The sequence below is a fragment of the Sinohyriopsis cumingii genome, unplaced genomic scaffold (assembly GCF_028554795.1).
Source record: "Sinohyriopsis cumingii isolate HCF-2022 unplaced genomic scaffold, ASM2855479v2 utg003298l, whole genome shotgun sequence".
In the NCBI taxonomy this organism is placed as follows: domain Eukaryota; kingdom Metazoa; phylum Mollusca; class Bivalvia; order Unionida; family Unionidae; genus Sinohyriopsis; species Sinohyriopsis cumingii.
The window spans coordinates 43,935-116,023 of NW_028316449.1; the positions used below are offsets into that span (position 1 = coordinate 43,935).

The 72,089-nt window shown below is 36.7% G+C and overlaps 1 protein-coding gene across 1 annotated transcript; it reads left to right on the forward strand.

The window, feature by feature from the left end:
* Positions 1-30,555: 30,555 nt before the first annotated feature.
* On the forward strand, positions 30,556-39,586 carry LOC149769747 (uncharacterized). Its single transcript, XM_089949775.1, has 4 exons — positions 30,556-30,728; positions 37,157-37,362; positions 38,099-38,245; positions 38,763-39,586. Exons 2-4 carry the CDS (start codon positions 37,164-37,166, stop codon positions 38,930-38,932), a joined length of 516 nt encoding a protein of 171 aa, XP_089805901.1. The 5' UTR covers positions 30,556-30,728; positions 37,157-37,163; the 3' UTR covers positions 38,933-39,586.
* Positions 39,587-72,089: the final 32,503 nt, after the last annotated feature.

A 72,089-nucleotide genomic window follows, 5' to 3' on the forward strand; every position in this document is an offset into this window, starting at 1 on the left:
TAAAAATTTTAAATGTAAAGTTTCTCAAATTGCAATCTCATAAAATGTTTAAATTTTTAATCATATGCTAGAGATGTTAAAATGCGTAGGTCTTTTGGCTTCAGGTGTGTGCTCAAATTGAGTGATTTCAGACAAACGAACTCCGTCTTGTAAAATCTAATAACAAAGCTCATATCACAATTATCTTCCTTCAACTGTGCATATATCCATTTATTATTGTACATTTGCTGATATTATAATCGATATAGTTCTTCTGCAATTTAGGCATACCTTTAGCTCACTCTAGTGCATTTAATCCATACATTTTTATTGCAAGCTAGTTGGCCCGTTTTGTGTATGCTACTATAAAAAGAAATAAAATTCGCAAAGTGCCTGATCGACACGGAATTCGGCATAGATTGCATATCAATGTGTGTGCAGAGCAGGCAATATCACCAATCTGTTAAAGGTCTATTCTTTTATTATCAACCTATCTTGTATTACTTTTAAATACTATGTTATAAAACATAATTAAACCTTTGCATTTTGTTTTATTAATACCTCAAGGGACATCATTTTGGTCTTATATCATAGGGGTCTTGACAGTAAAGCTCACAAAATACCCATTTAAAGATGGTTTACTTCAAGGAGACACATTTTGATCTCCTTCCTTTGAAAGGTGCTGACGTCACCGTGATTATGATATTAAAATGCACACCGCTAATAAAACACCACCATTGTTCACTATCCACACCTTTCAAGTGTTCTGAAGAAAATAAATACTTTACTAACTTAAAATAGCAACTATAAGCCTTGACATAAGGATAGCTCAGTTATTTTGGGCCAAAATATATTTCAGTTGAAGTTAGAAGTATTATGTATAGTAGGCACCACACGCTGAAATTCTATTACCAACTGTCCAATATTGCATGGTGCTCTCCGAAATTCCAATATCAACTGTCGTTTTTGCATGGAACTGTCTGAAATTCCAGTATCACCTGTCCGGTATTGCATGGTGCTTTCTGAAATTCCAGTATAAGTTGTCCGGTATGCATGGTGCTGTCTGAAATTTTAGTATCAACTGTCGTTTTCGCATGGAACTGTCTGAAATTCAGTATCACTTGTCCGGTATTGCATGGTACTTTCTGAAATTCCAGTATCGACTGTCTGGCATTGCATGGTGCTGTCTGAAATTCCAGTATCGACTGTCCGTTATTGAATGATGCTGTCTGAAATTCCAGGATCAATTATCCGGTTATTGCATGGTGCTGTCTGAAATTTATTTCTCAACTGTCGGGTATTGCATGGTGTTGTGAGTCAATCCGGTAGAGATTTATACCTGTATTAATCCTGTTTTTTATCAATGACATCTCTTCGTGGAAAAGATGTGTGAAGATGTTGTAGATTCATTTTAGCGTATGTCTTCTAAGAATCATATTACTATCTGACAATATCCATTTGCACTCCAAATATCCTATGTTGTGGAGGCTGAAAGACATCTTTAATTTGGTGAGGCAATTTGTAGTCTTTAGAAAACGTGAAAGGCATGCCAACATGAATGTAGTGAAGCATACTTTGAATTCATTTTCAAAAGTCGTATATAAATTTCTGTTTATTTTAATCCTGTGGCATGTCATATTTTCTTTTCTTTGTAATCTTAATTTGATTTCCTTAAGACAACACTAAGATTTCCTTAGGACAACACTAAGATTTCCTTAAGACAACAGTAAGATTTCCGTAAGACAACACTTAGAATTTCTTAAGACAACACTAAGATTTCCTTAACTCATTCGGCCCCAGAGGTTTTTGTCGTTTTTGCCTGAAATGTGCGTAGGAAAGACATTTGGGGGGCTATTTCTGAATACATCGTAATACATCGGCTTTCAACAGATTTTCCATGAGACTAATGCCTAGTTAGTAGTGAAGTGGGATACCCTACGGACAATGGAAATTCCAGTCAAAACACCCCTGGGACAATCTACGGACAATGGAAATTTAACATGGCGAAAAATCGTGGGACAATCTACGGACAAGGGGAATTTAACATGGGAATAAATCGTGGGACAATCTACGGACAAGGGGAATTTAACATGGGAATAAATCGTGGGACAATCTACGGACAAGGGGAATTTAACATGGGATTTTTTTTTTAAAAAAAATTTTAAAAAAAGGGGTAGGCAATTCAAAGACTATCTCTTTTCGAGAAATATGGCTGGCCCTGAAAAGGGCCTTTGGTTTATGTTAATATTCCCTTAACATAAAGGGCATTTGCGACATCTTCTTTTCCTCAAACTTCGTCTTACAGCAGGGCCATACATCAGAGTCCTCTTGAGGCAACCTTGTCTCTCTATATAGACTCTTCTTATCCACAGGCTGCTGTTGGTCCTGTAGACAACGGTCCACTTGGATCGGACATACATGAGCATGTCCGTCCTGAACATCATCGTTGACACAAGGGTTGAAGATTCAACGTCGGTCCACATGTTGAGGCTCCGAGAATAGGTGAATCAATGCAGTGAACGGCGCTTATTTATAGGGACAGAAAGGATTGAAACGGATTGAGTTCATTCACCAATCCGAACACACGTTACAGAATTTAGTCAGCCCGCATCCAATCCGAAGAGAGCAGTCTGTGACGTCACGTAGTCAATATAGATTCGCTAGCGCTTGTGTGCAGTCAATCTATGCGACAGTGATTCAACATGACGGAAACTCAGAAAACGATCCAGTGGGGTGCACCATCAGGGGAGACTGCCCAAGGGAACTCGGACTTACTTTCAGAAGAGGTGAATTGGGATTTTGTGGATTTTCTCTCCTCGCAAGAATTTGTTCCGGAACCTTCGTTACCTTCTTCATTACCGCAAGTGGAAAATTTTAGACAGAGACAAAAAGAAGAATTGGAGAAATTTATACAACGACAAAAGGAAGTGGAACAGGCTTTTCTCCTACAGCAACAGCAACAAGAAGAAGAGGTAAGAAAAAAACAACAGCAAGAAGAAGTAGCAGCAAAGAAACAAGAGGGTGAAAATCAAACGGTCACGGTACTGTTGGACATTTTAGCGGAGTTAAGAAGTCTGAAACAAATGTATCAGACTTCTTTATCACGACCGAAGAGAATACGACCTTCCCGAGCCAAACATGTCAACCCTGTGACTAAGCCTACCGTACCACCCTTAGTGATTTCAACCCAATCATTATCATCATTACGCAGTCCAGAAGTAGGCCTTGGCCGTGGCAAAGGCTTAAGGCAGTTAAAATTGATTGCTTAAACTCACCCCTGCACCATAAAGAAAAAAAGGCCCTTTTCAGGGCCACCCACATTTCTCGAAAAGAAATACAATTTCAATTTGCCAATAACTCAAAGAAAACCCACCCATGTTACCCTTATAGTACGTGTCTGTGTATGAGTGCGTGAGTGTAGCTTCTTATTTTAAAATCACAACTCAAAGACACTTACCTTATATCATTCATTTATTCTTTTCTCCATTTTTTACAATCCAATTCACAATTCACAACACAACACTTTAATAAAAAGTTCATTTATTTCTCCTTTTTTAGTCTCTCTGTTTTTTGAATTTCTTCACCGTCACACTCTTTTCCTCTTCTTCTTTCTCCTCGCTTTCTTCCCTTCTTCTTTTCTTCTCGTGTTTCTTTGCCTCATTTAAATAGAATTGTCTTTTTTCTTCCTCTTCTTCCTCTGAAGAATCCCTCTCTTCTTCTGAAGAATTCCTCTTTTCTTCTGACTCCTCTTGTTTCTTTTTGGGGCAATCTGGAGACCAATGTCCTTTTTCTTTACAATAATAACAGGTATCTTGACTTTTGTCTTTTTTATCCCCTGTTTTTTTTCTTTTTTGACGGTCTGGACACTCTGAAGACCAATGCCCTTTCTTCTGACAGATATAGCAAGTATCTTGACTTTTATCTCTAAAGGAAGGAGAGTAGTCCGTAGGCTGGTCTGAAGAGAATTTTCTAATGACCCCTCGCAAAGCTCTGACGAAACGTTCCATCTGGTTAGTCTCTTCCATCGTTGTGCTCGGCTTGAGAGTGAAATGAATAGTGAAAGGACAAGACACGCACCCTTTTATATACGCTGGTCTGCTATGACTATAAAGTAGTTTATGGTGTTTGAACTTGAGTCATTTGACTTTTTGCTTTCAAGATGAAACGATCCCATTCATTCGAGAAGAAAGAAGAAGAAAGTAAGAGGCAGAAACGTGATCTATCGCCTCGTACCAGGGCTGAAATCTTGGCACAAATTCATGCCAGTGATTTTGAAGAGGACATGAGTGAACCAGAATCCGAACCCTCTAAACCAAGTTCATCACCCTTAGTCAACCCTGAAAAGTATTATTCCATTCGAGAGACGGAAAAGCGCTCCTCTAGAAAATTTAGAACCACGGCTTACAAATACACTGTGAAGTTTAAAGATTTCAAGGCTGAAGTGCCGTTAGAGAAAGCAGAAGTGTTCATCACCGAGGTGTGGGATTCTTTGCTCACTGCACTCAAGCGACAATGTCAACCCAAAGAAGACGATCGCTTGAGACTTTCCATACAACACGACGGTTTGAAATCCCCTGTTTGGATCGAGTTTAGCACCCCTGCAGAATTGACTGCTTCCAAAGTCATGGACAAGATTCAAAACGTACAACAATCTAATGATCAGTTTGACATCACCGATGGTAAAGCCACACTGGACATGACCCACGTCTCTCCTCCTCAAGGGACAGGACGCAAAAAGATGTTATTGGTGGACGACCTTCGCAACACCAAAACGAGTCTCGTCCGAATTAACAACCCTCAAGACCAGATGTGTTTAGCCCGTGCCATCGTGGTGGGACGAACCTATGCCAACAAGAACGACACGGTAGAATGGAAAAGAACCTGGGACACTATTCAACGTTCCGACCGAGCCAAACAACGAAACGAAGCAGAACTTCTGTTACAACAAGCCGGACTGCCCAAAGACACACCCTGTGGCATTCCTGAGATGCAAAAATTGCAAGATGCCCTAGCTCCACGCTACACCTTGAAAGTGCACCCTCAAGAAATGCGCGGGCCTCTATTGTTTCGAGGCCAAGATTTTAAGGACGGAAAATACATTCATGTTTATCATCACGATGACCATTTCGATACCATTACCAGTATCACCGGATTCCTGGGATACGGTTATTACTGTGAGAAATGTGACTATGGTTATAATAATCGAGAGCAACACAAACATTGTGGATGGAAATGCTCAGGATGTTTGGCCTCTCCACCCTGTCTGAGCGAAGAACCAGTGACTTGTTCCACTTGTCTGCGCACGTTTGTCAGCCCTACCTGTTACCAACAACATTTGAAAACACAAGGTTCACAGAAGAAATGTGCTTGTCAACTCCTGAGATTGTGCTCTACGTGTGGACAAGGCATACTTACCAACAATGCCAAGGCACACGTATGTCGAGGAAAGAAAAAATGTCACATTTGTCACCACATCGTGGACTTGGAACACCAATGTTACGTGCAAAAATACCAACCCCCACCAGAGAAAGAGGACGGTCACAAGAAGAAAGGCAATTTCATCTTTTTCGATTTCGAATGCATGCAAGAGACTGGCATTCACATCCCTAATTTCTGCGTGGCTCATCGAGCGTGCGAGAAGTGCATTCAAGAACCTATCTTCAGTCATTGCCCTCACTGTAGCAAGATTCCTGGAGGACGTGAAAAAATCTTTCGGGGACCGAACACGTTAGCCGATTTTGCCCAATGGGTCTTAGACCCCGTCGACAAGACGTGGAGCCAAGAGGACATCGAACGTTACGGAGATTGTCATCGTCATGCCACGGTGATGGCTCACAATTTTTCCGGATACGATGGACAGTTTCTTCTCAGATACTATACGGAACAAGGCACCGAGCGTCCTAAAGTGACTTTGAACGGAGCCAAAATCATTTTCATGCAAGTGGGACAAGTACAGTTTAAAGATTCGATGAGTTACTTGGCCATGCCTTTGAGTCGAATGCCTAAAACGTTTGGAATGACAGAAATGGCTAAAGGGTACTTTCCACACTTTTTCAATACGGAAGCCAATCAACACGCCGTTCTACCCCATTTGCCTGAGGCTCACTATTACGACCCCGACAACATGCGTACCGAACAACGAGAAGCTTTCTACGCTTGGTACCAGGCTCACGCCTCGGACCCTTTCGACTTTCAGGAAGAAATGCCAAAGTATTGTCGTTCCGACGTGGACATTTTACGGCGTTGCTGTGGAAAATTTCGAGAACTGTTCATGGAACACGGAGGGGTCGATCCTTTGAAAGAAGCTTGCACCATTGCCAAAGCGTGTTCCCTAGTGTATCGACAACGATTCATGCCTGAAAACACCGTGGCTGTCATCAGCCCTCAAACGACCCACTTTGTCAAGCGTCAATACTCGGTCAAAGCCCTACGTTGGTTACATTACTTGTGCGACAAGGAAGACAAGTGGATTCAGCATGCCCGCAACGGAGGGGGCGAAAAAACCATCGGAACGTATTCGGTCGATGGCTGGGACTTAGAAAACCCCAAGATCGTGTACGAGTTTAACGGTTGCTTATTTCACGGATGTCCCGTCTGTTACCCTGACCGTGGCACTAAGAATCAGTTTTTGCAACGAACCATGGAAGACTTGTACCAGGACACTTGTCAGCGACGCCTAAAGTTAGAACAGCAAGGATACCAAGTGGTGGAAATGTGGGAACACGAGTACGATCACCGTTTGAAAACCGATCCCGAGTTTAAACGCCTCGTGGAAAGTTACCTGTTCATGGACCCGCTGAACCCGAGGGATAGTTTGTACGGAGGAAGGACCAATGCCACCTGTTTGCTGTACCAAGCCGAGGAAGAGATAGGAGAAGAAATCAAATACTTGGACGTGTGTTCGCTGTATCCCTACGTGTGCAAATATTGTCGCTTTCCTGTAGGGCACCCGCAATTGTTCACGGAACACATCGACCTGAAAAACATTCGACAATACGAAGGCTTGATCAAGTGTAAAGTTTTGCCTCCCACGAACCTATACCATCCCGTCTTACCTCACCATTGTCAAGGCAAATTGATGTTTCCATTGTGCCGTACTTGTGCCGAAACGTGCAACCAAGATCAACCTTGTCAGCACAGCCAGGAAGAACGGGCCTTGACGGGAACCTGGGTCAGCGTAGAATTGTTCAAAGCTTTGGACATGGGATAACAACTGTTAGAAGTGTACGAAATTTGCCACTTTCCCAAGACACAACAGTACCGCAAGGGTGATCCCAGTCAGAAAGGCATTTTCGCCGACTACGTGGATGCCTTTTTGAAACTGAAGCAAGAAGCCAGCGGCTATCCTTCCTGGTGTCACACTCCCGAAGACCAAATAAAATTCAAAGAGAAATACCGGGAACAAGAAGGCATCACTTTAGACCACATCGAGAAAAACGAAGGCAGGCGATCGTTTGCCAAAGTGATGTTAAATTGCTTGTGGGGTAAAATGGCACAACGACCGTGTTTACCCAAGACGGAATATTTGACAGAACCTTCCCGCTACTTCCAGATGATTCACGACAAAACCAAATACATGAAACACGTGGACGTCGTTCGAGAGAATTTGATCTTGGTCAATTACGAAGAAGATCTGGACTTTGTGCAAGACGACCCTTTTGGAAATGTCATCATTGCGGCTTACGTGACAGCTCATGCTCGCTTAAAATTGTACGAAGCTTTAGAACTGTTAGGGGAACGCGTCCTGTACTTTGACACGGACAGCTGCATTTACATCCATCACCCGATTCAACATCACCCTAACATCGAAGGAGACCGTTTAGGAGCCTGGACAGACGAGCATCCCGACGACAAGATTCTAAGTTTCGTCAGTGGCGGTCCCAAAAATTACGGCTACGAATACCGTGACAAACAAGGAGAAGTGCACACGACGTGCAAAGTGAAAGGACTGACTCTGAATTATCGTACCAGTCGTGTGGTCAACTTTCGGGTATTGAAAGAAGCCTTGCAATCGGGAGAGGATGGAAACTTTAAAGTGACCACCTATCAACCGAACAAGATTGTACGTTTACCCACTCACCACATCGTCAGTCGACCCTTGGAAAAAGTCTATCAAATTGTATACCAGAAGCGAGTTCGACTTCCCAATCATTTCACCTTACCTTACGGTCACGTCGGTATTGGTCTGTATATAAAAAAGGAACCCTAGGCAAGATCGATAGTTCATTGTGACTACCAAGACCGAGCGAACAAGATGAATACTTTGAAAGAGGCATCGTTCCAGTTTGGGGATTGTAAAAAAGTTGTATCTTCCTCTAGTGTGACTAATATTGGATGGATAAGACCCATGCATTGCGACGGAAAATGTCCGGAAGGAAACTGCGATTGTCCATGTGGTTACCATTGTAATTGCGTAACGGAGTTTGCAGACGAGTGCGATTGTGAGCCTTGCGATGGATACGATGCTGTACCTTGTGACCTGAGCGATGCCGTAAAGCATCATGGGAACTTTAGTGCCCCTACCCCTATCATGGAAAGTGATGCTGTGCGTGTCAAACCTGTGGGATGCGAAAGCGATGCTGCTCGTCCTCTTGGACATTTTACTGGGTTTCGTTTTAAAGGGGAATGTTCACCTTCACGTCTACCCCCCTACGGATGTCATCCAGCCCTGAGCAAACTCCTACCCATGTCACTCAACCCTCATCGAAACGAACCTGTGAAAAACGAATATTCTTTTCCTGTGCGTTTGTCGGAATACTGCGACTTTGAAAATCGTCTTCAATCGTTCAAAGGAAAATGGCCTAAGTATCTGGGAGGACCGACCCCCGAAGAATTAGCCAGAGCCGGATTTTTCTACTTGGGCGAAGGAGATAAAGTCAGGTGCTTCAGTTGCGATGTGACACTTCACCACTGGGAACCGCAAGATTCAGCCTACGTAGAACATGCTCGATGGTCACCGAATTGTCATTACTTACCTTTAGTGGGACCGAGACATTGAAGTAACTTCTTACCATAATCATCTGTTCATGGATACTTTACAAGAGAACATTCGTGCTTTGCCTGTGGAGTTGAGAGAACGCATTTACCGAGAACTGGTCAAAATACAAGTGAAACGTAAAGAACAATTGCATCCGTTACGTCACCGGTGTTTGAACCACTGGTACCTGAAGGCTATACAAGGATTGATTCAATTGAAAGTGTTCCATCGGACAGACATTGATCAACGATCCTCTAGTTTTAAAAAGGATTGGTTTGGTATGGACGATTCTACCTACATCATTGTAAACGTACTGCATCGAATTCCAGAGGAAGAGTTAACGAATTACCAACATCTTGAACACAATGTCAACTTAGTGAAAGAGGAAACTTCTGAACGAATTGTAATGTGTAGATTAGTGACTCAACGATTTAAATTTGACACTGAAGTGAAACCATGTTTGTGCAAAGAGTACATTTCTTGTGTCAGACCAAAGAGGATTTAGTATGACCTATTCATGGATACTTTGCTAGAGAACATTCGTGCTTTGCCTGTGGAGTTGAGAGAACGCATTTACCGAGAGCTGGTGAAAATACAAGTCAAACGTAAAGAACAATTGCATCCGTTACGTCACCAGATCTTTAACCACTGGTACCTGAATGGTATAAGAGAACTGATTCGTCAGAAATTGTTTCAGTGGTCAGACCTTGTTCAACACTTTGAGTTAGTGAATGATCGAAATGTTCATTATTTTGGTTACTTCGAGATTCACCTACAGCAATACATTGAGGAAGACAAGTTAAAGGATTATCAACATATTTTACGTGGAATCTACTTAGAGGAAGAGGAAACTTCTAAACGAACTCTGAAGTTTCGGTTACAGTATGCAAGATTTAGATTCCCTACTGGAGAACGAAGATCTCTGGCTAGAAAGTACGTGTATTGTTTCCGAAACAAAGAGACTATAAAAACAGGCTGCCATGCCACGACTTATGTCACATGTCATCCAACAGATTCCGTGGAAGGAACTCAATGACCATATTCAAACCGTGGATCATTACCATCGATTATTACAAGAACTGTATCCATTCAATTTGGGACGACAAGTGGTGTGTGTCTTAGTGACTTGTTTTTTGGGATTTCGTTTACCAGCCGATTCTTTGTGGACTCTTTACGATCAGTACTTACCACCTCCATGGCCTTAAATGGTCACGAAAAACTCCTTTTGTTCAAAGCCTTGCGTTTTCATCTGGATACTTCTCGACCTCAACAGGAAAAAAAGATTCGTCAACTTTTAGCGACCCAAGACGTGTATGACGATGTGTGTGTAGCTTGTGACTTACACCCTCATTGGACAGATGTTCGTGACTGGAAAAAGGGGGGTTTTGAGGTTTGGACCCAAGAAGTGGCCCAGTATGCACAAGAGTTGTTCAAGGAAAAAAGTTACTTTTCAACCTGTGTTAGTGACGGTGCCAGAAGAACCCGTCACCGAGAACAACCACTCGCTTCAGGACAGGACTGTCATGGACATTCCTGAAAGGTCATTCCGGGAGGACACTTGTGTGACAATACCTCATGTAGAGACTGTAAGAACATTACACACTGTCCCTAGGACATCTTGGTTAACCAAAACATGTTGTACAGACACTTGTTTATATTTCACTTTGATTGTTATGATGTGTTTTTTATTCCTGTACATCACTATTTGGGTTGTATGTATTTTTGTCTTTCGTGTTCATATTTGAAAAAAAACATTCAATAAACGTGTTCTGAAAAAAGTATATAAACTCTTGTCTTGTTTGTTTTTCGTGTCACAAGTGACATTTCTCACACCATGGCTACCTCTGCTGTCTCTGCTCCCTCTTCCTCTACTGTCAAAGTCATCGACGAACACTTAGATCGTGCCAGTTGGGAGGCTTTGTATCTTCGCCATCCCTTTAACATGCTCATTGCTGGACCTAGCGGTTCAGGCAAAACCGAATTCGTCAAACGTTTGATCGAACATAAACATCATTTGATCGATCGGCCCCCTCAACGGATCGTGTGGTGTTACAAAGAGTGGCAATCGGCGTACAGCCTCTTGCGAGAAAGTCAAGGCGATTCCATCGTGTTTGTGGAAGGCATTCCTAAAGAAGACGACGGCATCGTCTCTGACTCCCGTCAAACCCATTTGGTCATTTTCGACGACATGTTAGGAGAAGACGAAGAAGAAATTAAATTGTGGTTCACGCGCAAAGGGCATCACCGTAATGCCAGTGTCATTTACATCACCCAAAATTTGTTTCAACAAAGTAAAGCCCATCGCACCATCAGTCTCAATGCGCATTACGTGGTCTTGTTTAAAAGCCCTCGAGATAAATCGCAAGTGCAAGTCTTAGCCAAACAGTTAGGAACGCCTTGGCTGACTCAGGCGTACGACGATGCCACTCAAACACCACACGCCTATTTACTCGTCGATTTGAAACCTACCACTCCTGAGGATTTGCGATTTCGTACCCACTTGTTTCACCACTGGTGCCAAGACGGAGGGCCTGTCCTGTACACGTCTCCGTCCTCGACTTCATTTCACTCCCCATCAAAAAATCTATAAAAACCTCAGACCCTTTTTCGTCTGTCTCACACTCAGTGCGAACATGACGTCCCTTCAGTCGCATCTTCCCGTCAAATTGATTCGTGCCTTGTATGGCATCAGTCGAGAAAAAGATCCACAAACACGAGCTCGTGTCTTAGAAGCTAGCCTCAAAGAAGTCTTACGATGGTTCACGGTGACGGCACGTCAATTACTCCAAGGAATCATTCAGATTCCTCATCAAACCCAACGCTTTTTCGATCGAAACAAAGTCGCTTTGGTCCAACTGGCCGATCCCCGCATCGACACTCAAACCAAAAAACAAATCATTTTGAAACCTGGAGGGAGCGGTACTCTAGGAGGGGTCATCATTCGCTCACTCTTAAGATGGGATCCTAATGCCCCCAAAGTTATCCCCAAGACAAAAGTCCAACGAAGCCCCAAGAAGAAAAAGAAAAAGACCAGGTCCCCAAGAAGAATAACTTCTCCAGTGGCAGGACCCTCCTCTTACCAGACACCACCCCGGAAAAAGAAAAGAAGCCCCCAGAAAAAGAAACAGAGAAAAAGTCCCCAGAAAAAGAAAAGTCCACAGAAGAAAACTATTCGCAAGAGAGGCACTTCGGCCAGGACGCAACCTTACACTCGCAAACCACGACCTGCCATGGCCGTGACTGCGTCTCCGGCATCCTCACGTTCATCCACTTCTCCGTTGATGACACCCAGAACTGAAGAGTACTTGGAGACGTTGATCACACCAAGAACATCTCCGTTGATGACCCCCAAAAGAACTTCCCCAGTGGCAGGACCCTCCAATTTAGTGGCAGTGGCTGCTGCTCACAAAGTACCTTCTCCCAAAATCAAAGTCCAAGAAAGATCGGGCATGTTACAAAGTTTACTGGATTTGTCCAAGCAAGAACTGGCTCGATTTAGTCCGTTGCGTACCCCTGCACGACGTGTCATGCCTGTCCTCAAACTGATAAAACGTAAAGACAATCAGTGGCGACGCGTTCCAGTATAAAAAGAGCCTGTGACCAAGTCGGGGTATCAGTGAACTTGTAAAAGATGTCACCTCCAAGAAGTCACAAAAGAAAGAGACAAAGGCAGACGCGTCATCCGACAAAGCGCTTAGCCAAGCATCGACATTACCCTAAGAAAAGACACAGTCGTTCCAAGAAAAAGAGGCGTCAACAAAGGGGAGGATTCCTTGGCGATTTTGGGAAAAACATTGTCACCTTTATGACAAAGCGATAGTCCCAAAAAAAAGATAAAAGGGTGTGCGTTAAGTCATCGACGTTAGTGTCTGTTCGGTGAATGTCCCGGAACCCACAAGCAAAAATGTCACCCTCCAGAAAACCCCAAGGAAAGAAAAGGAAAGGACTGCCACCACGTTTAGCTAAACATGGGGACATGTTATCTGTCCTGTCCAAAGCTTCTTCGCCCCTACGAAAAAAACTCATTCAAACGGCCTCCAAAGAGGTCATCGATACCGTCTGCGAATGTTGTTTGAACGTTTTGAAAGGCACGATCCCTTTGTCCAAACACCAGAAACAATGCTTAGGCAAACATCGTCACGTTCTTCGCCAAATGGTTCAAAAGAAAATTCCCATTCGTCAAAAAAAGAAGATGTTGGTTCAACGTGGAGGCATTTTGCCTCTCTTGTTAGGCCCCATACTGAAAGGAGTCTTGGGAACCATGTTGGGAGGACTGATGGGAGCAAGATAAAAAGGCCTTCGAAAGTCCCAAGATCTCAGAATCGACCCCTGACAACCCCATGGAAGGACGAAAACTAGCTTTAGTGCCTTACAAACGATGGATGGAATACCATCGGTGGCAAGAACAACGCACCCCGCATTTACCTCCCAATCCCAATTTGAGCGAGATGTCCCAGTTACAACACGAATTGCAGTCCTTGATGGATCGCCAAGATTTGTCCGAAACAGAAAAATCGCAAAAGTACGGTCAACTCTTGCAACGACTGCAACTCTTTCACCAGAAAGCTTTAGACGAAACAGCTCTACCCACTTTGAAAGATTTTAAGACCTTGATGAAAAGTCCAGCACCATCACCAGTACCAGTACCAGTACCGGTACCAGTGGTCAAGAAAGAAAAAGGAAAAGAAGAAGAAGAAGAAGAAGGGTTTCAAACTCCACCAGAAAAAGTACGCAAGTTAACAACACCACCTACCTCCAGAATTGGATGGATTAAAAAGATGATGGCCACCCCTTCTTCATCACAAGAGAAAAAGAAAGTGAAGACAGAAGTGAAACAAGAACCGATATCCCCTGCTCAGACATCCTCCTCTTCGACACCTATTGCCGGTCGCACACGCAAAGCCTTGCAATCCAAGAAAATACCCCAAGAGAAAAAGAGTAGCCTCTTCCAAGAGTGGGTGCCTTATTAACACACCAACACAAAAAATGGAAAAAGTCTTAGCTAGCATTTACTACGATCCATCGCATCCTGCAGGTTACGCAGGAGTTCAAAAATTGTATCGTGCTGCCAAAACGCGACTGAAAAGTCTCCGTTTACCTCAAGTGCAACGATGGTTACAAGAACAAGCTACCTACACTTTGCACAAACCCATTCGCCGCAAGTTTGCCAGAAGTCGCACCCGAGTGGAAGGCATCGATCATCAATGGCAAGCCGATTTAGCCGATGTCTCTCATTTGGCCAGCTACAATCGTGGCTACAAATATTTGTTTTGTGTCATCGACGTCTTTTCCAAATTTGCCTGGGTCGTGCCTTTGACTTCCAAATCCAGCAGCGAGTTAGTGCGAGCCCTGCAACGGGTGTTGAAACAAAGCGGTCGTCGCCCTCTTCGATGGCAAACGGACAAAGGCACCGAATTTCTGAACCAAGCTTTCCAAAAAGAATTAAAGAAACGTGACATTCATTTTTTTACCACCGAGAATCCCGAAACCAAAGCCAGCATCGTGGAACGTTTTCAACGCACTTTGAAAGAACGCATGTGGAAATATTTTACGCATCACCACACTCTGAAGTACATCGACATCTTACCGCACCTGGTGCAAGCGTACAACCAATCTTACCATCGAAGCATCGGACGTGCCCCGCAAGACGTGACTCCCGACAACGAAGTGCTGGTGTTCGAGCGCCTGTTTGGTACGTCCCCGACGAGGGCTGTCCCCAAGAAAAATGGAGAGTTGACCGTAGGAGATTGGGTGCGCATTGGCAAAACCAAACGCACTTTCGACAAAGGTTACTTACCTAACTGGACGACCGAATTGTTTCGCGTCACTGGACGAGTGCATGGCCGTCATCCTGCCGTCTATAAATTGGAAGACATGAACGGAGAAGTACTCAAAGGAACGTTTTATTTGCCCGAGTTACAACGTGTCACCAAAAAAGAAGACGACGTGTACGACATCGAAAGCATTCTCGAACGCAGAACCCGTAAAGTGGGCAAACGACGTGTCAAAGAAGTCAAAGTACGTTGGAAAGGATATCCACCCAGTTTCGATTCTTGGATCGACGCTTCGCAAGTCATCGACTATAAAAAGAAGAAGTGACCATCATGCCCTTTCACACAGCAGACGCAGCTACGTCGACCACTCCTTCTTCCCCTAGTTCTTCTGTGCAAGATTTACAAAAACAACCCTTGTGGGTGTGGTGTGGAGAACGTGTGCCTAAAACGCAAATCGTCTTTTTCTGCCAAATCTTCGTGGTGTATTGTGTCATCGGGGCAGCCATCGCCAATTTGAGTTTGCAACAAGGAGACAAACAATTGTGGACCATTTTATTGAGCAGTTGCATCGGTTACCTGCTTCCTAATCCCTCCCTGAAATTCTCCTCGAACGGGAACGTTGTGTCCAGTGTCAGTGCCAGTCACCACTCCAGCAACCACAACCAGAACCCCATTTTGGGCGGAGACACGCCTCTGACGTCCACTAACCCCTCGGACAGCCACAGAACTCTGGAGTTATGAGTCACCAAAACCAATTTTACTTAACTTTACCCAGTGACAGTTCCATGGAGGTGTTTCCCAACAACACGTTGTGCTGTTACACGGCCAAATTACCTCAAGCCATCCCCTTAGATCACGAAGCCCATTGGGAAGTGGCTTTAGTGGAAATGATTCACCCAACACAAATCAAAAACATCACTGAAACTCAAAACTATTTTGAGGTGGAAATCCTGAACGAACAATTACAAAACTACATGAATGACATCGGGTTTTCAGGGGACACAAAACCAGCCAGCAAACCACCCTTCATTATCTACACCGTGAAAATTCCGGCAGAGTTTTATTTTAGTGGCCAACATTTGGTGGACACTATTGCGGACAGGTTCGAGTTCACCTTTGGCAAAGCCCTGAACAGAGTCAAAAAAAGTGTCACCCTGGAGTACCATAAAGTGGCTCGTCGCTTACTGATGAAATTTCAGGATACTCAACTGTTGTCCTTCAGGTTCAATGGTAGTTTGTTTGAAATTTTGGGTGGATATCCAACAATGGTTGCAAACAATTGGAGCCCCAAGATCAACAATAATATGGATTTTTACAGAGCTTTTGGAAAACCGGTAGAACTGAACCAAGGACTGAATTTGATGTTTGTGTACTCCGATGTGGTGGAATACAACGTAGTGGGACACACCTCTGTGCCATTACTGCGTGTCATTCCTTTCAAAGTGGATAGTACCACGACCAGTGACCAGGAAGGTGGAAACACTTACCACGTCCACCGCGAATTTGTCCATCCTCATTATTTACCCGTCAGCAAGTCGTATTTGGACACGGTCAACATTGCTATAAAAGGAGATTTGGGACAAAATATTCCATTCACCAAAGGAAAAGTCACGGTGAAACTCCATTTTCGAAAACGGTTCTCTCACGACTCTTAAGTCATGTATCCAGTGTACCGAGGGGTTGCTCGACAGCGAGGACACGGCTTAGGAGATATGTTAAAATCGGCCTTTCGTTCGGTGGCCCCGGTGTTGAAACCGATGGTGACACGCGGATTGCACGCCTTGAAAGATGCGGCACTGACGCAAGGCAAAGAATTTCTCCAAAATGTCATCATCGACAAACAAAACCCTAAAGAAGCCTTCATGAGGGCAGGCAAAAATGTCTTGCTGCAAACGGGCAAAGACATTTTAGGCCAACGAGAAACACCTATAAATGCCCTGCACGCTACCGAGTCAGGCATTCAGCAAGGACAAGGCAGAAAGAGACGACGAAGAAAACACCCTTTCACCAGACTTCAAGCGAGAAAGGCCAAGAAAAGAAGAACCGTTCGAGACTTAGACGTTTTCGATTATTGAGAAAAGAGACAAAAAAAATGATGCACCGAGAATCTTGCGCTTGTTCCAAGACGGAACTGGATCTGTTTGCCATGCCCCCCACGATGATGACGATGCAAGAATCCCAGTGGGTGGAATTTCACCCCGTCTCCTCACTGACCGATTCCGCTCCCATCGAGTTTGAAATCAAAGGACAGCCCGAAGATTACATCGATCTGAATAGCAGTTACTTGTACCTGAAAGTCAAAATTCTAGATAAGACAGGAGGTGCTATAGACGATGAAGCAGTAGCTCCCGTCAACAATTTCATGCATTCCTTGTTCAGTGGAGTGGACTTGTACTTGAATAACAAACTGGTCAGTAGCAGCATGGATACTTACCCTTATCGTGCCTACCTGGAAAATCTCTTGACGTACGGAATAGACGCCAAGAACACTCATCTCAATGCCTGTGTGGTATGGGAAGCTGACGATGCAGGCCAGTTTGAAGAATTCGAAATTGATACAAAGGATAAAACTAAATCAACAAATGATGGATTTCTAGAACGAAGAAACAGAATCAAAGATGGACAGAGTTTAGAACTGATGGATCGTTTGCATTTGGACATGTGGTTGCAAGAAAAGTATTTGCTGAACGGAGTGGATGTCCGCCTGAGACTGAATCGGAGCAGTACCGCTTTCCACTTATTGGCTAATGCTGACGAGTACAAAACCAAAATCCAAGAAGCCAGACTCTACGTACGTCGTGTGGAAGTGTTACCTAAAGTGGGAAATGACATCAGTCAGACGTTGAGCAGAACAACTGCCAAGTATCCCATACGACGCGTGGAAGTGAAAACTTTCACCATTCCTAAGGGACAGCGATCCATGATCGAAGATCATTTGTTCCAAGGACAGCTACCCAAACGTTTAATCATTGGTATCGTCGAGAATGAAGCCTTCAACGGAGCTATCGCTAAAAATCCGTTCAACTTTAAACACTTTGACGTGACCAAGATCGAAGTCAGTCGCGATGGCAAGACCTTGTGTACCCGACCTTTCGAACCCAAATTTAAAGAGAAGAATTACTTGAGGTCGTACTTGTCCCTGTACGAAGCCACGGGACAGTTAGGAACCAACACCAGTCACGGCATTACGTACGACGATTACGCAGGAGGCTACGCTTTGTGGGCTTTCGATTTCACTCCAGACTAAGGCAGCGACGAGGGACATTTCCACCCTATAAAATCTGGTCAAATTCGTGTGGAAATTCAGTTTGCAATCCAACCAGACCCAAATACTGCTAATCCAACGTTGAACGTCATCCTGTATGCAGAATTCGATAATACCATAGAAATCAACAGTTTGAGAGAAGTCATTCTAGATTATTAGAAAGCCATGGAAGACTGTTATCCCTCTTTACCTAGTGAAGAAACTTTGGACATGGAATGTGAGGAGACCGTGGAAGGAGAATCCCAAGACAAAGACGAAGAAATTGTCATAATGAAGTCGAGATGGCCAGAACAAGAAGCCCATTTAGTCTCCTGTTTTGCCAAACACTTGGTCGACAAAATGACGGAATTGATCAAGAAAAATTGCTATGGATGTCAAAACGATCATCCCAGTCAAATTCAACACGATAAATGCCTGATGTTGAGTCAAGAAGAAAAATTGGACGAGTATCTGGACGAAGCTTGGAGTCTCATCTCAAACAAAGACGTGTTGCACCAGTGGTATAAAGACTTGCGTGAACATTCTTGTCCACCATTAACCACTCAAGAGATCCATCGTATCGAAGCTCTCCTAAATCAGAGTGAGGAAACAGAACGAATAACCGTTTATTCGTCAGACATTTTCAAGCAAAAAGTCAGGATCGAATTGACAACTTATTATTACCTGTGAAGAAGAAAAAAGCACACACAAATCAATGGATACCTGGGAACTTTATTACCTTTTGAACCACAGTTCGTATACGGCTTCTTGGAATCCCGTCGTCTGTGCTAAAGATGAACTCCCTCATCGCAAACCTAAAGACCATCAAGCTTACGTGATCAACACGGACGACAGTCATCTCCCAGGAACCCACTGGGTAGCCGTCTACTTTCCTCAAGAAGGCTGTGTGGAATATTTCGATTCGTACGGATTGCCCCCTTTGGAAGACGATATCATCGACTTTATGAGAAGAAATGCTCAAACCACCCGATTCAATAACGTGAAATTACAAGGCACAGATTCCTTGGTGTGTGGACAGTACTGTGTGTATTTTCTGCATCATCGCAGCCTGGGCTATTCCTTAGAACATTTAGTGACTCATTTTGATCCTCGTTCTTCTGCTAGAAACGATGTGAAAGTAGATCGATGGTTTTGTGACCATTATGCTTATCTTTTGTCTCAAGCTAGGAAACGTAGTGTCCATCAATGGCCTAATGATTTCCAACAGTGGAAATCACAATTTCATTCACAACGTTGTCAGCCCTGTTCAAAGTAGATTGTTGATTGAGAAAAAAATGTTTGTGTTTTGAAAAAAATTGTTTGATGTTATCGTGTTGGATTATTGTTAAAAAATGTTGATGTTTAGTGTTAAGTGATTTTTTGAATAAAAAATGTTGTGTTTTGAAAAAATGCCTTTGTCTTTTGTTTAGCTATAAGAATGTTGAATTGATGCTCTTTCATTTCTTACTATCCCTCTCATGACAATCACTGAACGTTGCGAATCGAAAATCGTGTGGGGGATGTTTTCCTTCACGTCCGCGCTTTCACTATAATAACCGGGGTTGTTTCCAGTCTAGCCATCCATTGTCGACTCATCCTCCTAAGAAGATGTGCTCCAAACTAGCTAAGCTCAACGAAGCCTACGTGAATCTGCATAGGGTCAGACACAGTCTGATACCGAAGCCAGAAGAAATAGAGAATGTGAGAATGTTAAAAATCACTGAAGACCTGATAGAAGAGCTCTTCAGAGAAGAAGTGAACAGGGAGAAAGAAGAATGGACGGAGAAGTACAGACTTCAGAGACAGCAGCAACAGCAGCAACAAGAACAGCAGCAGCAACAGCAGCAACCTGAAGCTGACAGAGGCTTTGTCGATTGTCGTATCGACACCAAAGAGTTCTTCTTCTCTTTCCGAAGAAGCAGACCTATCGCCAGAAAGTCTATCCTCAGAGGACATCGCATTCTTAGAAACTAAAAAAGAATGCCATAGCAAAAAAAAAACAACAAAAAAACAGCCCTTTTCAGGGCTACCCCAATACTCTAGAAAAGAAGTAATGATCCATTTGCCAATGTGTGTAGGTAGAGTAGTGTGAAAATAAACACTAACTCTTTCTTAAAAATTTTGAGGGTATGTGTTGGTGTGTTTGTGTTTGTAAGTGATAAAGTAGGTTGGTGTGGATAGTAGATTAAAATGATGTTTGTTTGTTTTTTTGGGCTGCTTGAGGTGTATATTTGGGGTTAGATTGGATTGCTTTGAGTATGTGGATAGTCTATTGAAGTGATGGGTAGCATAAAAAAGTGAGCGAGTGTTTCTTTTAGGTCCGCGCGTTGTTGTTGTTTTTTTTGGTCATGATCTAGGTAAGATGAATTTTATGTTATTAGGGGGATGTTTTCCTTCACGTCCGCGCTTTCAGTATAAATTGAAACTCGTTCGGCAGTCCAGCTACCCTTGTTGATTGATCAACACCAAAAAATGAACACGAGACTTGAGAAACTGTTGGAGCTTCATGTGCATCTGGAATATGCCAGGCGCATATTAAATGAACTGGCCGCGGAAGCCATTGTCGAGGAGGGAAGAATAAGAGAGGAGGAAAGAAGAAACAAAGAAGAGGAGAGAAGATATAAAGAAGAAGAAGAAAGAAGATATAAAGAGGAAAGAAGAAACAAAGAAGAGGAGGAGGAAAAGGAGAGAAGAAATTTCAAAATCCCAGAGAGCGAAAATTGGGATTCTGAAGCGACATATCCTGCCTCTGCTCTCTCCCCCCAAAAGGTAAAAAGTAACTGGGGGATAAGATGCGTATGTGGCGCCAGGCCTGGAAGGTGCCACCATTAACCAGGTGTCCATGAAGTTCCAAACAAAACAGCCCTTTTCAGGGCTACCCAATACTCTAGAAAAGAAATAACGATCGATTTGCCAATGTGTGTAGGTAGAGTAGTGTGAATATAAACACTAACTCTTTATTAATAGTGGAAGTGTATGTGATTGTGTGTTTGTGTTTGTGTTAGTAACTAATAAAGTAAGTTTGTGTGAATAGTAGATTATGGGTTTCTTTATTGTTTCTTAGCGTATGTGGAGAGTATAGTTTGGGTTATATTATATGAAATGAGAAAAGTGGGGATGTTTTCCTTCACGTCCGCGCGATGTTAGTCATGATCTAGGTAAGATCCATTTTATGTTTTAGGGGGATGTTTTCCTTCACGTTCGCGCTTTTCGTATAAGAACCCACAGTATTAGTTGTTCAAACCATTCTGCAAAGAATACAAAGAAGATGGCGTCAAACCAAATGGACAAATTACAAACCTTGCAAGACGTTTTAGACAACTTAGGAATAATGGAACAGATGCTATTAAGACTGGTTGAAGACCATTATTCCTATAGTCCCCATCGTGTGAAGATGGAAATTAATAACTTAAGGAAAGCAAAGGACAAAATTAGTGGTGTCATGAAAGAGATTAAGGAGGAGAAGGAGGATGAAGAGGAAAGAATAAGAATACGCAATTGGAACGAAAAAATTGAAAAAGAAGAAGAAAATGAAAAGAAGAAGAAAGAAGAGGAGGAAGAGAAGAAAGAAGAGGAGAAGAAAAAAAAGAAAGAGAAGAAGAGTGTAGGAGATAAAATAAGAACTTGGTGGAGGAAAAGAAGAAATTAGAAGCAGAAGAAAACCCAAAGGCCCTTTTCAGGGCCAGCCATATTTCTCGAAAAGAGATAGTCTTTGAATTGCCTACCCCTTTTTTTTAAATTTTTTTTTTAAAAAAAAATCCCATGTTAAATTCCCCTTGTCCGTAGATTGTCCCACGATTTATTCCCATGTTAAATTCCCCTTGTCCGTAGATTGTCCCACGATTTATTCCCATGTTAAATTCCCCTTGTCCGTAGATTGTCCCACGATTTTTCGCCATGTTAAATTTCCATTGTCCGTAGATTGTCCCAGGGGTGTTTTGACTGGAATTTCCATTGTCCGTAGGGTATCCCACTTCACTACTCTAGTTGTATTAGAAACATCATTTTCCGTTGGCTATTTTGCTTGCGCATGAGCAGAAGGGTAAAAGTTGGGGCTCTTGTTTTTTTTTTGGTGCTTAATGGACTTATCATTTTCGTATGGAGACCGCAATTTATTCCAGATGCCCACCGTATCTAGTTTTTGCAAAGAATTGCCTGTCTGTGTGCAGTTAAGACTGGTATGCCTTAGATGTGAGGCCAAAAGGTCTAAAATCCGGACCCAAAATCGCATTCCGACCTCGAGCGAAATTTTGGTGAAGAAAAAAAAACGTGTCCAAAAAATGAGGTTTTTCCCTCTGTATTTTTAGTGCAACTAGAACTTCCAGATTATTTGGCATCTTTTTAGAGCTACATCTGTCTGCATTTTTTAATACCACCCACGTTGGTGTATCTTAAATGACCTTGCTGCTGCAGAGCTCAGAAGTAGGGTACAGCCTCATCATACCTACAGACGGGATCGGGGCCAAATCGGTTAAAACAACACTAAGATTTCCTAGAACATGGGGCACCTCAGTTTCCTTTCACTGATTTTGAGGCAAAGTCTTGTTTTCCATTGCATAGTTATGCAAACCTTAAGCTGACCAGGTGTATGCTAAATCATAAAGAAAGCAGGAGTCACCGGAGGTGGCGGAGAGTCTAGATATGCCATGAAGCATGACAGACAGGGATTTAAAAATGAACTTGCATGACTCCCGTGACAAACTACAATTCGGCTCGGGCAAGCTCAATTTTTAAGGCACATGTCCACCGGCAAATCCTAAAACTGAGTTAGGGCGTGTTAGTGTTTCATATGTAATGCCACAAAACATCTTATAGTCAATGTTAAGGACATTGGCATTTTTGTCGCAAAGGCGCGATAATGCGAATATTTACTAACTGAAGCCAGTTTTGACATATAAGGAATAAATATTGGTATTATAATTTATCAGTTACATTTTAATCGTAATATTTGTATGCACCCGGGATTAGCCATTCATGTCCGTAACCTAGCCTAGGCATTTTGTTACTTGTCCGAGTCTAAAGATTGTTTTGATGCATGTCGCCATCTCTAGGTAAGTAGTTCATTGTGTGTTTGAACATAAAAAGCACTCGTCACTAACGATAAACCACTATGATTTCAGTAAAAGCAGGATTGATGAACTGAAAATATAACTCCCACAAGCGTTGTTTGTGATTTGTTTTTTTATGTGGTATTTTACAGGAGACCAATACCAACATAGCAAACAGTTAATAAAATAAAAATATGTGTTCTCAATCTCAAAATGTGACCTGTCATATATTTTGATGCATGTCGGTAATTTCTTGATGACTAGGTAATAATTGTGAAGTATATTGATCTTTCAGTTTAAATTAATCACTTCAAAGAGTCTTGCTTTCGTTTTTACTGATGTAGTTAATGAAATTAGTCTGCAGTTCTATTTTTAGGCATGAACGCATTATACAGAAAAATCATTAAAACTAAATTAATGCAGCTCTGTTATTGTGTTGTGTAAATTCTCTCTCTCTCTCTCTCTCTCTCTCTCTCTAAAAACAATCTAGCTATTTCAAAACAATGATCTTCCTGACCATGTTTGGGACAAGCTCAATTTTCCCATGGGCAAGTTAAATTTTCCAGCCCGGGGCAAGCTCACTGTTATACATTTATAAAAATCCCGATATATATTTACAATTGCACATGCCAAAATAACGAGATGATCAAGAAAGTATTTGCGCGAGTTCAGTAAATGAATTTTATCTAATAAAGCCAAAATTGACAAACAGTTACAAGAAAAAGAAACATAGGAGAAATACTATATTGATTAGCTCACTTTCTCTTCCTAGACATTGCACCTGCACACATCGTTCTGAGAAAATATAAAGAGAATGCTTCTCTATGTGTCCGGAGTTGTATAATAATAGGCGTTATAGAATTCGGTTACTGATTTGGGGTAAAGCGCTCGACACTTCAATGACCTTATCAAATCTTTACCTTCGCATCACTGTGCTGTATGAATAATATTTGGGCAGCAAAATAATTGCATCACTAGCGCAAACTATTTTGGGAATCAAAATCTACAAGGTAAATGGAAGAGAATTCAGCAGCGGGCGCCCACGAGTGAAGTATTCACGAGTTATCCCAGCCAGATGAATACACTGCTGTGAAGTGGAAAGCAGACTGATATACACTGGCAAACATATACTCGATTTCCAGTGAATGTAAACTAGATATCTGTTCTAGACTGCTTGCGCTCCGGTTCCGAATTTATGCTCTGAGACGTCGGTGGTTTTCCATTTCGACCAGCCCTATTTCAGAGTCATATACGTTTTATCCTGAATATCAGTCGAGTTATTGCATTGAGACTGCTTTGCCATTTCTCTTTGACCTGTTTGTACTACTCCAGGCTTTTGTGGAATTATTCAGAAGCACACTCGAGGAACACTTCTTATGGCATCTGCACACTCATGTATTGTTTATGAATCATAACGAGAGATCTCGCGAGTCTTCGATCGGTCATAGCAATGCTGAGCATAGAAACCACTCGTATGTTAGCGTTGAAACCCGCTGACACGATTTGAATTTTTTCTGAATGCACCGGTCGAGTTAGAAGGCTGACAGCGTCATTCGACTGAGCCATCTCATCATCATTACGATCTCCGACTGGATTGACATTCCAGAGCACAGTCAGCAAGTTGCCATTTGGCGCCCGCTGAAAATAAGTCTTGACATCTTCGCATATCGACAGAAGCATATCGACAGAAATTTTGAAGTTGTCAAAACGCAAATAGCCAAACTCTTGTCGCGTTTACTAGGGATAAATAACAGCTATTTGGCATGTGGTTGATAAAGATTATGACCAACTTAAACAGCTCATATTAGTCGAAGAATTGAAGAACTAAGTCAAAATTTACCATGATGAGCACTAGATACTTTAGAAACCGTTGCTCGTTCAGCTGACAAGTATTCCTTTTCTCACAAAGTTTCATTTGTCAATAAGTCTTCCTCTAAGCAAATGGTTAATAGGAAACCAAACTAGTCTCAATTGAGTACTTATATATTTCAGTCTGGTACAGCTAATACGAATCCAGCCTCTGCTACCTTATCTCTTCTTACGAGCACTTATTGCAAGAAAATGTGGCACGTTATTTCTGATTGCTTTAAGTTAAAAAAATAAGCAACAGTGTAAGACAGAGTAGTTTAAAATTATCTTGCTTCTCATAGGTCAAGGTCATGGTGATGTATTGAAAAAATACATTTATAGGGTCAAACAAGCCCCAATCTAATTCGATTGAGGAGAATTATAATCCATTCATGTCGAAGGGTTCTATATAATATTTTGGTGATTCGAAAAATCCAATCCCTGTTAAAATATTATGGGACACAGAATATGAGTTTCTCTGAGTCTTTTATCGTCAGGTTCATTGCATTTGTTTAATTTTTAAGAGAAACTCATCTCCATTATGCTAATTTAACATCAGACTTAATTTCAGGGCCAATAACTGTTGGCACTTTGACTTCTTTATCTAATAAGTGTGTTCGTTTATTGCTCAGCACTGACTTAGCTGGAATGAAGGCTGTGATTAACCCACTTGTAACTGACAACCCTTGCTTGGATTAAAAGGTTGTTCCTATTGAAAATTAAATCACTTATTAATACCCGGCTTGTGAAGTTAGATATTTGGCTCCTGAGAATGAAGCTGATTACATTTTTAATCCTTTGGCTCAAACATCTGATGGTCAGGCTTTTGATGAAGTCAAGTTTGCTCCTGTCACTGATCAATCTAAAGTTGATCCTCTTTTAACCACTCATTCTCTCATGTTTAATCAGGATGGAAAGATCCTCAGTTCTCCCTTTTGTTTTAGAGGGTTATTAGCGATGTTGACTCTTTGGTTGTACCTAAAGTCATAGAAGCAGGAAATTCTACGTATAGCCCATATAACTCATTTGGCTGGTAATTCGGAAGTCGTCAAGACTTACCACAAGGTGTAACATCATTGTTATTTGCCGAATAGTAAAACTGGTATTTCCAAATATGGTAGATATTGTTTTATTTGTAAATTGGCCAGTTTCTGGTTCTGTTGAACCTTCTGGATATGTTGTCCATAGGCCATTAAAGTTGTTAAAAGAAAGAGTTTATTTTAACTGAGGATTCTAACATTAATCACTTTGAGTATATTTTTGATTGTGAATGGCTACAAACAATCTTCTGCCTACTTCACTCCAAACTGACATCGAGGCAGGACAAAACTACAAAGGTAAGAACTTTCTAACCTGGTGATAAAATTATGTTTCACTTGCCAATACTTCAAAATCCTCTTTAACATTGTGGTCCTTATAAAGTTAAAAAGAAGATGATTTAAATTGTATCAAATTATCTGACAAACGAAAAAACCAGCACCAGTTATTTCAGTATTTTGCAGGAGTATGTTGATCGAGGTAGTTCAGTAAATCTTTAAATAATATAATTGTTCATGTCCTACATAAAGATGACTTAAAATATGACATATAACAGGAATATAATTAGTTCGATTGAACCAGTCTTCAAAATTCTGAAATATTGAAGAAAAAACAACTGGACAAAAAATGTTCATATATACAGCTTTGGGAGAAGACTGAGTTAAAGCAGCTAATATGTGAATGCAAGCACTTGTTCCCAGATGTTCCAACTCAAACAAACAAAATCTAGCACGATGTTGAAATTATAGATTCATTCTGAACCTGTACAACAAGACCTTTACAGGACGAATCTTCTAAAGCAGGATTGTTTGAACAACGAAGTTCTATATTTGCTGGAGAATGAATGCATTGGTCGAAGAAAAATTAGATGGTGTTCACCATGTATGCTTGTACCAAAACCAGACAATTCTTTCCGAATATGCAGAGACTACAGAAAAGTGAACAGTGTCACCAAAACAAACTCATTTCCAATATAAAAAAATTGATGACTGCATTGACAGGATTGGAAATGCAAAATATGTCATAAAGTTTGACGCGTTAAAATGATTCAGATAGATTCCACTTACGGGTAAAGAAAAATAAATTTCGCCTTTTGTAACTCCAGATGGACTTTAAGAATACAATGTGATTCTATTTTGGTATGAAGAATTCTTCCTCTGCATTCCAGCGCTTAATGAACATGGTAGAATCAAATACAAATGGCTGTGATGCATACATTAACAACGTCATCATTTACAGCTATTCCTGGAAGGATCACCTCGAAACGGTCCGGAAACTGTCCGGAAATTCGTCGTTTGCTTGAGTGTGCCAAATTTGATAGTTAGTCTAGGGATCAGTAAATTTTGCCGAGCTTGTGTCAAATTTGTTGGGAATATTGTTGGATACGGACAAGTTGATCCTGTAGAAGGTAAACTTAAAGTTATCCCTGAATTTCCAGTACCTACCAATAAGAGGCAATTTTGGGATATGGATGGATATTATCGTAAATTTGCTTAAATGTTTCCGTAAGTGCTGAAGTCCTGATCAATTTATTAAGTAGGAAGACCAAGTTTGATTGGTCTGGCAAATGTCAGTAAGCCGCTCGATAAATTAAAGGCCATACTTGAGTGCACAAGTTCTTTCAGCTGCAGATTTCAATCAAACGTTTAAAATATTTGTTAATGAGAGTGATTTAAAGGTTGGTGGATTCGTTTCGCAGTGACTGATGAGATAAGGATGTATCGAGAATGATATTGTGATTTCCCACTGACTGCGTGAATTCACTTGAATATGCATAGTCCATCAAAAAACACGAGTGTATGTTGTCACGTGGAGGTCTATTGTGAAGTAAAGTCACAATATACGGTCTATACAAGGAGAAAATTAAGCATTCAGTTTCATTCCGTTTTGGCAATCATTCACATATTTTGTGTTCCTTAAGTAAGACTGCAGGTCTCTTTTATGTTGTACTTAGATATATTTCGATGTTTGTTTGGATTGGTCAGTGGTGTTAATTATTTGGACTATAATATTATCTCAACAACGTCACGGTTCTTGAAGGACCATTACATTTCCGGTATTGAAATTTGTAAGGGTCTTTTCATTTATTTAGGACTTTCATAGATCTTTATTAGGACTAGTTCGGGTTCACTTTATAATACTGTAAGTTCCTCTGATACCTTTCATGTCTAACTTTGCTAAATAAATTGTTTGTTAAGTTTTACAAAATGTTTGCTGCTTCTTTTCTGTTACTTTAGTTTGTGACCATATAGTCGTAACACATATAATCGCCCAAACAGAACTGACCATTTGGGAACAAAAGCTAAGCTTCGAGTCACATGAACAAATATTTTGATTAGTATAATTAAAAGCAATACTAAATCAAGGTGAAATTGGTGGGACCAGTTAGTATGTGCTTGTGTGCAAAAAAAACTTTTCTCCATTTTGCAGGAAATAATTTCTCCATACATCAAGTCTAGCATCATCTTTTGAAATTCAGCAAAAGTGCCTACTATTATGGAAATTTAGTTGTGAAATTGGTATCTGCGGTAGATAGCACTGTACAGTTAAATATAACCCTGAATGTTGTACGTCGCTTTGGTTTATCTTAGTGGAATTTATTTTTCTCCTTTTTCTCCTTTATATTTCTCCCACACCCCACACTCTACACCGCTCCACCCCGTTGTTTAACTTGTACGGCGTTAGGCATAAAATGAACACACCATATCTATCAATAATACACAGTAGATCGCCATTAATGGCAAAGTCACGTGTGTGCCAAAGCTATAAAAAAATCTATCTCTAATTTCACTAATTGCTATTTAAATGTGACTTCTTATTTTTTTACGGCTTTAAGTAGATATCACTTGGTAAAACTTCGTTAACTACATGTACTCGAGCTGGAGATAGAAGATGATTAGAACATGATTAGGCTTCAAAGTCTGTAAATCTCAAATTTCGTGTTAAGTTGAACAAGTTCATATGTATTTTAAAATAGTCTCAAATATTGTTATTGCATTTGCTTTCATTAGTGTAATAATAACCATTTATTAGTGTAATAATAACCATTTATTAGTGTAATAATAACCATCTATTAGCGTAATAATAATCATTTATTAGTGTAATAATAACCATTTATAAGTGCAATAATAACCATTCATTAGTGTAATAATAACCATTTATTAGTGTAATAATTATAGGTTACTGCATTTGTATGTGAAAATATGAACGAGTTTTGGGATGGAATACTGCACGACCTTGGGAGTAGAGTATATCCATCCAACAAAACGAGTTCATATTTTCCCATATAAATGCAGTAACCTTTTTATTATATGCTCATTTTTTGTTCTACCTAAGGTTTAATTATATAAACTAAATACACTACAAGAAACAACGTAAATGAATGAATGCCGTATTCCAAATTAAATACACAAGCGCAGATTTGTCATTACACGATGACATCATTATTAATGCGCACATAACTCCGTCCAGATAAATTTGAACTTAGTCGCGCGCTCGACACAACTTCGAAAGAAAATGGCGTGTCTAGTTAAAATTGAAATTTGCAGTGATATTGTGAATGAATGCGCATTGCAACAACTTTTCCATTTGATCTGGAATGAATACATTTTGGTATTTTTTTCGATTCGACCAAAGTTTGTGATTTTGGACTGGATTCATCTATGCAAATTATACATGAAATACATCGAATTGAAGTGGTGCGGGAGAAGCGTGTCTACATCTGCAAATGTGTTTCTGTTTCTGTCATTGAATGTTTCAAAGATATTTAATAATGTCTACAATTGTATTATTTTCAGTGATATTTAATAATATCTACAGTGGTATTATTGAATAGCAGACAAGCACATATACATACACCCACATGTACATACAAATATACATGCGTAATTAGTACAGACATGTTAGTACTTAACATAACTTCATTTTAGTCTCAACATTATCAAATATTGTTTACAGCAATACAAGAGAATACATACATACATACATAAATACATACAGGCACATACATACATACACACATACACACCCGTCTTAGTATATTCTTCATAAATTGACACGAATTTGCCATAATTATCTTCCTTTTGTCAAATTTTCTGGATATATTGTTATGTGGGATATTTAACTGTATGTGTTCCTTATGATAGTTTCTGCTCTGAACTGCTGAAATGTTTCAATATTTATTTTCCTTGAAAATTATGATTTTCCTCCCCGAAATGTTTCGAATTCAGTCACAGTGTTGCAATACATTTTGTCAAAAGTGGCGTCTTTAAACTGATGACCTGCCCATTATTAGCTTTTTTATAAAGATAATAATAGGTAGAATTGTATTAAACTCCAGGCGGGTGAAAGAATTACATAATTTTCAAAGTGGAAATGTTTTAATACTTCCTGTTGTTTTTTTATCCTTAGTTGTAATTTTTCTATTGGACAGACATACCCCAGGACAACCTATATAAATACGCTTGAGACTTGCTCGTATCGGAAGAAGTTTGAATTTATTTCACGGTAAGAAATATTGGAATATTTTGACACATAATAACAGGGCATTTTAGTTCTTGTATGCCTTTGGAGGCATGAGACAGATACAAAAATGCAAATATTTACCAACTGTTGAAACGATTTAGCGTTCCAAAATAAGCGATAATAATTCGACACTTTTATTTGCTTGCAGAAGGGTTTTGAAATTATCTCTCTTCGAATTGCAGTGACTATGTTTATTTATTTCAGAAATGTGGGTTTGTATTTGAAACTCTGAAGAAAACTATCAGCAGGAGGTGATACATTGGAATTGTATTGAATCCGGTTCATTGCTACACCAGGTAATGTAGTTTAGACGAATTTAGAAAGCAGCATTGGTCTAAGAGTTTTAAATGTAAACTGTGCTAAACAAGATTATATTCTTATATTTTCTCTTGGGACATTATCTGTGCACATGCATAAGGATATATATATATATATATATATATATATATATATATATATATATATATATATATATATATTTATGCGCCTTTTTAATAAAAAAAGACAAAGCAAAATAATAAATAAATAAATAAATAATTCTCAATGTACCAATAAGACACAATGTCCATAAGCGACTTAGAAATCACGTACATCAGTATGAAAATTAAAATTAAAATTTTTTTGTATGGACGTGATGTAACATTGATTCCGAAACGTAGCTTTTTTATCTTGTAATATTACTAATTGTTGTGTTTGAACATCAAATTTTAATTTCTATTTGTATTTTTACCACACAGATGTATAACATAAATATCTATTCGAAGTATCCTTTTATTTATAAAGCAAAGAAACCGCTCCAGTGGCCTAGTGGTTAGAGCGTCCGCCTCGAATGCGGGAGGTCGTGGGTTCGATTCCCGGCCGGGTCATACCAAAGACTTACAAAAATGGCACCTACAGCTGCCTCGCTTGGCGCTCAGCATTAAGAGGTTAGTGTTAGGACTGGTCGGCCCGGTGTCAGGATAATGTGACTGGGTGTGACATCATGCCATATGTCTGCAGCATGATGCCCCAGTGCTAGACATCACTATAAACTGCCACACTGCAGACATGGTAGCGATATGACTGAAAAAGTGTTAAAAGCTACGTTAAAAATCCAAATCACACACACACATATAGCAAAGAAATAACAAAATGCATTTGACATATATACAAATCATAGAAATCGTTGGGTCTATGTTAGAGAATACAATGTTCATTTATTAATTTGCCAGGAGATATACTTTCCTTGGTAACAAAATAATTCTTTGTTCTCAGATCTTAATTTTCGATGATTAGGCCACGCACAAATTAATTTAAAACGACTCATTCTGCTTGTACCATAGCCGTGTGATATGTACTGCAGTAACATGCCAGGTCTAGCATATAATAGGGCGTATGTGTGTGCGTCCGTGTGTGTCTGTGTGTGTGTGTAAGCGAGAGAGACAGGGATGTAAAATGACACTTTTAATAAATTGCATGTTTCAATATATATCTTGCTGAGTTAGAATTTCAGAAGAAATTATATTTTCTGTCAGATTAAATCAGAGCATCCGTCTTTTGTTTAATGTTACCTTTGGAACCAGGCTTCTACACTAGCTTTAAAATAGTAACGAAAGCAGTATATCATCTAGGTAATAGGTTATTGTCAGCCAGATAGGTTATTGTCAGCCAGATAGGTTATTGTCAGCCAGATGGGTTATTGTCAGCCATCTAGGTTATTGTCAGCCAGATAGGTTATTGTCAGCCAGATAGGTTATTGTCAGCCAGATAGTTGGTGTAGTTATAAACGCCCGAATGCACAAGCACATCAACCTAACTTTTCATTCTTACACGAAAGAGATCATGTTTGTAAAAACAATCCTGACCTGAAACACTATGATACCAAGACAAAACTCGAAATTTCTCCTTCCAAACGTTTTACAAATATTGCAGGAAAGTGAAAGCATATTATACTCGGGGTAATTTCTTGTAGACGTTTATTCTGATTCTAACCGCGGGCATGTGGGTGAAGAATAGGACCAGTGCGTCCTCCCAAGTGTCATAAAAGGTGTCTAATGGAAGCGAAAGATATGGATCCGACTTGTCAATCAAATTGGCAAGTTTTGACCAATCTGATAAGAGCGTCTCCCATTGTTTACTCGGAAGCAAACGTGTGGTGAAAATACTGATGAATAACAAATTTCGTACATTTTGCGACATATTGACAAAACGATGCTACGGTGCTCAAGAGGAACTTGAAAAGCGGATGAAAGATATCCATAAAGGTTAGAAGGATGTCGTGTCATACGTTGTGCGATTTCGAAACGTGAGTTCGAAAAGGTGAAACTATGAATTAAATGGTGAGTCGATTTAAAGAACAGCTAAATACCTCCAGAATAAACCAACATGCTCAAAGGTAAATCAGTTTAAATTTCACTATGTTAAAAAAGCGTTTAAATAGTAATATAGAAAATAATAGTATACATGTAAAGGTTTATTGGTATTTCCTCTATACCCAAAACTAAGTGACCGAACGTGTGCAGAAAATGCTTAATTTTTCTATTGGTTTGAGTGCTTGACTTTAAAAAAAAAGAAAGAAGGAACTGTTTCATTTGAATAGACATATATTTGATACACAGTTGGTAAGACTGGTTAATGTAATGTTTGACCTTAGATTATAAGCATACATATACCCCAAACTAGTCCCTTGATGTTTTATCTGAAATGAGTTTAAAAGATGATAACAAACTGTGTTATCAGTGCATATATTATATGTTTTATTCCATGAATATCGCAAGTTTTGGTTGCTTGTCATACAATGCTTCCATTTCCTGCTCTCAGTCGTCCTAGCAACCACGAAGTGATTAAGTGGCACCGGTTTTATTTACGATTCCCATGGCCCGTGCTATTAATTAGTTTTACAACAACCAAGTGTAAAATTTTCAGTCGTGATAACTGTGGTCAAATTTTTTTCACTGTGACATAAAGCAAACTAGAATATTTCAGATGTCCTGCTTTTGTTGGCTTTTAGTGGCTGTGTCTGACATTCATTTCATGACCATATATGTGTGAAGTCTCTGCGCTTTGCTTTCTAGTAATAGCTGCCATTACCCCAGAATATTAAATTGTTAAAAAATTAAAACTTAAAGGTAATTCTTAATATTTTGAATATTATTACATGAAAAAAATGCGCATTGCAACTTTTTGGTGATATCAACGTGCAGACTGCATGGAAACTGATTCTTCTTCATAGATGGCCAGCATTTCGCTTCGTCAGTGTGTGTTACAGAGCAGCGGGGAGGTGTGCTCTGATCGTGGTACTCTAAGTATGATCCAAGCAGCTGTGTTTTGAACTTTTTGAAGTTTCTGGAGCAGATATTGAGATGAACCAGACAGAAATGAGTTACAATAGTCCAGTCTTGACAGTACTAATGAACACACAAGTGTTTTAGTGGCATCAACTGAAAGATATTTGCGTTGTGATCAGAATGGCCTCAGTTTTATCATCGTTCATCTGCAGCTTGCTACATGTCATCCATGATTTCACATCAGAAATGCACCTCTCTACACCTCGGATGGTAGCATCAACTTCAGTTGGATGGCTAGATTTGTATATTTGGATGTCATCAGCGTACAATTGGTGAGACACTCACCCTTACATTTAAAAGACTTTCTCATTCACATCCTTTACCTCAAACAATAAATATCAACAACATCAACATTAAATTCACACAATCAGTACGAAACCTAGGTGTTACTCTGGACAGTATTCTCACATTGCACCAACATGTCATGAACATATGCAAGGCTGCATATCTTGAGCTGAGACGCATCAGCTCCATTCACAAATATCTTTCAGTTGATGCCACTAAAACACTTGTCTGTTCATTAGTACTTTCAAGACTGGACTATTGTAATTCAGTTCTGTCTGGTTCGTCTCAATATCTACTCCAGAAACTTCAAAAAGTTCAAAACACAGCTGCTCGGATCATCCTTAGAGTACCACGATCAGAGCACGCCTGTTCTCTGCTCTGTACCCTACACTGGTTATCCATTCGATCCAGAATCAAACACAAAATTTGTTCTCTGTGCTACGTTTCGCTGACGGACTCCAGTCCAACATACCTATCCGACCTCACCCATGTGTATACACCAGCAAGATACTTACGCTCCTCTTCTGACACTAGTAATCTCACTATTCCCACTATGGAAACAAAGTCATATGGACAACGTTCTTTTGCATACCAGTGTCCAGCAAGGTGGAACGAATTGCCCACTGAACGTAGACACAAAGACACAATGCTCTCATTCATGATTACTCTTAAAATCCGCCTATTTCGACTTCAAGAACAAACTTAAAGACCTAATAAAGTTTCCTACCTTAAATATTTCAGCATGTGTTATGTTTTCTAATTTCATGGTGTTTGTTTTTGTAATCATATGTTTATATATGTTTGTTATGTTAAAGGTGTTGTCTAATGTCGTAAAGCGCTTGGAGCTTCTGAAGATTAGGCGTTATACAAAGTCTTCTATTATTATTATTATTATAACAGAGCTCAAAAAACCAATAGCACGACGCCGGAGGCCCCTCTAACTTTAGTTCGGTCACATCCTTTGTTCCAAGCGAGTTGCCCGTTGGGCTTGTCGAAAAAGAAATAGTTTGCCTGAGGAAACTTTGATAGAAGGTTTTGCGCGGTATTTTTTTAAGCGCCGGTTTCAATTAAGTGGCCGAGTGGTCTAAAGCGCTCTCCGTTACGAATCACTTCCATCTCACCTCTGTCTGCGTGGGTTCGAGTCTCGGATTCAGCCAATGTGGGTATGTGAGAAATCTTGCCAGTAGCTTCTCGTGGGTCGGTGGTTCTTTCCGGGCTTTTCCCGGGTTCTTCCTCCACCATTAATACTGGCCGCCACCGTGTGCTGAAAACTGGCGTTAAACCCTAAAACAACAACAACAACAACAAATAAATTAATACTGACCGATCTTCCGAGTCCAATACTGGTAAAATTCTCAAAGGACGCGCCAGAGGCACCCGCATAAACTGTATTTTTTTGGTGGGGGTGGGGGTAGGTGTGGGGCACGTAGTGGCCAGTCATGAAATTTTATGGATGTAGACCAAAGCATGTTTAAAGGTGAAATTGGTAGAGGCGATTATTGCCCCCACCCTCTTGCCCCAGTATGCGAGCGGCCATGGAAGGCACCATTCTTCCATTTGACACACCTTATTTTCCCCCCAGGACCAGCCCCCATTTTCATATTCTGGTCAGATATGCCTCAACTGCATAATAGCTAAAGGATTGACTTAAGTATACAAGCATAAATCCAGTGTGACTAATTAACAGTTAATCCTTATCAATGCATTTATATTGTAAAAAGGACTGCCCTTTTGACATACATCCCTGAAACCATGTGCTACAGTGCGTGTATATAAGCATCAACAATTGGCTGGCAAAAAACCCAACAACAAACGATACCCTATTTTGTTGCAACTTACAACGCCTAGGACGTCATTATAACAGTTCAAATCTTCAGTCACAAGTTACCGTACATATGGCAACTGATTTGACCACGTTTTATATCCCACCTTATCTCCTTAGGTTTAACACTTAAGACATGTAACACTGTTTACTAAATAAAATGTTTACTCTGAATTAGTTCTTTGGGGGGACATATCCTTCGTGGTATATTTCGCTTTATACCTTCTATTAATTTAATCATGATAAAATTATACATATACAGTAGAGGAATGTCGGGTGTTTACTGGCTGAGTTTCTTGGGTGGAATGTAGATGTGATTTTGTTTGCAGAAACAATTACACTCCATTCACAGTGATCATTCATGGGATTGAAACTAATTGGCGACAATTTTATTTCCTTACTGTAGTTTTGTTGCAGGGGTTTAAAAAATCCAAAATTTTCGTGAATAATGTTTAATCTTTACATCATATAAATGAAGAAAAAAAAACATTGTAGTGTGATATTAATCATTTAGTCACAACAGTATTCCCAAGTGATAAAATAGAATATGACATAATGTGGATTGCATACGATATATCTATTTATGTATGTTTTATTTTTTTTGGAGAAGAAATGAAAATGACAGACATAAAGTAATAACCGGGAGTTCTCTGGAAAAAAATCGGGAGATCTTATGAGCTCGGGAGGTAGTTGTGGTAATACCTCTAAAATCGGGAGATTTTTCTCACAGCTTGAGAATTGACAGGTATGAACTGTCAGGAGTTGTGGAATTTCAGTCAGGCCTTGAAAGTTTATTTAAGTCACCAGCCCGGGGCCTGTGCCAAAAAAAAAAATTCTTTGAACCCTGATCATACATACACACCCATACATATATCCATATAAATATATGAAATCTGAGTGAAAATGCAAGGGCAGCAAATTACTTTATATATACTTAGTTCTGAAAATGAAAAGTGAAGACAATTCAAGTGAAAACAAGAAGAGACATTTGCGCCGAATGTATAATTATTTTTCTTTTCTTTTACTGGTATGTATGTATGTATGTATGTATGTGCATATGTATGTGCATATGTATGTATGTATGTATGTGAGGATTATTTATGCAAGATCTTTTCATCATGTCGCAATTTGCTGGTGGGACAGCTGTCATATATTGAGAGAGAGAGAGAGAGAGAGAGAGAGAGAGAGAGAGAGAGAGAATGCTTGTATGACCCTACAACGTTACTATCATTTCCAGCTTTACTATGGAGAGAATGCTTGTATGACCCTACAACGTTACTATTATTTCCAGCTTTACTATGGAAATGATCATAAACTTCGTAGCCTTGGGATGTACCGTCCTGGCGCTTATCCTCGACATTGTGGCCATTGCTTTACCAAGCTGGTACTCAGATTCTGGCGTCAGTTACGGGCTCTGGAAATATTGTACTACGAAGACATACGGTGGAGACAGTTGCGTGGATCTTGCGCTTGGTACCGACGGTGCTGATTTCACAAGTAAGATATAATATGCACAGTAAAACCAAAATCTCAGTGGAATCTCTAAGGGTATGCGTCAACACTTTGAGGAACACATGCACGTGACATATAAGAGAAAGAGCACATGCACACGAAATAAAAAAAAAAAAACAAACATGCATAAGTCATAAAGGAAAACTCATGCAAATGACATAAATAGAACACATGCAAATGACATATAAATAGAACACGTGCAAATGACATAACATAGCGTCAAAGCTTGTCATAATGGGTTAGATTCACAGGTCAGATAAAATGAAAACAAGGACAGAAATTGCTAATGAATATGTACTGAAAATAAATGTTTAGAATTAAAGCATTTCTTTTGAATAACTGTTTCCATGGTAATTAGATAATAATGATATTAAGTAATAACTGATAAAAGTCATACAACATATATACAGAGAGAGGGATAACAGGCAGGTTATAAATCGTTGGAAAGATTAATATGGAGTAATATGGGTAATATTGATGGGAAATTTTATATTAAAAAATAGCGAATATTGCATAAAATGAATTCCTTACAAATCTATACAATCTATATAACTAAAAGCACCCCACAAACATTGATTGTCAGGACAACAACATGTGTACATAATTTAGGTTGTTTTTATTTCTCCGAAATGGCAGATCTTTGCATAACCCTAACTTCTTAACTTCCAGTACTACTGTATAGGTATCGTTGCTGATCTTTTGATTTATTCCCTTTGTAAAGATTATTTCCTTATGGCTACACGAGGACTAACAATAACAGGACTTCTTCTGCTGGCAGCTGCAATAGCAATGGCGGTGCTGAAGATATTTGTTATGAAGGACAAAGTATTTTTGTCTACGGGGGCAGCTGCATCTGCAAGTACAGCAGGTAAACGTTTCCTATTTTAAAATAACTACCTATCTACCTGCCTTTAAATCAACCAATCAACCAGCATACATACATACATACATACATACATACATACATACATACATACATACATTGCGGTCATATATGATTCTTTATTCCTGGAATAATCATGAGAGAATCCCATTAAATCGTGGAAATATATTCGGTTTCCTTAAATAGACACTGTCACGTAATTCTTATTCTATTACTTGACCGATGTTATAAAGAAATTGTAAGATGCACAAATAACAACGGAAGATAAAATATGCTGGTTACTCAGACTTAGAAGAGTGATTGTAATATATGTTTAGTCATCAGACAATGAACGTTCGGATTTTCTACTTTAATAATAAACTCTAGTTAAATTGTAATTATTTACATTCGAGTAATTGAAGAGGTAATACAAATTTAATTTTGTATAGTTATATTTACTCTTTGACGGTTAAAGCGATTAACGTTTTGTATGATCATTGACTTTTGTATTTTTACGTTACAGGTTCTCTGACTCTGCTTGGTGTTATCTTATTCGCTGTGAAAGCAGTAGTTTTAACTAAGGCAAAATCCGAAGTACTAGGCGTGGGCTTTCGTTTGGCAATCGTTGCCGGGGTCATTCCTCTTATTGCCGGAATAATATTTAAAATCGGCAAGAAAATAATGCCACGTTAACAGACGCATCCTGAATTAACTGTTTCTGTTCGCACCCAAAGTTGTTTGGAATCGTCACTCCAAGACTGGGCACACGTGCAAATTATACACAGCTGGATTCCTTTCATCATTTTATTTACTAGATTTTATGAAATTTGTTTTGCTATCAATTCTTGGGCAGAGTAATAATTATATATTTATTATTCAATATTTTCCGTGATCTTATTCAACAACCGAATGTAGGTGACGATAAAGAGATATTGGTCTGATGTTTCTGGTAGGATATATTCAAGATCTTTAAAACGGAAACCCTTGTCACAATACTAATTTAAATGAACTTAAATTTCAGCAACTCAAGAATAAATTTTTTACTTTATATTCACTGCAGATAGATCCATCAACCGAGAATTATTAAAACTGTATGTATGTTTTCCGAGTAATTAGTAAAATTAAAGAATTATTTCTTTAGCGTTTGCCTCACATTTTTGTAAGTTTTTGAGACCTGAAAATATGAACAGAAATCTTGGCTTTATGAAGCTAATTGGTTTTTGCAAGAGGTACCTATGATAGTAGAGATCGTACATTTCTGTGCTCTTTCCATTTGAAATTTGCCAGGAACTTTGTATAAATGATGTTACAAATAAATATACATTGATTTTGTAATATTTATAGGAAGTAAACAGTCCAATGTAAGCATACTATTTGTTGTTGTATTGCAATACTTGTTGAAAGTTTAGAATAACGCTCATTGCATTATTGCTAGTGAAAAGATTCACATTTATTCGTATAGTTTAGTTTCTGAATAGCTCCTCGTCTCTCTCCCCCCCCCCCCTCAGTATTCTGATATACAAAACTAATACAAATTAAGCTTTAAATATAGCCTAGTATGTATGTATGTATGTATGTGGGAAGCAAAGTATGTTGGCTGATTGGTAAAAATGGAAACAATTGAGGGAAACATACATATATAACGCACATATATAATTACATGAGCGAGAAAAATCACCTGAAAGAAAATATGAAAAGAACAACAATGAAGAATAACATGCATAAGAAATATGCAAACATCTTGGAAGAACTGGAATTATTTAAATTTGACTTGCACGTTTTGAATGAATTTTTCTGTTGGCTCTTTCTCGCAACACTGGGATTGTAACAGTTGTAAATAATATGTTTGTAATTCAGTAAATTTAATCTAATCTTGAAGCATATGGTCAAGTATACTATTACAGTTCATTTATTCTTCTCTGTATCAACCCTAATCAATCATACGAGACGCGCAGGACTCATGCCATGTCAGGTCAGGCATACATGCAAAGTTTACAGTCTCTGCTGAAACATGGTGTCAAGAAACATGAAACAGATGCCATCGTTCTGGCAGAAAAGCCAGAGTGCGTCTGCTAGTTTTATTGAGTCTGTTATTTGAACTTATCTTTTACACCGTTTACTTTTATACTGATTCTCGGAGGAAACGGAGCATATATTTATACGTAATGTTTGCAATAACCAAGTCTTATCAGGTAAACATTTTTCGAACTCACAGACAGCGAGTAGCTGAAGATCGGTATGGACACTTGCATAATGTATAAGTTCAGGCCTCGATTCCAGTTCAATAATCCCTCTTTGCAACAGTGAGTTGTTGTGTCAGTATTTCTTTTTCTCCAAATAGGTTTCAACACAGAATATTCACGTATAAGTGGAATAAGGCTCCAAGTTGGTATTTCAAAAAATAACTTATAGATTTGATTGTATAAACCTTATTCGATTTTATCAACATATCCCTCAATTGACCAAAATACAGGACTGTTTAGTGTTGTCTCTTTAGGTGAGTGTTCATCAACATCTGTAATTCTTCTTGCAGCTTTTCTTTGACAAACGTCATGGTCATAAATTTGTTACTGAATCAATTGGCCAATAATTGCATTTACTTATAAAATCTGGAAAAACTATTTTAGTGCTTATTTTAGCACTGTTACTGGATTCCTACCATTCTTTCCAATACCGATCCGAACAAGGGAATACAAGTCTTATCAGGTAAACATTTTCCGAACTCACAGACAGCGAGAGTTTGAAGATCGGTATGGACACTTGCATAATGTATAAGTTCAGGCCTCGATTCCAGTTCAGATCTCCGTAATTCCTCTTTGAAACAGTGAGCTATTGTGTCACTATTTCTATTTTTCCAAATAGGTTTCAACACAGAATATTCACGTATGAGTGGAATAAGGCTCCAAGTTGGTATTTCAAAGAATAACTTGTATATCTTTTTCAAAACCAATGATCTCACACACATGTATCATGAAATCAAGAATTATTAATTATATTGAACACAATTTTCCATGCCAACAAACCTTTTGCTCTGCAGATTTGATTGTATAAACCTGATTTGATTTTATCAACATATCCCTCAATTTGCCACAATACATGACTATTTATTGTTGTCTCTTCAGGTGAGCGGTCATCAACACCTGTAAATCTTCTTGCAGCTTTTCTTTGACAAATGTCCTGGTCATATATTTGTTACTGAATCAAATTACCAATAATTGCATTTACTCATAAATCTGGAAAAACTATTTTAGTCCTGATTTTAGCACTGTTACTGGATTCCTACCATTCTTTCCAATACTGATCCGAACAAGGGAATACAAAACTGACCTTCATCTTTCACCAGCATTAGTATTAGAACTGTCTGATTAACGCGTAACCTCAAAATATGTTACTGACGAAACTGTAAGAATCTGCTTATCTGTGAAAGCAAACGAGTTTTTTTTGCAGTATATTTCTCTTTGAAAGTTTGACAATATTGCTTTTATCAGCATAGTATCGTAGTCTCTACTTAATTGCAAAGTCCGGAAGGTTTCTAGGCAGAACACCCAAGCAATCAAGCGATGAAGATACTAGGGTCGTGCCAATATCAAGTAGAACACATGGAATGTTTAAGGTATCAGCTTGTATTCCAGAAGTTTATGGCTCGAATAAAGTATTAGGTTGTTGATCATAACAAAGAATGGCAACTTTGAAAGGTACATTGTCAAAACTGTAAAAAAGACCTAGAAATTTTGGAGGTTACAAATCTTGTTCTACCTGATGAGCCCAAACATAAATTCCGCTTCACCTTCCCTGATGCATTGCAAACTTATCGTAGCAAGCCACAACGATTCAGCGGATTAGGTGCTGGTCTGGTGATCAGAAGATGCTTACTCCATCAGTAGTGTCAAAATGGGCGTTTCCCGCAACTCTTGTCAACTATCCGGACTCCAAAGCCTAACATCCTTCTAAATTCCGCATGACCTTTATATACTGGGGATTATTTACAAATGTGGGCATCCGCGTTTGTAACCAGCACGAGTCCTCATACTGCCTGGTCATGGATTTAGGGTTGGGAGACGTGATAGGTAAGCGTTGTCTCATACATGACCATTATGATATTACTCGTTTAATTGAGTTTTACTGCCTGTATATTAATTGCCTGCCTTAGGGCGCTAGCTCTATAGTTCCTTATCAGTGCGTGGATTTGTAAGTGATTTTCCATTACAGCCACCACCGTGTTTTGAACGTCGACAATGGTAAGCGTTTTATATTCAATTGATAGAGAGTACAGCTTGGAAATTGTGTTGCGACTATTTAGGGTGGCGGCAAGACTTTCTGAATAAAAGCGTATTCATGAACGAATCCATAAATACATTATTTTTGCATCGCCACCAGCTTCACCAGTTAGTATTGATATATCCCCAGTTGCAGTTGTCGCGATTCTAACAGCAGCAAGGTCAGCAGTCATGGTCGTGGAGAGTCCACCAATGGTATCCACTGCTATATGTTCTATTTATGACAACTATAATGGCGATTTCATCTCGAAACTCTTTGTTTCGATTCAGTTATTTTTCTTGTTGGTAGCTTTGAGGGTTGATCATACATGTGCTAATATATATGTCACCATGAAATATAAGTGCTCGACCGGTTGGCCTTGTTTTGGTGAAACAAGCATACATAGTTCTGATCAATTACTTTTCTTCACATGTACAACTGCCAAGCAATCACAGAAAATAGTTTGAAGGGGAATATTTATGTTATTAAGAATCTAAGGTCTTATTTTAATGAACAGCAAGAAGCGAAACCAAAAGATTTTGTAAAACATAAACAGTTTAATTCTCTAAGTATTGTGAATTAAATCCAAAATAATCACAAAATACATCACAACTCCAAGCGAAAAACTGTTCCGAGAGAATTCAAGGTCTTGAGCATACTGATGTACCAACAATCGTGATATATCACAATGGCATTGCCCAAAATGCCTTTGAATTAATGCACAATAATCTCAAAATAGTGTTTAGTTCAAACAGTCACTTTGTAATCCCAATAAATAATTTACATAAAATAATTTGAATAAGCGATTTATCTCAAATTATATCTAAACAAAGAACATAAAACACTTATGCATTATGAAAGCAAAACAAGAACAGTAATAAAAATACTAATTAGGAATATTTGTTAAGTTCTCCTCTTATGAACATCTTTACGACTCGATTATAACTCTGTGTTGTAATTCATCCTCAGATGACGTATTTCGCAATGATCCTCGTGTGACATAAGTCGCAATACTCAATTATACCAATGAAAACTAACCCACACTGTAGCCTGGATCATTGTCAAAATTGTAAACAAACTACTTAAACCATCACTATTCCAGAATAGACCATGGACAAAATTTAGCTATATAATATGTTATTTCTAAATGGCCATTACAATTTACAATCAGTAATACAAGTCAAACACAAAATATAAATATACACAACAAAGTCTCCCTGATTGTTTATTGTACGGTGCCTTTTTCACATAGTTACCTTGATTACGTCACTTCTTGGTGTCCTCAATGATCTTTCTCGTTTTCGTGCTAAAACAGTTATGCAAACACGTGTCTTGTTAATGAATATTATTAGAGCTATTGTGTTTCTTGTTTGAGTCAATATTGGTTTAATTGAATCAGCAGAAAACGTTATCCCTATGGATTTGTCGGAGAATTCAACTTCATCACTGTAGATGACGTATATTTCAGGGCCTGGACGTTTGCGCGTGCTAATTTGATTATTCCAAGCTGAGCTCAAATTTGTAGTGGCTCATCAGGGTGGTTCTGATGGTAAATTTGTCTCCAAACCTTCGCGTAGACTACATTTAAGTCTTTTTATGACGTAACGTTAATACCATTCTAACACATATATTTGTCAATGAGTGGAACACAATCAGAATCAATTCTAGCATCGTCTGTCCTCTGATACACTAACTTATCTGCAAATTCCGTAACATGATCGTGAAGCTATTCAGAATCCATCACGTATATGAAGTGATAAAACTTAAACACAAATGACAAAAACCATTAAGTACCCTTCTGTATGGACATCAAAGTGAATGCAATCGCCGCTGACAAATGATGTTGATACAGTATTTTGAAAATTTCTGTAACGTTGCCAGTTTGTAAATACGTGATATTGGTGACAAGAAAAACAAGATACCGCTTATCATTTAACAGCATTGACATTCTACGCTACACTCCTTTGCGTTCTGTCAGAATAAACAAATATGATCCAGACTCGAGCACCTTTACGAAGCGACTTTCAGGTATATCAAACCCATTTTTATGAAACTAGAAAGCAAGTCGTCTCTTTAATGAACAATTCATCTGCTTCATTAGTCCGTATTTTTTGAACTTGTCTCCATAAAGTTACTACGCGTGTCCGAGTATAAGAAGAGAGCACCTGGTCGGCATTTATATCCACATATTTTTGTGTCACGGCATAAATAGTGACGCCGTAGTCTTTTTAAAAGGCAATCGATAGGCAGGTGTATTTAATTCCGTTTCTCGGCGATTTTCGCAAGAGTTTTCGACATGTGCCTCCTGACTTCAAAACAACTTCGTTGATGTCTTCGATAGCGTTTGAAGTTTTCCGGTTCGATCTCGAAAATCGCAGGCTCAAACCATCAATAACATAGTTACTCATCTCGACTAAATCGGTTTTGACAGATTAAATTATCAGCGCCACTTCGTATCGCGGCGCTCGCGTGTCCGTAAATGTCAAGGGTAATTTTGTATATGTTAGCCTGTATGCGACCCAATGAGTTTCAAGTCCTGTTGTCGAATCCAAGTTAACGATACCGGTTTCCATGGGAATTAACGACGCACTTTCATCCTACATGGAGACCACTCGTAGGTACTTCACAGATTTTGTTATATTATATTAAATTTGGTCTGCGGCGAGACCAAACCCGAACATTTCTTTCACTTTAGAGCGGTTTTCTCTCGCCATCAAGCCTGTCTCATGGTCGGACACAGCTCATCTGGAGGAAGTTCTTATAGTTCTTATAGTGTAAGTATATTTGCTTTCGCGGGACCTCACAATATCTTTATTGCACGTCCTCGGGCAGATCGATTGAGTTGGTTCACAGTTGGCGCTGCCGTTATGTAATGGGGAAACATTATTTAATTGCTTATTTAACAAACAAAAAAAACTTTTTATGGAATATTATCAGGATTATACACAACTATTGCTATTGCAAAGCTGAAATCGAGTTTGCTCGAAACGTTTTGCACCGATTTTGACATACTACATACCAACAGATCGGTCTAAGCAAGACACGTCGAACGGTATCAAAGACATCAAATTCGTATCGTCCGTTCGTCCGTCCGAGGAAGAAAACGGACCCGTTCATGTCAATGTCGAAAGCGGGCGACATTGGGTTGAAGCGAGCTTTGAGCATCGCCACTTAAAGATATGGTGCCATGCCATATGTCGGAAGATCGGCCTGGAAGAGCCGCATCTGGTGGTGCAAACCGCATGAAAATTGGCTTGTTCGTTCGTCCGTGCGACCCGTCCATGTGCATGTCGCTAGACCGCGACATGGGGTTGAAGCGAGTTTTCAGCATCGCCACTTAACAGCATGTTGACGTGCCATACGTCGGAAGATGGGCCTGGAGAAGACACATCTGTCCGTGCAAACCCCGTGAAAATCGGCTAGTCCGTTCGTCCGTACGGCTCAGAAAATGCATAGTTCAAGGTCAAGGTCGGGAGCGTGGGAAAAAATGGCTTAGATGCAGTTTTGTCTGGAACGGGAAGAGCTATCTTGAAGTGGGAAGCACCGGCACATCGGCCTTGACGAGTCGCATCTGCCTGCGAAAACGTCATTTGAATCACCGTGTCCGTTCGAGTGTAGGACGAGGAAAATGAATGGTTTGACTGTTACGAAGAATGGGAGAGGGAGAAGACGGCTCCATACTTGGGGTTAGTATGTGATTACGATGGCGCACAAAGAGAGATATGGATACCAAAAAGAAAAAAATATTAAAAAATAAAATTAAATAAAAAATAACAAACAATACACCAAGGCATAAAAACAGGAAGAAGGAAGTCGGGAAGAAAGAACGAAAAAAAAGAAAAGAAAAAAAAAAATCCCCAACAACAACAGTACATTACAAGTTGATGTTGTACGATACCATTTAAAACACTTTATGGAAGCGTTCGATTGTCGTTTCTATGCATAAAATTAGCACTTGTAATCCATTCCACTTCATTTTGCATGATGGGAAAATATTGTCCCACTTGGGCAAAAATTTGCCCAAAACCTACACATGGCATTGGAAGCACTTGTCTTCATTCACCTTAGGACACCAGCGTTACCTTTTCGTACAAACCATATTATGTAGGCATTTTTGTCAAATTCCTTGGTATGACATTGAAATCACTTCATAGAAATAATATAAGTGATTTCGTCAAATTGCGCTCTTTGAAAAATTTCAAATTGTGTGCAATTTGATTATGTGGCATTGAAAACACTTTACAGAAGCGTGTAATTATGGTTTGTTTGCATGAAGTTGGCATTTTCCATGATGGGAAAATATTTTCCCACCTGGGCAAATATTTGCCCAACGTTGGGCAAAAATCGGCCCAAAACCTACATGTTATCTGGTTTTGAGCCAAAAAATTCCCAAGAAATGTACCAAAAAGTGGCCAAAAACCTACGTTATTCGGTTTGGGGCAAAAATTTGCACAATAATGTACCGAAAAGTGACCAAAAACCTACCTAAACTTTTCCGAGACAAGCTCTATGATATCTCCGTGGGTTTTACCTTTAACACTCATCGTACTTCAGTAATCTGAGAAATGTTTCAATATTTCTGTTCTTTGAAAATTTGTAAATTTTATTTTCCTGCCTGGAAAGTTACGAATTCAGCAATAGGACAGTTACAATGCATTTTGTCCAAAGTGGCGTTTTTCAACTGATCACCTGCCGATCATATTCTTTCTATAACGATAATAATAAGTGAAGATTAACTAATGGGATTTAAAAAAATGATTATGTAGAATTGTATTAAACCCAAAGCTGGGTGGAAAAGTTACATAATTTTCAACGCTGGAAACATTCAAATACTTTCTGTTTTGATTCATCCTGAGTTGTGACTTTTCTATTGGACAGACATACTCCAGGACAACCTATATATAAATACGCTTGAGATTTGTTGGTATCAGAATTTTTATTTCACGGTGAGAAATATTGGAATCTTTTGACACATAATACAGAGGCATTTTAGTCCTGGTACGGCTTTGAAGACATAAGACAGAAAAAATGGAAATATTTAGCAACTGTTGAAACGATTTAGCGCTCCAAAATAAGCGATGATAACTCGACGGTTTTATTGCTTGCAGAAGGGTTTTGAAATCATCTATCTACGCACTGCAGTGACTATATTTATTTATTTCAGAAATTAGGGGTTTAATTTGAAATCATTTCGTTCTTGCCACGAATAGCCACTGATAGAGGAAAACAGCCAACACATTGTACACATTAAAGTGCCTTGAATAAATGTCGTAATCTCTCATAATCAATGCTATTTTCGAAGTATAATTGAAAAGTGCAGAAAAATCTTTTAGTACTTTAGCTCGTGTGTCACGTTTACTTTAATTTACGATACCATGTTATTGTTGTTGAATAAACTTTAAAAAAGGAATTACGATATGAATGCCATAACGTTCCAGTTTTCTAGATTGTACATACCCGATATAAACGGTACGACGTTCGTTTGCAATCTCTTATCGACCTTTATAGGTACTGTATAATTGCATTCATTAGTTTCTTCAAAGTGGGTATAGGAAATAGTATACAAATAAAAGTAGACTATAAGAAATTATTAACCAGCACACAAAACACGTTCATGAAATATCATTTATTGAGAATGGACATCGAAGTTACTGCCTAATGCAGATTAACAAGCAGATCTCGATTGTTTCCCTTGACATTACTGGCAACGGGGACAAAATGGGTCGGACTGTATTTAATATGGAAGTTTGCACCATCCGAACATTTCTGACTATTGGACGCTAGCTACTAATTAATAAATTTATTTTGACTGTCCTTGGTATGAGGATGGTAAGTAAAATCAATCTTTTTTTGATCCATGGCATGAAATCCTGCAGAATACTCATTTTTGTTTAGTATTGATCCCTGTCAGAACAGATCATTTTGTTTTAAAAATTGCTGACGCATGCGTGGAATGCAGCATCGCCCCAAGGCAAGAACAACGCCTTGAAATTCTTTTAGTGAGGAGTATATCAATAGGAACTGACTAATATTTGGGATGGATCTAGAATCAGTTGTCAAAATATGCTAAATAATAATAATAATAATAATAATAATTTGTTGGTACTATTGTCATTAATATAATTATTTTCAAAGATATTTAATAATGTCTACAATTGTATTATTTTCAGTGATATTTAATAACATCTACAGTGGTATTATTGAATAGCAGACAAGCACATATACATACACCCACATGTACATACAAATATACATGCGTAATTTGTACAGACATGTTAGTACTTAATTTCATTTTAGTCTCAACATTATCAAATATTGTTTACAGCAATACAAGAGAATACATACATACATACATATACGTACGTACGTACATACATACATACATACTACATACATACATACATTACATACATACATACATATCTTAGAACATGACCGGATAAATTGACATGAATTTGTTATAATTTTCTTTCTTTTGTCAAACTTTCTAGATATTATTTTAACGTGATCCCATCGATAACGTTTGCTCTGAAATGCGGAAAAGCTCTATGATATCTCCGTAGGTTTTATCTTTAACGCTCATCGTACGTCAGTAATCTGAGAAATGTTTTAATATTTCTGTTCTTTGAAAAATTTTAAATTTTATTTTCCTGCCTAGAAAGTTTCGAATTCTGTAACAGGACAGTTGCAATACATTTTGTCAAAAGTAGCGTTTCTCAACTTATCACGTGCCGATCATAATCTTTCTATAAAGATAATAATAAGTGAAGATGAATTAATCTGTAATATTGTTATATTTACTGTTGAAGTAAAAAACATAATACACAGACATATTACATATATACATTATTGGCGAATGGATGGGATTTTGAAAAAATAATTATGTAGAATTGTATTAAACCCAAAGCTGGGTGAAAGAGTTACATACTTTTCAACGCTGGAAACATTTAAATACTTCCTGTTTTGATTCATCCTGAGTTGTGACTTTTCTATTGGACAGACATACTCCAGGACAACCTGTATAAATACGCTTGAGATTTCCTGGTATCAGAATTTTTATTTCACGGTGAGAAATATTGGAATCTTTTGAAACATAATACAGAGGCATTTTAGTCCTGGTACGGCTTTGGAGACATAAGACAGAAAAAATGGAAATATTAGCAACTGTTGAAACGATTTAGCGCTCCAAAATAAGCGATAATAATTCGACACTTTTATTGCTTGCAGAAGAGTTTTGAAATCATCTATCTACGAACTGCAGTGACTATATTTATTTATTTCAGAAATTAGGGGTTTAATTTGAAATCATTTCGTTCTTGCCACGAATAGCCACTGATAGAGGAAAACAGCCAACACATTGTACACATTAAAGTGCCTTGAATAAATGTCGTAATCTCTCATAATCAATGCTATTTTCGAAGTATAATTGAAAAGTGCAGAAAAATCTTTTAGTACTTTAGCTCGTGTGTCACGTTTACTTTAATTTACGATACCATGTTATTGTTGTTGAATAAACTTTAAAAAAGGAATTACGATATGAATGCCATAACGTTCCAGTTTTCTAGATTGTACATACCCGATATAAACGGTACGACGTTCGTTTGCAATCTCTTATCGACCTTTATAGGTACTGTATAATTGCATTCATTAGTTTCTTCAAAGTGGGTATAGGAAATAGTATACAAATAAAAGTAGACTATAAGAAATTATTAACCAGCACACAAAACACGTTCATGAAATATCATTTATTGAGAATGGACATCGAAGTTACTGCCTAATGCAGATTAACAAGCAGATCTCGATTGTTTCCCTTGACATTACTGGCAACGGGGACAAAATGGGTCGGACTGTATTTAATATGGAAGTTTGCACCATCCGAACATTTCTGACTATTGGACGCTAGCTACTAATTAATAAATTTATTTTGACTGTCCTTGGTATGAGGATGGTAAGTAAAATCAATCTTCTTTTGATCCATGGCATGAAATCCTGCAGAATACTCATTTTTGTTTAGTATTGATCCCTGTCAGAACAGATCATTTTGTTTTAAAAATTGCTGACGCATGCGTGGAATGCAGCATCGCCCCAAGGCAAGAACAACGCCTTGAAATTCTTTTAGTGAGGAGTATATCAATAGGAACTGACTAATATTTGGGATGGATCTAGAATCAGTTGTCAAAATATGCTAAATAATAATAATAATAATAATAATAATAATAATAATAATAATAATAATTTGTTGGTACTATTGTCATTAATATAATTATTTTCAAAGATATTTAATAATGTCTACAATTGTATTATTTTCAGTGATATTTAATAATATCTACAGTGGTATTATTGAATAGCAGACAAGCACATATACATACACCCACATGTACATACAAATATACATGCGTAATTTGTACAGACATGTTAGTACTTAATTTCATTTTAGTCTCAACATTATCAAATATTGTTTACAGCAATACAAGAGAATACATACATACATACATATACGTACGTACGTACATACATACATACATACTACATACATACATACATTACATACATACATACATATCTTAGAACATGACCGGATAAATTGACATGAATTTGTTATAATTTTCTTTCTTTTGTCAAACTTTCTAGATATTATTTTAACGTGATCCCATCGATAACGTTTGCTCTGAAATGCGGAAAAGCTCTATGATATCTCCGTAGGTTTTATCTTTAACGCTCATCGTACGTCAGTAATCTGAGAAATGTTTTAATATTTCTGTTCTTTGAAAAATTTTAAATTTTATTTTCCTGCCTAGAAAGTTTCGAATTCTGTAACAGGACAGTTGCAATACATTTTGTCAAAAGTAGCGTTTCTCAACTTATCACGTGCCGATCATAATCTTTCTATAAAGATAATAATAAGTGAAGATGAATTAATCTGTAATATTGTTATATTTACTGTTGAAGTAAAAAACATAATACACAGACATATTACATATATACATTATTGGCGAATGGATGGGATTTTGAAAAAATAATTATGTAGAATTGTATTAAACCCAAAGCTGGGTGAAAGAGTTACATACTTTTCAACGCTGGAAACATTTAAATACTTCCTGTTTTGATTCATCCTGAGTTGTGACTTTTCTATTGGACAGACATACTCCAGGACAACCTGTATAAATACGCTTGAGATTTCCTGGTATCAGAATTTTTATTTCACGGTGAGAAATATTGGAATCTTTTGAAACATAATACAGAGGCATTTTAGTCCTGGTACGGCTTTGGAGACATAAGACAGAAAAAATGGAAATATTAGCAACTGTTGAAACGATTTAGCGCTCCAAAATAAGCGATAATAATTCGACACTTTTATTGCTTGCAGAAGAGTTTTGAAATCATCTATCTACGAACTGCAGTGACTATATTTATTTATTTCAGAAATTAGGGGTTTAATTTGAAATCATTTCGTTCTTGCCACGAATAGCCACTGATAGAGGAAAACAGCCAACACATTGTACACATTAAAGTGCCTTGAATAAATGTCGTAATCTCTCATAATCAATGCTATTTTCGAAGTATAATTGAAAAGTGCAGAAAAATCTTTTAGTACTTTAGCTCGTGTGTCACGTTTACTTTAATTTACGATACCATGTTATTGTTGTTGAATAAACTTTAAAAAAGGAATTACGATATGAATGCCATAACGTTCCAGTTTTCTAGATTGTACATACCCGATATAAACGGTACGACGTTCGTTTGCAATCTCTTATCGACCTTTATAGGTACTGTATAATTGCATTCATTAGTTTCTTCAAAGTGGGTATAGGAAATAGTATACAAATAAAAGTAGACTATAAGAAATTATTAACCAGCACACAAAACACGTTCATGAAATATCATTTATTGAGAATGGACATCGAAGTTACTGCCTAATGCAGATTAACAAGCAGATCTCGATTGTTTCCCTTGACATTACTGGCAACGGGGACAAAATGGGTCGGACTGTATTTAATATGGAAGTTTGCACCATCCGAACATTTCTGACTATTGGACGCTAGCTACTAATTAATAAATTTATTTTGACTGTCCTTGGTATGAGGATGGTAAGTAAAATCAATCTTCTTTTGATCCATGGCATGAAATCCTGCAGAATACTCATTTTTGTTTAGTATTGATCCCTGTCAGAACAGATCATTTTGTTTTAAAAATTGCTGACGCATGCGTGGAATGCAGCATCGCCCCAAGGCAAGAACAACGCCTTGAAATTCTTTTAGTGAGGAGTATATCAATAGGAACTGACTAATATTTGGGATGGATCTAGAATCAGTTGTCAAAATATGCTAAATAATAATAATAATAATAATAATAATAATAATAATTTGTTGGTACTATTGTCATTAATATAATTATTTTCAAAGATATTTAATAATGTCTACAATTGTATTATTTTCAGTGATATTTAATAATATCTACAGTGGTATTATTGAATAGCAGACAAGCACATATACATACACCCACATGTACATACAAATATACATGCGTAATTTGTACAGACATGTTAGTACTTAATTTCATTTTAGTCTCAACATTATCAAATATTGTTTACAGCAATACAAGAGAATACATACATACATACATATACGTACGTACGTACATACATACATACATACTACATACATACATACATTACATACATACATACATATCTTAGAACATGACCGGATAAATTGACATGAATTTGTTATAATTTTCTTTCTTTTGTCAAACTTTCTAGATATTATTTTAACGTGATCCCATCGATAACGTTTGCTCTGAAATGCGGAAAAGCTCTATGATATCTCCGTAGGTTTTATCTTTAACGCTCATCGTACGTCAGTAATCTGAGAAATGTTTTAATATTTCTGTTCTTTGAAAAATTTTAAATTTTATTTTCCTGCCTAGAAAGTTTCGAATTCTGTAACAGGACAGTTGCAATACATTTTGTCAAAAGTAGCGTTTCTCAACTTATCACGTGCCGATCATAATCTTTCTATAAAGATAATAATAAGTGAAGATGAATTAATCTGTAATATTGTTATATTTACTGTTGAAGTAAAAAACATAATACACAGACATATTACATATATACATTATTGGCGAATGGATGGGATTTTGAAAAAATAATTATGTAGAATTGTATTAAACCCAAAGCTGGGTGAAAGAGTTACATACTTTTCAACGCTGGAAACATTTAAATACTTCCTGTTTTGATTCATCCTGAGTTGTGACTTTTCTATTGGACAGACATACTCCAGGACAACCTGTATAAATACGCTTGAGATTTCCTGGTATCAGAATTTTTATTTCACGGTGAGAAATATTGGAATCTTTTGAAACATAATACAGAGGCATTTTAGTCCTGGTACGGCTTTGGAGACATAAGACAGAAAAAATGGAAATATTAGCAACTGTTGAAACGATTTAGCGCTCCAAAATAAGCGATAATAATTCGACACTTTTATTGCTTGCAGAAGAGTTTTGAAATCATCTATCTACGAACTGCAGTGACTATATTTATTTATTTCAGAAATTAGGGGTTTAATTTGAAATCATTTCGTTCTTGCCACGAATAGCCACTGATAGAGGAAAACAGCCAACACATTGTACACATTAAAGTGCCTTGAATAAATGTCGTAATCTCTCATAATCAATGCTATTTTCGAAGTATAATTGAAAAGTGCAGAAAAATCTTTTAGTACTTTAGCTCGTGTGTCACGTTTACTTTAATTTACGATACCATGTTATTGTTGTTGAATAAACTTTAAAAAAGGAATTACGATATGAATGCCATAACGTTCCAGTTTTCTAGATTGTACATACCCGATATAAACGGTACGACGTTCGTTTGCAATCTCTTATCGACCTTTATAGATACTGTATAATTGCATTCATTAGTTTCTTCAAAGTGGGTATAGGAAATAGTATACAAATAAAAGTAGACTATAAGAAATTATTAACCAGCACACAAAACACGTTCATGAAATATCATTTATTGAGAATGGACATCGAAGTTACTGCCTAATGCAGATTAACAAGCAGATCTCGATTGTTTCCCTTGACATTACTGGCAACGGGGACAAAATGGGTCGGACTGTATTTAATATGGAAGTTTGCACCATCCGAACATTTCTGACTATTGGACGCTAGCTACTAATTAATAAATTTATTTTGACTGTCCTTGGTATGAGGATGGTAAGTAAAATCAATCTTCTTTTGATCCATGGCATGAAATCCTGCAGAATACTCATTTTTGTTTAGTATTGATCCCTGTCAGAACAGATCATTTTGTTTTAAAAATTGCTGACGCATGCGTGGAATGCAGCATCGCCCCAAGGCAAGAACAACGCCTTGAAATTCTTTTAGTGAGGAGTATATCAATAGGAACTGACTAATATTTGGGATGGATCTAGAATCAGTTGTCAAAATATGCTAAATAATAATAATAATAATAATAATAATAATAATAATTTGTTGGTACTATTGTCATTAATATAATTATTTTCAAAGATATTTAATAATGTCTACAATTGTATTATTTTCAGTGATATTTAATAATATCTACAGTGGTATTATTGAATAGCAGACAAGCACATATACATACACCCACATGTACATACAAATATACATGCGTAATTTGTACAGACATGTTAGTACTTAATTTCATTTTAGTCTCAACATTATCAAATATTGTTTACAGCAATACAAGAGAATACATACATACATACATATACGTACGTACGTACATACATACATACATACTACATACATACATACATTACATACATACATACATATCTTAGAACATGACCGGATAAATTGACATGAATTTGTTATAATTTTCTTTCTTTTGTCAAACTTTCTAGATATTATTTTAACGTGATCCCATCGATAACGTTTGCTCTGAAATGCGGAAAAGCTCTATGATATCTCCGTAGGTTTTATCTTTAACGCTCATCGTACGTCAGTAATCTGAGAAATGTTTTAATATTTCTGTTCTTTGAAAAATTTTAAATTTTATTTTCCTGCCTAGAAAGTTTCGAATTCTGTAACAGGACAGTTGCAATACATTTTGTCAAAAGTAGTGTTTCTCAACTTATCACGTGCCGATCATAATCTTTCTGTAAAGATAATAATAAGTGAAGATGAATTAATCTGTAATATTGTTATATTTACTGTTGAAGTAAAAAACATAATACACAGACATATTACATATATGCATTATTGGCGAATGGATGGGATTTTGAAAAAATAATTATGTAGAATTGTATTAAACCCAAAGCTGGGTGAAAGAGTTACATACTTTTCAACGCTGGAAACATTTAAATACTTCCTGTTTTGATTCATCCTGAGTTGTGACTTTTCTATTGGACAGACATACTCCAGGACAACCTGTATAAATACGCTTGAGATTTCCTGGTATCAGAATTTTTATTTCACGGTGAGAAATATTGGAATCTTTTGACACATAATACAGAGGCATTTTAGTCCTGGTACGGCTTTGGAGACATAAGACAGAAAAAATGGAAATATTTAGCAACTGTTGAAACGATTTAGCGCTCCAAAATAAGCGATAATAATTCGACACTTTTATTGCTTGCAGAAGGGTTTTGAAATCATCTATCTACGAACTGCAGTGACTATATTTATTTATTTCAGAAATTAGGGGTTTAATTTGAAATCATTTCGTTCTTGCCACGAATAGCCACTGATAGAGGAAAACAGCCAACACATTGTACACATTAAAGTGCCTTGAATAAATGTCGTAATCTCTCATAATCAATGCTATTTTCGAAGTATAATTGAAAAGTGCAGAAAAATCTTTTAGTAATTTAGCTCGTGTGTCACGTTTACTTTAATTTACGATACCATCTTATTGTTGTTGAATAAACTTTAAAAAAGGAATTACGATATGAATGCCATAACGTTCCAGTTTTCTAGATTGTACATGCCCGGTATAAAAGGTACGACGTTCGTTTGCAATCTCTTATCGACCTTTATAGGTACTGTATAATTGCATTCATTAGTTTCTTCAAAGTGGGTATAGGAAATAGTATACAAATAAAAGTAGACTATAAGAAATTATTAGCCAGCACACAAAACACGTTCATGAAATATCATTTATTGAGAATGGACATCGAAGTTACTGCCTAATGCAGATTAACAAGCAGATCTCGATTGTTTCCCTTGACATTACTGGCAACGGGGACAAAATGGGTCGGACCGTATTTAATATGGAAGTTTGCACCATCCGAACATTTCTGACTATTGGACGCTAGCTACTAATTAATAAATTTATTTTGAATGTCCTTGGTATGAGGATGGTAAGTAAAATCAATCTTCTTTTGATCCATGGCATGAAATCCAGCAGAATACTCATTTTTATTTAGTATTGATCCCTGTCAGAACAGATCATTTTGTTTTAAAAATTGCTGACGCATGCGTGGAATGCAGCATCGCCCCAAGGCAAGAACAACGCCTTGAAATCTTTCTAGTGAGGAGTATATCAATAGGAACTGACTAATATTTGGGATGGAACTAGAATCAGTTGTCAAAATATGCTAAATAATAATAATAATAATAATAATAATAATAATAATTTGTTGGTACTATTGTCATTAATATAATTATTTTCAAAGATATTTAATAATGTCTACAATTGTATTATTTTCAGTGATATTTAATAACATCTACAGTGGTATTATTGAATAGCAGACAAGCACATATACATACACCCACATGTACATACAAATATACATGCGTAATTTGTACAGACATGTTAGTACTTAACTTCATTTTAGTCTCAACATTATCAAATATTGTTTACAGCAATACAAGAGAATACATACATACATACATACATACATACATACATACATACATATACGTACGTACGTACATACATACATACATACATACATACTACATACATACATACATACATATCTTAGAACATGACCGGATAAATTGACATGAATTTGTTATAATTTTCTTTCTTTTGTCAAACTTTCTAGATATTATTTTAACGTGATCCCATCGATAACGTTTGCTCTGAAATGCGGAAAAGCTCTATGATATCTCCGTAGGTTTTATCTTTAACGCTCATCGTATGTCAGTAATCCGAGAAATGTTTTAATATTTCTGTTCTTTGAAAAATTTTAAATTTTATTTTCCTGCCTAGAAAGTTTCGAATTCTGTAACAGGACAGTTGCAATACATTTTGTCAAAAGTAGCGTTTCTCAACTTATCACGTGCCGATCATAATCTTTCTATAAAGATAATAATAAGTGAAGATGAATTAATCTGTAATATTGTTATATTTACTGTTGAAGTAAAAAACATAATACACAGACATATTACATATATACATTATTGGCGAATGGATGGGATTTTGAAAAAATAATTATGTAGAATTGTATTAAACCCAAAGCTGGGTGGAAAAGTTACATACTTTTCAACGCTGGAAACATTTAAATACTTCCTGTTTTGATTCATCCTGAGTTGTGACTTTTCTATTGGACAGACATACTCCAGGACAACCTGTATAAATACGCTTGAGATTTCCTGGTATCAGAATTTTTATTTCACGGTGAGAAATATTGGAATCTTTTGACACATAATACAGAGGCATTTTAGTCCTGGTACGGCTTTGGAGACATAAGACAGAAAAAATGGAAATATTTAGCAACTGTTGAAACGATTTAGCGCTCCAAAATAAGCGATAATAATTCGACACTTTTATTGCTTGCAGAAGGGTTTTGAAATCATCTATCTACGAACTGCAGTGACTATATTTATTTATTTCAGAAATTAGGGGTTTAATTTGAAATCATTTCGTTCTTTCCACGAATAGCCACTGATAGAGGAAAACAGCCAACACATTGTACACATTAAAGTGCCTTGAATAAATGTCGTAATCTCTCATAATCAATGCTATTTTCGAAGTATAATTGAAAAGTGCAGAAAAATCTTTTAATAATTTAGCTCGTGTGTCACGTTTACTTTAATTTACGATACCATGTTATTGTTGTTGAATAAACTTTAAAAAAGGAATTACGATATGAATGCCATAACGTTCCAGTTTTCTAGATTGTACATACCCGATATAAAAGGTACGACGTTCGTTTGCAATCTCTTATCGACTTTTATAGGTACTGTATAATTGCATTCATTAGTTTCTTCAAAGTGGGTATAGGAAATAGTATACAAATAAAAGTAGACTATAAGAAATTATTAACCAGCACACAAAACACGTTCATGAAATATCATTTATTGAGAATGGACATCGAAGTTACTGCTTGATGCAGATTAACAAGGAGATCTCGATTGTTTCCCTTGACATTACTGGCAACGGGGACAAAATGGGTCGGACCGTATTTAATATGGAAGTTTGCACCATCCGAACATTTCTGACTATCGGACGTTAGTTAGTAATTAATAAATTTATTTTGACTGTCCTTGGTATGAGGATGGTAAGTAAAATCAATCTTCTTTTGATCCATGGCATGAAATCCTGCAGAATACTCGTTTTTGTTTAGTATTGATCCCTGTCAGAACAGATCATTTTGTTTTTAAAAATTGCTGACGCATGCGTGGAATGCAGCATCGCCCCAAGGCAAGAACAACGCCTGGAGATCCTTCTAGTGAGGAGTATATCACTAGGAACTGACTAATATTTGGGATTGAACTACAATGAGTTGTCAAAATATGCTAAATAATAATAAAAATAATAATAATAATGATAATAATAATAATTTGTTAGTACTATTGTCATTAATATCATTGTTTTCAAAGATATTTAATAATGTCTACAATTGTATTATTTTCAGTGATATTTAATAATATCTACAGTGGTATTATTGAATAGCAGACAAGCACATATACATACACCCACATGTACATACAAATATACATGCGTAATTAGTACAGACATGTTAGTACTTAACTTCATTTTAGTCTCAACATTATCAAATATTGTTTACAGCAATACAAGAGAATACATACATACATACATATACGTACGTACGTACATACATACATACATACTACATACATACATACATATATATCTTAGAACATGTCCGTATAAATTGACATGAATTTGTTATAATTTTCTTTCTTTTGTCAAACTTTCTAGATATTATTTTAACGTGATCCCATCGATAACGTTTGCTCTGAAATGCGGAAAAGCTCTATGATATCTCCGTAGGTTTTATCTTTAACGCTCATCGTACGTCAGTAATCTGAGAAATGTTTTAATATTTCTGTTCTTTGAAAAATTTTAAATTTTATTTTCCTGCCTAGAAAGTTTCGAATTCTGTAACAGGACAGTTGCAATACATTTTGTTAAAAGTAGCGTTTCTCAACTTATCACGTGCCGATCATAATCTTTCTATAAAGATAATAATAAGTGAAGATGAATTAATCTGTAATATTGTTATATTTACTGTTGAAGTAAAAAACATAATACACAGACATATTATATATATATACATTATTGGCGAATGGATGGGATTTTGAAAAAATAATTATGTAGAATTGTATTAAACCCAAAGCTGGGTGGAAAAGTTACATACTTTTCAACGCTGGAAACATTTAAATACTTCCTGTTTTGATTCATCCTGAGTTGTGACTTTTCTATTGGACAGACATACTCCAGGACAACCTGTATAAATACGCTTGAGATTTCCTGGTATCAGAATTTTTATTTCACGGTGAGAAATATTGGAATCTTTTGACACATAATACAGAGGCATTTTAGTCCTGGTACGGCTTTGGAGACATAAGACAGAGAAAAAATGGAAATATTTAGCAACTGTTGAAACGATTTAGCGCTCCAAAATAAGCGATAATAATTCGACACTTTTATTGCTTGCAGAAGGGTTTTGAAATCATCTATCTACGAACTGCAGTGACTATATTTATTTATTTCAGAAATTAGGGGTTTAATTTGAAATCATTTCGTTCTTGCCACGAATAGCCACTGATAGAGGAAAACAGCCAACACATTGTACACATTAAAGTGCCTTGAATAAATGTCGTAATCTCTCATAATCAATGCTATTTTCGAAGTATAATTGAAAAGTGCAGAAAAATCTTTTAGTACTTTAGCTCGTGTGTCACGTTTACTTTAATTTACGATACCATGTTATTGTTGTTGAATAAACTTTAAAAAAGGAATTACGATATGAATGCCATAACGTTCCAGTTTTCTAGATTGTACATACCCGATATAAACGGTACGACGTTCGTTTGCAATCTCTTATCGACCTTTATAGGTACTGTATAATTGCATTCATTAGTTTCTTCAAAGTGGGTATAGGAAATAGTATACAAATAAAAGTAGACTATAAGAAATTATTAACCAGCACACAAAACACGTTCATGAAATATCATTTATTGAGAATGGACATCGAAGTTACTGCCTAATGCAGATTAACAAGCAGATCTCGATTGTTTCCCTTGACATTACTGGCAACGGGGACAAAATGGGTCGGACTGTATTTAATATGGAAGTTTGCACCATCCGAACATTTCTGACTATTGGACGCTAGCTACTAATTAATAAATTTATTTTGACTGTCCTTGGTATGAGGATGGTAAGTAAAATCAATCTTCTTTTGATCCATGGCATGAAATCCTGCAGAATACTCATTTTTGTTTAGTATTGATCCCTGTCAGAACAGATCATTTTGTTTTAAAAATTGCTGACGCATGCGTGGAATGCAGCATCGCCCCAAGGCAAGAACAACGCCTTGAAATCCTTTTAGTGAGGAGTATATCAATAGGAACTGACTAATATTTGGGATGGAACTAGAATCAGTTGTCAAAATATGCTAAATAATAATAATAATAATAATAATTTGTTGGTACTATTGTCATTAATATAATTATTTTCAAAGATATTTAATAATGTCTACAATTGTATTATTTTCAGTGATATTTAATAACATCTACAGTGGTATTATTGAATAGCAGACAAGCACATATACATACACCCACATGTACATACAAATATACATGCGTAATTAGTACAGACATGTTAGTACTTAACTTCATTTTAGTCTCAACATTATCAAATATTGTTTACAGCAATACAAGAGAATACATACATACATACATACATACATACATACATACATATACGTACGTACGTACATACATACATACATACTACATACATACATACATATCTTAGAACATGACCGGATAAATTGACATGAATTTGTTATAATTTTCTTTCTTTTGTCAAACATTCTAGATATTATTTTAACGTGATCCCATCGATAACGTTTGCTCTGAAATGCGGAAAAGCTCTATGATATCTCCGTAGGTTTTATCTTTAACGCTCATCGTATGTCAGTAATCCGAGAAATGTTTTAATATTTCTGTTCTTTGAAAAATTTTAAATTTTATTTTCCTGCCTAGAAAGTTTCGAATTCTGTAACAGGACAGTTGCAATACATTTTGTCAAAAGTAGCGTTTCTCAACTTATCACGTGCCGATCATAATCTTTCTATAAAGATAATAATAAGTGAAGATGAATTAATCTGTAATATTGTTATATTTACTGTTGAAGTAAAAAACATAATACACAGACATATTACATATATACATTATTGGCGAATGGATGGGATTTTGAAAAAATAATTATGTAGAATTGTATTAAACCCAAAGCTGGGTGGAAAAGTTACATACTTTTCAACGCTGGAAACATTTAAATACTTCCTGTTTTGATTCATCCTGAGTTGTGACTTTTCTATTGGACAGACATACTCCAGGACAACCTGTATAAATACGCTTGAGATTTCCTGGTATCAGAATTTTTATTTCACGGTGAGAAATATTGGAATCTTTTGACACATAATACAGAGGCATTTTAGTCCTGGTACGGCTTTGGAGACATAAGACAGAAAAAATGGAAATATTTAGCAACTGTTGAAACGATTTAGCGCTCCAAAATAAGCGATAATAATTCGACACTTTTATTGCTTGCAGAAGGGTTTTGAAATCATCTATCTACGAACTGCAGTGACTATATTTATTTATTTCAGAAATTAGGGGTTTAATTTGAAATCATTTCGTTCTTTCCACGAATAGCCACTGATAGAGGAAAACAGCCAACACATTGTACACATTAAAGTGCCTTGAATAAATGTCGTAATCTCTCATAATCAATGCTATTTTCGAAGTATAATTGAAAAGTGCAGAAAAATCTTTTAATAATTTAGCTCGTGTGTCACGTTTACTTTAATTTACGATACCATGTTATTGTTGTTGAATAAACTTTAAAAAAGGAATTACGATATGAATGCCATAACGTTCCAGTTTTCTAGATTGTACATACCCGATATAAAAGGTACGACGTTCGTTTGCAATCTCTTATCGACTTTTATAGGTACTGTATAATTGCATTCATTAGTTTCTTCAAAGTGGGTATAGGAAATAGTATACAAATAAAAGTAGACTATAAGAAATTATTAACCAGCACACAAAACACGTTCATGAAATATCATTTATTGAGAATGGACATCGAAGTTACTGCTTGATGCAGATTAACAAGGAGATCTCGATTGTTTCCCTTGACATTACTGGCAACGGGGACAAAATGGGTCGGACCGTATTTAATATGGAAGTTTGCACCATCCGAACATTTCTGACTATCGGACGTTAGTTAGTAATTAATAAATTTATTTTGACTGTCCTTGGTATGAGGATGGTAAGTAAAATCAATCTTCTTTTGATCCATGGCATGAAATCCTGCAGAATACTCGTTTTTGTTTAGTATTGATCCCTGTCAGAACAGATCATTTTGTTTTTAAAAATTGCTGACGCATGCGTGGAATGCAGCATCGCCCCAAGGCAAGAACAACGCCTGGAGATCCTTCTAGTGAGGAGTATATCACTAGGAACTGACTAATATTTGGGATTGAACTACAATGAGTTGTCAAAATATGCTAAATAATAATAAAAATAATAATAATAATGATAATAATAATAATTTGTTAGTACTATTGTCATTAATATCATTGTTTTCAAAGATATTTAATAATGTCTACAATTGTATTATTTTCAGTGATATTTAATAATATCTACAGTGGTATTATTGAATAGCAGACAAGCACATATACATACACCCACATGTACATACAAATATACATGCGTAATTAGTACAGACATGTTAGTACTTAACTTCATTTTAGTCTCAACATTATCAAATATTGTTTACAGCAATACAAGAGAATACATACATACATACATATACGTACGTACGTACATACATACATACATACTACATACATACATACATATATATCTTAGAACATGTCCGTATAAATTGACATGAATTTGTTATAATTTTCTTTCTTTTGTCAAACTTTCTAGATATTATTTTAACGTGATCCCATCGATAACGTTTGCTCTGAAATGCGGAAAAGCTCTATGATATCTCCGTAGGTTTTATCTTTAACGCTCATCGTACGTCAGTAATCTGAGAAATGTTTTAATATTTCTGTTCTTTGAAAAATTTTAAATTTTATTTTCCTGCCTAGAAAGTTTCGAATTCTGTAACAGGACAGTTGCAATACATTTTGTTAAAAGTAGCGTTTCTCAACTTATCACGTGCCGATCATAATCTTTCTATAAAGATAATAATAAGTGAAGATGAATTAATCTGTAATATTGTTATATTTACTGTTGAAGTAAAAAACATAATACACAGACATATTATATATATATACATTATTGGCGAATGGATGGGATTTTGAAAAAATAATTATGTAGAATTGTATTAAACCCAAAGCTGGGTGGAAAAGTTACATACTTTTCAACGCTGGAAACATTTAAATACTTCCTGTTTTGATTCATCCTGAGTTGTGACTTTTCTATTGGACAGACATACTCCAGGACAACCTGTATAAATACGCTTGAGATTTCCTGGTATCAGAATTTTTATTTCACGGTGAGAAATATTGGAATCTTTTGACACATAATACAGAGGCATTTTAGTCCTGGTACGGCTTTGGAGACATAAGACAGAGAAAAAATGGAAATATTTAGCAACTGTTGAAACGATTTAGCGCTCCAAAATAAGCGATAATAATTCGACACTTTTATTGCTTGCAGAAGGGTTTTGAAATCATCTATCTACGAACTGCAGTGACTATATTTATTTATTTCAGAAATTAGGGGTTTAATTTGAAATCATTTCGTTCTTTCCACGAATAGCCACTGATAGAGGAAAACAGCCAACACATTGTACACATTAAAGTGCCTTGAATAAATGTCGTAATCTCTCATAATCAATGCTATTTTCGAAGTATAATTGAAAAGTGCAGAAAAATCTTTTAGTACTTTAGCTCGTGTGTCACGTTTACTTTAATTTACGATACCATGTTATTGTTGTTGAATAAACTTTAAAAAAGGAATTACGATATGAATGCCATAACGTTCAGTTTTCTAGATTGTACATACCCGATATAAACGGTACGACGTTCGTTTGCAATCTCTTATCGACCTTTATAGGTACTGTATAATTGCATTCATTAGTTTCTTCAAAGTGGGTATAGGAAATAGTATACAAATAAAAGTAGACTATAAGAAATTATTAACCAGCACACAAAACACGTTCATGAAATATCATTTATTGAGAATGGACATCGAAGTTACTGCCTAATGCAGATTAACAAGCAGATCTCGATTGTTTCCCTTGACATTACTGGCAACGGGGACAAAATGGGTCGGACTGTATTCAATATGGAAGTTTGCACCATCCGAACATTTCTGACTATTGGACGCTAGCTACTAATTAATAAATTTATTTTGACTGTCCTTGGTATGAGGATGGTAAGTAAAATCAATCTTCTTTTGATCCATGGCATGAAATCCTGCAGAATACTCATTTTTGTTTAGTATTGATCCCTGTCAGAACAGATCATTTTGTTTTAAAAATTGCTGACGCATGCGTGGAATGCAGCATCGCCCCAAGGCAAGAACAACGCCTTGAAATCCTTTTAGTGAGGAGTATATCAATAGGAACTGACTAATATTTGGGATGGAACTAGAATCAGTTGTCAAAATATGCTAAATAATAATAATAATAATAATAATTTGTTGGTACTATTGTCATTAATATAATTATTTTCAAAGATATTTAATAATGTCTACAATTGTATTATTTTCAGTGATATTTAATAACATCTACAGTGGTATTATTGAATAGCAGACAAGCACATATACATACACCCACATGTACATACAAATATACATGCGTAATTAGTACAGACATGTTAGTACTTAACTTCATTTTAGTCTCAACATTATCAAATATTGTTTACAGCAATACAAGAGAATACATACATACATACATACATACATACATACATACATATACGTACGTACGTACATACATACATAAATACTACATACATACATACATATCTTAGAACATGACCGGATAAATTGACATGAATTTGTTATAATTTTCTTTCTTTTGTCAAACATTCTAGATATTATTTTAACGTGATCCCATCGATAACGTTTGCTCTGAAATGCGGAAAAGCTCTATGATATCTCCGTAGGTTTTATCTTTAACGCTCATCGTATGTCAGTAATCCGAGAAATGTTTTAATATTTCTGTTCTTTGAAAAATTTTAAATTTTATTTTCCTGCCTAGAAAGTTTCGAATTCTGTAACAGGACAGTTGCAATACATTTTGTCAAAAGTAGCGTTTCTCAACTTATCACGTGCCGATCATAATCTTTCTATAAAGATAATAATAAGTGAAGATGAATTAATCTGTAATATTGTTATATTTACTGTTGAAGTAAAAAACATAATACACAGACATATTACATATATACATTATTGGCGAATGGATGGGATTTTGAAAAAATAATTATGTAGAATTGTATTAAACCCAAAGCTGGGTGGAAAAGTTACATACTTTTCAACGCTGGAAACATTTAAATACTTCCTGTTTTGATTCATCCTGAGTTGTGACTTTTCTATTGGACAGACATACTCCAGGACAACCTGTATAAATACGCTTGAGATTTCCTGGTATCAGAATTTTTATTTCACGGTGAGAAATATTGGAATCTTTTGACACATAATACAGAGGCATTTTAGTCCTGGTACGGCTTTGGAGACATAAGACAGAAAAAATGGAAATATTTAGCAACTGTTGAAACGATTTAGCGCTCCAAAATAAGCGATAATAATTCGACACTTTTATTGCTTGCAGAAGGGTTTTGAAATCATCTATCTACGAACTGCAGTGACTATATTTATTTATTTCAGAAATTAGGGGTTTAATTTGAAATCATTTCGTTCTTTCCACGAATAGCCACTGATAGAGGAAAACAGCCAACACATTGTACACATTAAAGTGCCTTGAATAAATGTCGTAATCTCTCATAATCAATGCTATTTTCGAAGTATAATTGAAAAGTGCAGAAAAATCTTTTAATAATTTAGCTCGTGTGTCACGTTTACTTTAATTTACGATACCATGTTATTGTTGTTGAATAAACTTTAAAAAAGGAATTACGATATGAATGCCATAACGTTCCAGTTTTCTAGATTGTACATACCCGATATAAAAGGTACGACGTTCGTTTGCAATCTCTTATCGACTTTTATAGGTACTGTATAATTGCATTCATTAGTTTCTTCAAAGTGGGTATAGGAAATAGTATACAAATAAAAGTAGACTATAAGAAATTATTAACCAGCACACAAAACACGTTCATGAAATATCATTTATTGAGAATGGACATCGAAGTTACTGCTTGATGCAGATTAACAAGGAGATCTCGATTGTTTCCCTTGACATTACTGGCAACGGGGACAAAATGGGTCGGACCGTATTTAATATGGAAGTTTGCACCATCCGAACATTTCTGACTATCGGACGTTAGTTAGTAATTAATAAATTTATTTTGACTGTCCTTGGTATGAGGATGGTAAGTAAAATCAATCTTCTTTTGATCCATGGCATGAAATCCTGCAGAATACTCGTTTTTGTTTAGTATTGATCCCTGTCAGAACAGATCATTTTGTTTTTAAAAATTGCTGACGCATGCGTGGAATGCAGCATCGCCCCAAGGCAAGAACAACGCCTGGAGATCCTTCTAGTGAGGAGTATATCACTAGGAACTGACTAATATTTGGGATTGAACTACAATGAGTTGTCAAAATATGCTAAATAATAATAAAAATAATAATAATAATGATAATAATAATAATTTGTTAGTACTATTGTCATTAATATCATTGTTTTCAAAGATATTTAATAATGTCTACAATTGTATTATTTTCAGTGATATTTAATAATATCTACAGTGGTATTATTGAATAGCAGACAAGCACATATACATACACCCACATGTACATACAAATATACATGCGTAATTAGTACAGACATGTTAGTACTTAACTTCATTTTAGTCTCAACATTATCAAATATTGTTTACAGCAATACAAGAGAATACATACATACATACATATACGTACGTACGTACATACATACATACATACTACATACATACATACATATATATCTTAGAACATGTCCGTATAAATTGACATGAATTTGTTATAATTTTCTTTCTTTTGTCAAACTTTCTAGATATTATTTTAACGTGATCCCATCGATAACGTTTGCTCTGAAATGCGGAAAAGCTCTATGATATCTCCGTAGGTTTTATCTTTAACGCTCATCGTATGTCAGTAATCTGAGAAATGTTTTAATATTTCTGTTCTTTGAAAAATTTTTAATTTTATTTTCCTGCCTAGAAAGTTTCGAATTCTGTAACAGGACAGTTGCAATACATTTTGTTAAAAGTAGCGTTTCTCAACTTATCACGTGCCGATCATAATCTTTCTATAAAGATAATAATAAGTGAAGATGAATTAATCTGTAATATTGTTATATTTACTGTTGAAGTAAAAAACATAATACACAGACATATTATATATATATACATTATTGGCGAATGGATGGGATTTTGAAAAAATAATTATGTAGAATTGTATTAAACCCAAAGCTGGGTGGAAAAGTTACATACTTTTCAACGCTGGAAACATTTAAATACTTCCTGTTTTGATTCATCCTGAGTTGTGACTTTTCTATTGGACAGACATACTCCAGGACAACCTGTATAAATACGCTTGAGATTTCCTGGTATCAGAATTTTTATTTCACGGTGAGAAATATTGGAATCTTTTGACACATAATACAGAGGCATTTTAGTCCTGGTACGGCTTTGGAGACATAAGACAGAGAAAAAATGGAAATATTTAGCAACTGTTGAAACGATTTAGCGCTCCAAAATAAGCGATAATAATTCGACACTTTTATTGCTTGCAGAAGGGTTTTGAAATCATCTATCTACGAACTGCAGTGACTATATTTATTTATTTCAGAAATTAGGGGTTTAATTTGAAATCATTTCGTTCTTGCCACGAATAGCCACTGATAGAGGAAAACAGCCAACACATTGTACACATTAAAGTGCCTTGAATAAATGTCGTAATCTCTCATAATCAATGCTATTTTCGAAGTATAATTGAAAAGTGCAGAAAAATCTTTTAGTACTTTAGCTCGTGTGTCACGTTTACTTTAATTTACGATACCATGTTATTGTTGTTGAATAAACTTTAAAAAAGGAATTACGATATGAATGCCATAACGTTCCAGTTTTCTAGATTGTACATACCCGATATAAACGGTACGACGTTCGTTTGCAATCTCTTATCGACCTTTATAGGTACTGTATAATTGCATTCATTAGTTTCTTCAAAGTGGGTATAGGAAATAGTATACAAATAAAAGTAGACTATAAGAAATTATTAACCAGCACACAAAACACGTTCATGAAATATCATTTATTGAGAATGGACATCGAAGTTACTGCCTAATGCAGATTAACAAGCAGATCTCGATTGTTTCCCTTGACATTACTGGCAACGGGGACAAAATGGGTCGGACTGTATTTAATATGGAAGTTTGCACCATCCAAACATATCTGACTATTGGACGCTAGCTACTAATTAATAAATTTATTTTGACTGTCCTTGGTATGAGGATGGTAAGTAAAATCAATCTTCTTTTGATCCATGGCATGAAATCCTGCAGAATACTCATTTTTGTTTAGTATTGATCCCTGTCAGAACAGATCATTTTGTTTTAAAAATTGCTGACGCATGCGTGGAATGCAGCATCGCCCCAAGGCAAGAACAACGCCTTGAAATCCTTTTAGTGAGGAGTATATCAATAGGAACTGACTAATATTTGGGATGGAACTAGAATCAGTTGTCAAAATATGCTAAATAATAATAATAATAATAATAATTTGTTGGTACTATTGTCATTAATATAATTATTTTCAAAGATATTTAATAATGTCTACAATTGTATTATTTTCAGTGATATTTAATAACATCTACAGTGGTATTATTGAATAGCAGACAAGCACATATACATACACCCACATGTACATACAAATATACATGCGTAATTAGTACAGACATGTTAGTACTTAACTTCATTTTAGTCTCAACATTATCAAATATTGTTTACAGCAATACAAGAGAATACATACATACATACATACATACATACATACATACATATACGTACGTACGTACATACATACATACATACATACTACATACATACATACATACATATCTTAGAACATGACCGGATAAATTGACATGAATTTGTTATAATTTTCTTTCTTTTGTCAAACATTCTAGATATTATTTTAACGTGATCCCATCGATAACGTTTGCTCTGAAATGCGGAAAAGCTCTATGATATCTCCGTAGGTTTTATCTTTAACGCTCATCGTATGTCAGTAATCCGAGAAATGTTTTAATATTTCTGTTCTTTGAAAAATTTTTAATTTTATTTTCCTGCCTAGAAAGTTTCGAATTCTGTAACAGGACAGTTGCAATACATTTTGTCAAAAGTAGCGTTTCTCAACTTATCACGTGCCGATCATAATCTTTCTATAAAGATAATAATAAGTGAAGATGAATTAATCTGTAATATTGTTATATTTACTGTTGAAGTAAAAACATAATACACAGACATATTACATATATACATTATTGGCGAATGGATGGGATTTTGAAAAAATAATTATGTAGAATTGTATTAAACCCAAAGCTGGGTGGAAAAGTTACATACTTTTCAACGCTGGAAACATTTAAATACTTCCTGTTTTGATTCATCCTGAGTTGTGACTTTTCTATTGGACAGACATACTCCAGGACAACCTGTATAAATACGCTTGAGATTTCCTGGTATCAGAATTTTTATTTCACGGTGAGAAATATTGGAATCTTTTGACACATAATACAGAGGCATTTTAGTCCTGGTACGGCTTTGGAGACATAAGACAGAGAAAAAATGGAAATATTTAGCAACTGTTGAAACGATTTAGCGCTCCAAAATAAGCGATAATAATTCGACACTTTTATTGCTTGCAGAAGGGTTTTGAAATCATCTATCTACGAACTGCAGTGACTATATTTATTTATTTCAGAAATTAGGGGTTTAATTTGAAATCATTTCGTTCTTTCCACGAATAGCCACTGATAGAGGAAAACAGCCAACACATTGTACACATTAAAGTGCCTTGAATAAATGTCGTAATCTCTCATAATCAATGCTATTTTCGAAGTATAATTGAAAAGTGCAGAAAAATCTTTTAGTACTTTAGCTCGTGTGTCACGTTTACTTTAATTTACGATACCATGTTATTGTTGTTGAATAAACTTTAAAAAAGGAATTACGATATGAATGCCATAACGTTCCAGTTTTCTAGATTGTACATACCCGATATAAAAGGTACGACGTTCGTTTGCAATCTCTTATCGACTTTTATAGGTACTGTATAATTGCATTCATTAGTTTCTTCAAAGTGGGTATAGGAAATAGTATACAAATAAAAGTAGACTATAAGAAATTATTAACCAGCACACAAAACACGTTCATGAAATATCATTTATTGAGAATGGACATCGAAGTTACTGCTTGATGCAGATTAACAAGGAGATCTCGATTGTTTCCCTTGACATTACTGGCAACGGGGACAAAATGGGTCGGACCGTATTTAATATGGAAGTTTGCACCATCCGAACATTTCTGACTATCGGACGTTAGTTAGTAATTAATAAATTTATTTTGACTGTCCTTGGTATGAGGATGGTAAGTAAAATCAATCTTCTTTTGATCCATGGCATGAAATCCTGCAGAATACTCGTTTTTGTTTAGTATTGATCCCTGTCAGAACAGATCATTTTGTTTTTAAAAATTGCTGACGCATGCGTGGAATGCAGCATCGCCCCAAGGCAAGAACAACGCCTGGAGATCCTTCTAGTGAGGAGTATATCACTAGGAACTGACTAATATTTGGGATTGAACTACAATGAGTTGTCAAAATATGCTAAATAATAATAAAAATAATAATAATAATGATAATAATAATAATTTGTTAGTACTATTGTCATTAATATCATTGTTTTCAAAGATATTTAATAATGTCTACAATTGTATTAT

Excerpts from the sequence above, each read along its gene's own strand:
- LOC149769747 (XM_089949775.1), top strand. The coding sequence starts at position 37,164 with ATGGAAATGATCATAAACTTCGTAGCCTTGGGATGTACCGTCCTGGCG. Across the intron at positions 37,363-38,098 it reads CGACGGTGCTGATTTCACAA|ATTATTTCCTTATGGCTACA; the intron begins GTAAGATATAAT and ends CCCTTTGTAAAG. Across the intron at positions 38,246-38,762 it reads TGCATCTGCAAGTACAGCAG|GTTCTCTGACTCTGCTTGGT; the intron begins GTAAACGTTTCC and ends TTTACGTTACAG.